This window comes from Pimephales promelas, chromosome 11, assembly GCF_988280905.1.
Source record: "Pimephales promelas chromosome 11, fPimPro1.hap1.1, whole genome shotgun sequence".
NCBI lineage: Eukaryota > Metazoa > Chordata > Actinopteri > Cypriniformes > Leuciscidae > Pimephales > Pimephales promelas.
This window is the reverse complement of record NC_142779.1, coordinates 18063969-18136057: the sequence shown is the minus strand read 5'-3', so window position 1 is coordinate 18136057 and position 72089 is coordinate 18063969. Positions and strand designations below refer to the sequence as shown.

The 72089-nt window shown below is 37.6% G+C and overlaps 3 protein-coding genes across 3 annotated transcripts; all 3 read right to left on the bottom strand.

Annotated features, from left to right (window-relative positions):
- Positions 1-19109: 19109 nt before the first annotated feature.
- rdh14a (retinol dehydrogenase 14a) lies at positions 19110-21629 on the bottom strand. Its single transcript, XM_039672595.2, has 2 exons — positions 21251-21629; positions 19110-19804 (listed from the first exon to the last, which is right to left on the bottom strand). Exons 1-2 carry the CDS (start codon positions 21491-21493, stop codon positions 19187-19189), a joined length of 861 nt encoding a protein of 286 aa, XP_039528529.1. The 5' UTR covers positions 21494-21629; the 3' UTR covers positions 19110-19186.
- Positions 21630-22470: 841 nt separating this feature from the next.
- Positions 22471-27409, bottom strand: LOC120479810 (cytosolic 5'-nucleotidase 1A). The gene is made up of 6 exons (XM_039672594.2): positions 27217-27409; positions 26789-26956; positions 24293-24422; positions 23798-23920; positions 23471-23655; positions 22471-23369 (listed from the first exon to the last, which is right to left on the bottom strand). The coding sequence occupies exons 1-6, from the start codon at positions 27337-27339 to the stop codon at positions 22998-23000; spliced, it is 1101 nt and encodes a 366-aa protein (XP_039528528.2). The 5' UTR covers positions 27340-27409; the 3' UTR covers positions 22471-22997.
- A 3139-nt stretch (positions 27410-30548) lies between these two features.
- Positions 30549-68017, bottom strand: LOC120479331 (cytosolic 5'-nucleotidase 1A). Its single transcript, XM_039671671.2, is given in 7 exon segments — positions 30549-30995; positions 31358-31539; positions 32547-32645; positions 32900-33014; positions 34877-34906; positions 34908-34963; positions 67942-68017. Coding segments are annotated over 7 exon segments (870 nt in total). The 3' UTR covers positions 30549-30683.
- Between the last annotated feature and the right edge of the window lie 4072 nt (positions 68018-72089).

Below are 72089 nucleotides of genomic sequence, written 5' to 3'. Positions count from 1 at the left end.
CCCAGACAGTTTCAGCATTTTCTTACAATGTTTACACTTGCACAGTGTGATATCCCAAAAGCTACGATATGTAAGATTTTTTTATAATAAAATATCCAAAAATCTCTTGCACAGTGATTTTTTTTTTCAGATATCCCAAAAGTTCCCAAATATTTTTAATTTCAAATAAATTACAATTTTAAATAATCGTTCGTACCTGTTCACTTGTCACCTGTAAATTACGTAATATCCGTGTTGGTTTCCGCTCGTACTGCCTTAGTAACCATGGTGACAGACGTGGATAACTGCGTTACGTCTAGCGGCACCATCACGCTGTTGTTTCGTTCAAACATTGTAATAATTCATTACATTTATATAGTGCTTTTCTGGGCACTCAAAGCGCTTTACACGGAAGGGGGAATCTCCTCAATCACCACCAATGGGCCATTGCAAGACTATGGGACAAAAGGAAACCTAAATCGAGGATTAATACCAGCGTGGCGTTTTTCGAGATGCCGAGAGCTACACGTCAGTGACAAACTTCGACATGCCAGAGAGGCCGCTCTTGCATGTACTTTATTAGACAGGTGAGCAAATGTACATAAAACAAATCAATATTTTATAGCTCGAAATGTTTTAATACGATCAGTGTGTTATTCTAATGTTGATCTATCTTACTGCTAGTATCATACAGACAAACTAACACATAGAATAACATTGTAACTTTCAACACACTCAAATGCAGTTTAGTGTGATATTGTAACGTTAGACCAAGTGAAACAGCGCTGCGTTACCTCACAAGTTGAATTTGTCAAATAAACTGACCTATGTGAGTAATCCAGCACATGCAGGTAGTTTGATAGAGTGAAATGAAAATATTCCGTCATATCTATTGGATTTGGGTGTGGTGCTGATCTGTCTATTGCAATCATGACCTGTTTCATACCACAGTAATGTTAAAAACATGTATTCACTCATCCATAAACAAGCTCCATCAGCATGAGGGCAAGTTCCATAATTCTGCTTATGCATCATCAACCTACACTTTTGTTATTGTAAGAGGTTAGCGACCTCCAGCGGCAAAAAAACAACAACATATTGTAGCTTTAAAGGCACAATATGTAAGAATTTTGGATTAAAATATTCAAAAACCACTAGAGCAATGTTATATATTTTGTTGATTTTGTGTACTTACATTATCCCAAATGTTTCTAAGAAACCTGTATTTAAGGTTTAAATACAAAGAAATAAGCAGTTTTAACCAGGACACGGACCATGTCTGTGCGTCGCCAATCAATGACATCATATCCATGTTACCCTCGATTTCCGTATTTTATTTTGTAGAAACCATGGAAACACCAAAAAACGCTTTAATATATTATGTTTTATTCAATAGGTGAGCCACTGTTTACATTCATTGACAGAATATCAATCATTGTTATAAAGCTCAACACCGTCTTTTTGTTTAAGGCACAGGCTTTTGTTCCGCTCCAATGACTTTCGTAACGTTAATAAATCTTTAACCCTCTGGGGTCAACCATCTTTTTTTCTTATCAGTGCAAAACAGACTCAAATAACTTTGACAATTTTTGTGATGCAGTCAAGTGTTATACAGTACATCAATCAAAACTGTTAAATGTCTACTTTTATTTGTGTACACTAATAATAAAAATAAAATGTTGTGTTTTTTGTAAAATAGAGAAAGTAAACATGATGCGTGTTCTCCTTTCTCTCTCAATTTGAAGTTCATTCTGAAACGCGTCTTAAAATGACCTTTACCTACTTGTCACACACACACGTGAGTTATGTCTTTACAAAAAGTATCCATTTTAAATGATGTAAATCATACCAAAAACAAATATTCTCTGTTTAAGTAATCCGTATGAAAGCAACGACATGTTCAGTTTCTCCAGGCGAGCTGATTAGAGCTAATGCGGCCACGCCTGCACTCGCGCGAGCTGTTCAAATGGGCTCTATGTACGGCGGTATTTCCGATGAAAGGTGTAAGGATGCTCGATAACTTCCACCGATCGTAGAGTCCAATGCAAAACCGAGAATTTATATTGAATTTTATATTCCATGGTTATACTAATGAAACGTTAGTCACAAAAACAGATAAAACAGACACCCCTCGTTGTGTTTATGCTTCTTTTTAAAATTATATTAAATAAACATAACTATATAAAATTACATCTAAACGTATGTATGTTTAGTTTCAAAGACGGGAGTACAGTAAATTTTGAAGACTCTGCCATAATCCCGTTTTCCTCGGTTTTCCTCCGCTTTAATCTACACAACCGGAAATAGACGAGCATCCTTGCGTCAAATGCGGAACTTATGCGTGCATATAGCCCATTCAAATGATCCACGAGAAGGAACGCACAGCTGTTGCCGCCCTCATCACCTCAAAACAATGAATCAGCGACTCTGCTTTTCGTCGTTTTTAAGGTAAGACACATAATAATACGCATCTTATGGTTGTATATAGCCTTGTAGCTACATTGTAGCTACATTACATTGTAGCTACTAGTTTAACTGGTGCCAAACTAATTTTTTGTTTTGTTTTTATCTTTGATATTAAACACTGCATGATAGGCTTAGTTATTCTTCAATGGTGAATATTATAATGTTTAGACATGTATGTTTGAGGATATCTGCTGAAACGTAGAAATGTGTAATGTAACTATAATGGTTCATAGTTTGGAGTGGATTCGGATCGGTTCAGTAAATGTCCTCTGTACGCCCTGAGTTTGAGTCACTCGCGCTGTGGGTTTGAAAAGCAAAACATGCCAAACATTAGGCATAGGTTTTCTCCAATCTATTTTCATAACGAATGGAAACGTTTGAACCAACATGCTGTATGATAATAAGCCATATATTTTTGTCTAGTGTAGTGTTACTGAAGTGTTCCTTTTTTAACGATAAATAGGCTGCCTGCTATTCATCTGTTATTATTTTATGCAGCCCTAAACATAGGCTATAACAATGCTCAACAAACTTGGTGTTCAAATCCATGTTATAATTGTAACCAGAAAAATCAAAAATGTATTCTCAAAATCGTGCAGCCCTATAGGGTTCTCTTGATATCAGCATGTTTACATGTGTTTATTTTTTACAGGGACCAGATGCCACTGATGAGTGCTGACTTAAACATTCACATGAGTCTCTGTACATGAACATGGTAAAGTGAAAAATCAAACACCTTGAAAATGACAGGTATGTTATGTTTCAGGAATGACAAAGTGTGACTGTTCAAGCCTCTGTCTTCAGATTTGTCCTTTGTTGTGTTTTTTTGGATTATGTTGTGTTGTAAATAAATCCAAACAATCTAAAAGCCATTCTTTTTTAAATCTCATTCTTTGTGCAAGGCTCCTTATAATGATGTAGGGCCCCATAGCACCTAATAGGTCCATTAGGGGAGGGTCTCTGTCTTCTCAGGTGTGAAAAGCAGTAATATTAATGGGTGGTTAACTTTTTTTGCCTTTGCCTTTAATTTAACATGTAAATCACAATTAAAACAGATGTAGCAGCACTTTAACATTGAGGTTCAGGTATGCTACACTACCTTTACTGGTGTTACCATTGACTCAAGGAGCGCCACTACACTGATATCTTCATCACAAGATGTATTCAAATTGCTAGAGGTTTCTCTGTTTGTGATGTATGGCTCCAGGAAGTTGTGGATGGACATATATTTCCACCTCCGACTGCCTCCTGCTGTCTCTGAACCTGACTTCTTTCTCTCTTTCTCTTCATTTTTCTCTCTTTTGAAAGTTTCCCTCAGGTATTTCCACTTTTTACGACATTGTTCAACTGAAATTCGTATAAACAAAAAGATTAGAGATTTTGTGAAACAACTTAAAACCACTTTTAAACAATTCTGATTACCGGGCGTTATAGAAGTGTATCTAAAAAAATAGCTTAAACGATTTGCCCTAATGTAGCTTATATATATCACGCCCCCCACGATCAGCTGTTCTGTCTTGATCTGACGCTTACCTGATAGACCCATCACTGATGAAATGATGAGTGGTCTGACCACGCTGGTCAGAAAGATTCAACAGGTGGTCTAATCTAATGCAATGACATTCAGACATTTTAAAAGCATTGTGCTCCCAAAAAGATTTAACTCGCTCTCATTCATGGCTTTGTTGTGCTCCAAAATACAAAAGAAGAAATTCTTAAGATTGTTGGTAACCAAAAAGTGGTTACGGCTTTTGAGAAGAAATGCCCCACAAGAAAGAAATTCATACAGGTTTGGATGCAATGATTATACTGTATGATGAGATGTGTAGATGAAGACAGAATTTTCATTTTTGGATAAACTATCCTTTTAATTGTCCAAATACATTTGGGTCTACAATGCTGGGCATTCAGAAACGTAAACCAAAGTACGAAGAAAGCACCAAACAGATGCACATTTACTGTTGGTTAAACATTCAAAGAGGGCACTCCTCCCTCCTCGCTCATCTGTCTTCTATGATGTATGGAGCTCTGGCTCTTCTGTGCAATGTTCTGGGGACAGAGACACTAAACAGGCTGCTGTGGTTTAGTGAAGTCAGGCCCCCTGACAGACTGAATCTAACTGTGACTAATAATAAATACAGTTCAGTGATGCTCAGTGTGACAGAGAGGATGAAGTTTGGGTTTTATTGATAAATAAGCAGTGAGTGCGACTCAGTTTGATACAGTGAGCCATGCAGCTAACAGCTGTGTCCTGCTCCCTAAGGGGCAAAACAACCAGTTTATCCTGTGGATTTAGTGTACAAAGACACTGACAGACTGATACTGCAGTGTTCCAGTGCTTGAAGCTGCTGATGTCAGGGATCAAAGACTCTCTCATTCCTCTTCAAACACACACACACACATTCTCCCGTACTGCTATTCTCAGATCCTCTGAGTCCCATCATAAGTGACTCTGATGACATCTGGTCTGTTGTTCTGTTCCCAGAAGCTCTCTGTGTTTTCTGCTTTCTGTTTCCTCGTGCTGATTAATTCCAGTGATCTGCGAATGAGACTTGGTCTTTCCTCTGTTCTTCTTTTAAACATTATCCCTGGTTCATCAGGATGGTGAGGAGACCTTTCAGCAGGCAGACGAAGATTAATGTGTCTACGTGTTTCTGAAGAGTGTAAAAGAAACAGCAGTATAATAAATGTGTAAGTGCGTGTTTCAGGATAAATGCATGCATGATATACCCTTTGAAAAAAAAATTCAAATTCTATATTATTTTCTTTAAATTGGAAAATAAAACACTTAATTTTAAGTGATTTTACATCACATTCACAACGGTTTAAAGATTAACTTTAACAGAGCTGGGATGACAGAAAAGGTTGTCTAAATGTAGAAATTGAGAAAATGAGCATGAACAATTAAATTTATATATGTTTGCTAATAATTGATATATAATGTTGATATTTTCTGCAAATATTTTGATATTTTAATAGAATCTAGTTATTTTGCTAGATTAATCTAACTTTCAGGGAGGAACCATTAGCGATTACTGCCTTGAATTCTATGCATGGCACACTTTGTTATGACTTGTTAAACTGTACTTTGTCACGAAATAGAGTTTTTAAAAGTGAAAGGGTCTGAGCGATACTTATGTAGTAACACAATACTTATCTCTTAAATAATTTCCAAGTCATATTAACAACTATCCAAACTGTTTTAGACCTAAAATATCTTTTGTAGGTCACTCTTAAATATCAGAGAAAAGGACAGAATCAGAGTTTTTTTTTTTTTATAGAAAATTGTACTTTGGATATTCGCTACTGTAAAAACACATAATTATTGTTGTTTTAGTTGATCATTGTGAAAATTATTTTCATTGTAAAAAGATAAAACTCCCATATTTCAGCCTTTAAATCATCTTTATAAAAAGAATGAGTCAATAAAGATAAATTCCTGACATTTATAATGCATAGCAGCTTATCTTTTATTATTAATAGTTAAATTTCGGTCCGATTTTCCCATGGATTTCCCACATGATGCACCCCCATACTGAAGAGTTTACAATTTGTCGTCTCTCTGCTCCTGGAAAAAGAAAATGAGCGCGTCGCTTTAATTATGAGCGCGCTTCCCGTGTCTACATTTGAAATAACGACCTTGAGCGCACAAAAGACGCGATACGTGAATGGCCCCTTGGTGAGCTACTCCAATCAGGCAACATGACATCATGACTTTTGCGTAAACATATACACCACTTTCGAGTCAGGTGGCGTGTTATCTCTACGCATTTTGAGCTATCCGCGTGTATGCGTATATGTCTACGCCATTAACGTCCGCGTCATTCCGCGTGTCTGTACACGCAGTCAAATCTCCAGTCATAAATGCCATTAACCCCAGTGACGGTTAAGTTTAGGGATGGGGTTGAGGTAAGTCATATTTTTTTTTTTACCTAGGATGGTAAGGGAACAGTCATAAATGCCATTAACCCCAGTGACGGTTAGGTTTAGGGACGGGGTTGAGGTAAGTCATATATTTATATAACGTTAAATCAACGGCGTTCATAAACACGCTGAAAGGCGATTATGCGTCTTGATAGCACGCCAAAAATGGAAATACGAATTGGCGTGTCATACACACGCTACTTCATGAGATCAGTCTGAATCAGGAGACCCCCTTGACATCGCTTCTGTGCACGGCACCTTGTCAGCAAACAGGGGCGCCATTGCCATTAATTGAATTGAAATGATAAAAAATCATTTAAAAAATCAGAAAACCTTTGTGGCGCAGAAGATTTTTTTTTAACTGCTCATGCTATCCCCCATGTGACACGAAAAAATGCCACCGCGGGCGACTGCCCGGTTCGCCCGTGCCAAAAAAACGCTACTGGGCCTGTCCCAAATGGAACCCTAAGCCCTCACGATCTTCCACTGAGATGTACCACTTTGACTGTGTGAGGACTGAAGTCAGCTATGGGCTTGTAAAGGGCTCTGTAAAAGTGTGCATCGAGGGTCCATATCGACCGCAAAAGTGGCGCTTATTTGTGTGACAAATGGGTTACCCTACTGTTTTGTGGACTTAATAGACATGCGCACGTGGCGACCATTGTTCAGTAAGTCCACAAGACAGTGGCTACATCTGAAATCACAAACTTCCCTACTAGAGTATAGGTGAAAAACAGTAGCTATGTGACAAAAGAAGTAGCCTATGTCTGAATTTATAGTACTCATAAAATGTGGGGAAAAGTATCTGGATGTGACGGTATTTTTAGCGAAATTCTGAAGTGTGCATAAGATGGACACTTTACTATTCCATGAGTCCACAGGAGAGGATTTGTGAATGCCAGTGAAGCGAGGCTTTTGTCAAATCACATGATATGTGCATCAATGAGGAAGGAACGAAGCGGAGAGAGAATCCACATGCAAACACAACTTTAATAATAATAACAATAAACCATAATATTGTACAATTAGCTACGCTAGAACATGTAACAATTCAGCACTTTCATAAATTAAATAAAAACATGCAAAAATTAAGTGAAAATTAAAAAACAAACAAAAACAACTGTGTACTAAGTCTTAATTCACAACTTTCAAGCATTTAAGCATTCGGTTCAATCAAGTGTGTCAATTTTTTTAACGCACTTTTTCAATTTCCTGTGGCACAGATTTGATTTCTCTGGGATGGTTGTGGTTGTGTGCATCTCACCTGTGTGATGGGGAGTTAGTGTGTGTGTATGCTTGTCTGCGTTCATCTGTAGGATGTGCAGAACTCCTCTCCGAGCTGATCTGAGCTTTAGCGCTCCGATCACTCAGCGAGAGGTCCACTTTAACCCTCTCTTTTATTAATGGCCACCCAACACCGAACTGCAATAAGGACATGAGAAACGGCAGAGAGGGGTAATTTGTCGTGAACACGGCCAAAGGTCGAAGAGTTCAGACGGGAGAATCTTCTGGGCGTTCCGGAGAGAGATGGTGGATGAGAGGACGACAAGGGGCCAAACTAAACATGCTCGGCTGTCTCTCGAAAGCGCTTCTCGAGTTGGATCTGGCTTAATGCCAGAACACATTAAGAGAGATGATGACAGACAGAGATAAATAACCAGAACATTAATCATAGAAAGAGAGAGAGGCCAAATAAGTCATAAGAAATGAAAGTAAGAAAAGGCACGAATGAGGCAGATGACAGATTCTTCTATGGAGACCTGCTCCAACCAAGAAACAGCAGCCGGAAACAACAACAAACAAGTTCTTTTTAAGGCAATGTCTGACAGTTTTGAACACTAAACCGTTCACAGTGAAATGCAAGGAATTTGAGGTAGTGCAGTGAAACTCAACGGAGAAACACAAGACCACCCACAGCTGGTGTTTGGGAGCGTTTCCTTAAACCTGCTACCAATTTTGCTCCTAATCTTCAGCCCTGACCACCTCTGGCTTTTCTGCTGGTGTAATTCATGATTTCAGTGGAACGTGGATTCTGTCTGGCAGAACGCAGCAGCTCACAGTGTGATAAGCCATGTGCATTGGGCTGCTTTCAGATATTGCTTCTTTTTTTAAAGACTATTTGCGGTTTTCAGAGGAGCCTGTTGGTCTATGAGTCCATGGAGTTATTTTGAGATACTGAACTGCTATATTATGATCCTAAACTCTTGTTCCACAAAAGGGGAATCCTGGCCACAGCAATAACTGTGAACTAAACCCACAAATCTTGGAAAATAAGAAATAATTCATGAATCAATTGCTGGCTTGGCTGCACCTTCTGCACTGTGTTGATGCAATTTAGAAGCAAAATACTAATATGTACCTCCACCACATTGGGAATGAAGTATAGGCCTATGTTTTGGTAGAAATTAGATTCTCCCCCGAATCTAATTTCTACCAAAATCTAAGAAATTAGATTACCTTTAATTCTTTTGGAGTACTTCACATATTTGTTATGGTTCACTGGTTCCTTCTCGTTCCCACTGCGCTTGTGTAGTGGGCGTGATTGAGTGTCATTACCTGATCCGCTTCAGCGGATCAGCATCTCATCACCAGCTGAAGTCTATCTCATTACTCTATATCCACTCACCTAAAGGATTATTAGGAACACCTATTCAATTTCTCATTAATGCAATTATCTAATCAACCAACCACATGGCAGTTGCTTCAATGCATTTAGGCATGTGGTCCTGGTGAAGACAATCTCCAAACTGAATGTCAGAATGAGAAAAAAGGTGATTTAAGCAATTTTGAGCGTGACACGGTGGTTGTTGCCAGTCGGGCCGGTCTGAGTATTTCACAATCTGCTCAGTTACTGGGATTTTCATGCACAACCATTTCTAGGGTTTACAAATAATGGTGTGAAAAGGGAAAAAAAAATCCAGTATGCGGCAGTCCTGTGAGCGAAAATTTCTTGTTGATGCTAGAGGTTAGAGGAGAATGGGCCGACTGATTCAAGCTGATAGAAGAGCAACTTTGACTAAAATAACCACTCGTTACAACCGAGGTATGCAGCAAAGCATTTGTGAAGCCACAACACGCACAACTTTGACAGACTGATCTCATGAAGTAGCGTGTGTATGACACGCAAATTCGTATTTCCATTTTTGGTGTGCCATCAAGACGCATAATTGCCTTTCAGCGTGTTTATGAACGCCGTTGACTTAACGTTATATAAATATATGACTTACCTCAACCCCGTCCCTAAACCTAACCGTCACTGGGGTTAATGGCATTTATGACTGTTCCCTTACTATCCTAGGTAAAAAAAAGATATGACTTACCTCAACCCCATCCCTAAACTTAACCGTCACTGGGGTTAATGGCATTTATGACAGGAGATTTGACTGCGTGTACAGACATGCGGAATGACGCGGCTGATGAGCTACAACAGCAGAAGACCCCACTGGGTACCACTCATCTCCACTACAAATAGGAAAAAGACGCTGCAATTTGCAAGCTCGCCAAAATTGGACAGTTGAAGACTGGAAAAACTTTGCCTGGTCTATTGAGTCTCGATTTCTGTTGAGACATTCAGACGGTAGAGTCAGAATTTGGCGTAAACTGAATGAGAACATGGATCCATCATGCCTTGTTGCTGGGTGGGGGGTGGTGGTGTAATGGTGTGAGGGATGTTTTCTTGGCACACTTTAGGACCCTTAGTGCTAATTGGGCATCATTTAAATGCCACAGCCTACCTGAGCATTGTTTCTGACCATGTCCATACCTTCATGGCCAACATGTACTGATCCTCTACTTCCAGCAGGATAATGCACCATGTCACAAAACTCAAATTATTTCAAATTGGTTTCTTGAACATGACAATGAGTTCACTGTACTAAAATGGCCCCCACAGTCACCAGATCTCAACCCAATAGAGAATCTTTGGGATGTGGTGGAACGGGAGCTTTGTGCCCTGGATGTGCATCCCACAAATCTCCATCAACTGCAAGATGCTATCCTATCAATATGGGCCAGCATTTCTAAAGAATGCTTTCAGCACCTTGTTGAATCAGTGCCACGTAAGGCAGTTCTGAAGGCCTTAATACTGTATTATTACCAATACTGTGTGTGACCCCCTTTCGCCTTCAGAACTGCCTTAATTCTACATGACATTGATTCAACAAGGTGCTGAAAGCATTCTTTAGAAATGTTGGCCCATATTGATCTGATGTTGGCCAACATTTTGATTATTAGGAACACATCAAATGTTGGCCCATATTGATTATTAGGAACACCATAATGGTGTTCCTAATAATCCTTTAGCTGAGTGTATATATATATAAATCTTGTCATGACATAAAACGTGTAGGGTACAGTATGTGGGACTCCTCTTAGGCCTACTTTCATATGGTGCGCTTCAAATCATGCAATGAGCAGAATTCTTTTCATCACCATTCTGTAATTATCCCATGTCAGACCTCATTCCCAAAGCAGCTGTGGCTTAATCCAGGACCCTGCTTGGGTTTGAAGTGTCTCTGTTTTGTGTCTTATTGAGAGACAGTTTGCATCTGCATTCTCAGGATGAGTAAAGTTTGCTGCAGTCAGACCACATGCCTGAAGACGCATGTCATCTGCCTCTTTGACCCAAAATGTCACTGCTACTCTAACAGTGCTGTTGGAAAGTGATGAGGTATTCTGTTATCAATTATAATGTTAAGTGACTTATTTTAGACACGATAGGGCCCTATTTCAAAGATCTGAAATGCAAGTGTTGTCTGTCAGTCCTATAATGCAGTTTTAGGGGGTCTACCTCAAAGAGCATGCTCAGAGAAGTCAAAATTAAACATGATTTAATGACTCGTGAATGCAAGTACACACTGATGGCCTAAGACACGAAACAAGCGGTTTGTGTGAGAAAACCAACAGTATTTATATAGTTTTTACCTCTTATTAACAGCCGTCGAACTGATCTGAATCAGATGTTCAACTGAACCGAACTGAACCGTCTCCAGCGTCTACGTCACGCACTAAACGTATTTAGATATATCGAAATCGTCTTCCATTGTTATTTCCCGTATATCTAAATATTTTTAGTGAAAGGTAAAACTTCCGAAATCTCCGTGTAAACAATGCGTGATGTAGACGCGTGAGAGATCACTTCCGGCGTAATGTCTGGAGACGGTTCAGTTCGGTTCAGTTGGACATCTGATTCAGATCAGTTCGACGACTGTTAACAAGAGGTAAAAACTATGTAAATACTGTTCATTTTCTCACACAAACCGCTTGTTTCGTGTCTTAGGCCATCAGTGTGTACTTACATTCACGAGTCATTAAATCATGTTTCATTTTGACTTCTCTGTGCATGCTCTTTGAGGTGGACCCCCATACCCTGCATTATATGACTGACAGACAACAACGGTTTGACTGAAAAATGTCAAAATTGAAAATGCTGTGAAAACAGACACCTACACCTTGGATGCCCTTGAGGTAAGCTAAAACACATCAAAAATCATTTTCAAAGTGAACTATCCCTTTAACATGAGATTGACTGAAGCTGAGTTTTTGACCCCTCCCCTTTAAATTCAATTTCGACACCTACTGGTGTAACGATAACCTGCATAGAGACATTAAATACCCACCACAGATTTGGGGACTGAAAGTATTTTACAATGTAAACATGCAACAAAAAGCTTTAGTAGCTTACTTAATTTTCATTTAACTAAATTGTAAGGTTCCTCTAATTGCATTTATTTTAAACTTTTACTGACTTGATTAACTTGACCTGTATGAATCCTGTATGGGCAACTCCATAGTGGATATTCCCTATGTTTCTTGTCTCTCCCAAGACTCACCACCGCACAGTACAACCATTTTTTCCCTTAAATTCTTTTTGTGTATTTGCATTACATAAATTTGGTTTTGGAAGCCTGCCAATATTGACCGGGCCACCCTGAAAAGTCCTGGGGCTCCCTAAAATATGACTCTTCTCTTATCTGTACTATCATCATCCTGGTCATGCAATCAACCAAAACCACACAGAGAATCCGAAATTCATTCTTTCATTTGCATGGACTGCTTGAGCCATTCTCAGACTGAGATTTAAAACTAAAGTTGTGCTTGTTTTGGAAGCTTCGTATGTTTTTACTTTCACAAGCACTTGGACAGAAACCCCCCCCCCACCTGCCTTCCACATTTCTATCTGCGGCAATATTCGGAATTTGTAAATCATGACAAAATTGAGCCCCAGAGTTCACAATTAATGGCTAGGGTCTCACTTTAGAGCTCTTGATCGAGCGATATTAAGAGTTTCCTGTAAAATGATGTTTGGATCCGTGATTGTTTCTTTTCCCACACGCTCTCAGCTCAGAGATCTCCTTCTGTGACAGTTCATACCGTGCTGGATTATTATAAGGATCTCCCATCTGTTCTGATGAGAGTTTTGGAAGCTGACAAGCTTTAGAAAGTAAGAAAGATGACAGGTCTCTCAGAGGTCATATATTATATATGATTGTTCATGATTTGCTACATCTTTTATTAGGTATATTTTCTGCTTTGATTCCAGACATCATGGACTCACATCACTCTATTTGTGGTGATTTACATTTTATTTAATCTGATGTAGCAATTCAGGTTTTATCATATGCATGAAAAAACATTTTTCGTTCCTGATTTTCACTGTGACCTGTTAAGACAAGAAACATGCCTTTTATATTAGCATAGTGAATGACATCTCAATATGCTGAAGTCAAATGGATGACAATATTCAGGAGCTGCATTTTAAATAATGTTGTTTAATTTCAGCTGCCCCCCCTAAGGGAGGTTTTGAATGTTACAGTGTTCTTTTAGTCAAGAATCTTTGGATTTACCAGTCTGGTCAGCATATAAATCCACACCCAGACCCCAGGAAACCATCCAAAATGCACTTCAAGTACAATCTGTGAAATGTCTTGAGTTATCAGTTTAAGTTTGGCTTCAGGAAATCTGCACATTTCCCATGAAAAGATTTACACCTCAGGAATCATTTCCATGTGTGAATAATGTGATCGAATAATGCTGAAATGTTTTCCTTATCCTGCTACATACCAAAATATTTCTCCAAACCTAGAGAAAAACTCTTTTTGTTTTGAAGAGTGTGTCAAAACACAGGGCTCCACCTCAGGGGAAAGACTTTGCCATACGTCTGTACACACAGAACCCATGGCCAGGTCACTGCTCCAGAAGACCAAGCAATCAATCAAATTACCTGGTAAAATAAAGAATAATAAATAGTTTAAAAAGATGTTTTCATTCACTGCTCACTTAGCTTCTGTGCCAGCAGATCTGTATTTGTTCCATTGAAAGTGTTTTCTCTCAAACTTTGAAAGCTCATGTGCAGTCGGTTGGAGGAACGGTTCAGGCTGGGCTGAAAACACAAAGGTTGCAGGTTTGATCTGAGGTGGGGTCTCTCTCTTACGAAAAAGAAGTATACTTAAGTAATGTTCAAGTATATTTTAAATACTTTATGTAAGTATACTAAAAATCAATGTGTACATGTAGTACATGTAAGTGTACTATTTCAGTACTGCTTGGGATCACTTTTAGTAGGCCTATATAAAAGTAGGCCTATATGTTTAAGTGTACTATAAGTATAGTAGTAGGCCTACACTTTAAGTACACAACTAGGTTTCTCATTTGTAATGCATCAGTATTACAAGTTGTACATAGTTTACTATTTTAATACTAGTACTTAAAAAAAAAAAAAAAAAAAAAAAAAAAACCTCTAACTGTACTTTAACTCATTTTAAAAACTTATTTTTTCATCTTCAGATGATACAGAGCTTTTCTGTCCCTCCATAGACAGCAACTGACAAAATTGTGTTTTTTTCCGACACTTCCAAAAAGTTCATATAGAGATAGCAAAATTAATCCATGAGAATTTAGCACTTTAGTGCAAATTTTCTGAAGAGACTCAGTCGCTTTATATGATGAACAGAATGAATTTAGGCTTTAATTGACATAAACAATCATTTTACACATCAGTTGTGGTAAAAGGAAGCTCAAGCATCATGTTAGCTTTTTGCAGCTTCAGCAAGAACCAATGAGATTCATTCTCACGCAGCAAGTTTGAGGTTTCTTCTCGCACGTCAAGCAGGTTCGGTTGATGAGCTTCTGTTTATGTTCGCTCATCAATGTTTAAATGTGCATAAAAGATTCGGTACCGCTTCCTTTTACAGTACAGTACTGTACTTACAGTGTACTTACAATGTACTTACCCAGAAAGTACTGGCTAATATAAGGTAAGTACATGGAACAGGGGTAGGTTTAGGGGTAGGTTCAGGGTTAGTACTAGTTATTACCCAGTAATTGTAGTTACTAAAATAAGTACATAGTATTTACATGGGTAATGGATTAGTTTTACGGTCTCTTTAGGATTTTTTTGAAGCGTCAGTTGTGTCTATGGTGGGACAGAAAGCTCTCAGATTTCATCAAAAAGATCTTCATTTGTGTTCTGAAGATGAATGAAAATCTTAGGATTTGGAATGACATAAGGGTAATTGACAGCATTTTCATTTTTGGGTGAACCGTTTAATGTTTTAATGTGCGTACGTACTTAAGTCTTTTTTTTTTAACCCTACCTTTTTATAAAACAGACAAGCCAGTTAACTAACTCATCCAAATGGATAGTATTCTTTATATTATAAATTAAGGTCTGTTTTTAATGCAGTAGTGCTTTGTGAAAAATTGTAAAGTTGAGGAATCAAATTACACGGTTGTTTTGAATGTTTTAGACATTCTGGTGCCATCAACCTGGCAAGGCTTTCCATTGCTCAACAATCACAAGGCTGGAAACTCTCTTTACTGTGAAAAATAACGTGCGTTCGTATCTCCCTTCTTTCCCCCTATCACAGAAAACAAACACGCAGAATAATAAACGAGAGTGGAGTTCTGTGTTTAAGTTGGATGGGATTTCTAGCACAAACGGTGGGAAAGGATGCTGGCTGCAGGTCTGTACTCCGAGCAGAGCTGAGGTGAGCAAAGCAGCACACCCGGAGAAATGCTTAAGCTAAAGCCAAACCACGAGATAAGATACAAGGGCTTTGCCACAAATCTCTATATACATTTGGGTGCTTGTTGAGTGATATTTTGGAGATATATCTGGAGGAGGAAAAACAGGACAAAATAGAAAAAAATATTGAGGTGAAACAACTTAATGTGATTGTAATCAAAGCATCACTTTGTTTACCAGCTTGGCATTCTGTCGCTGATGTGGCACCGTTTCGAAACGCATCATTAAAGCCATTAACTTTCGTAATTTCCCCAATTTTCTTTATTTCAAATACAAACAGTCTCCAGGTTCTATGGCCAAGCACTCCCAGACCTCCTGTTTCACAGGGAGCTATCAGATGAATGCTGGGATATCTTAGGGGCTTTCTGGCTGATCGGAACATATTCTAAATGATCCTGAAAAAGCCCTAATAGCAAACACAGGTGGGAAAAGCATTACGAGCCCATCAGGGCTGCTACCATTCTCACAGAGACAGCTAACGCTAAAAGAAAACATTCAAGGCAATCATGATGAAGAGGGAAAGAGATGCAGGGTGAGAGGAGTGTGTACTTTCTTTGTTGAATTGTACTGTAATAACTCCTAGAACGGTTAATTAGACAGTAAGTGAACTCTGAAAGCAAAGCGGGCTATTGCTCTAATTCCAAAATTGTTCTGCTAATGAGCCTCGCAAAAACAACCATCAGACTACTTTTCAATTATATAAAGCCGATTGAGCTGTGGTTAAAATCTGAACTATATCATTTGTACAGTGCAATATTTATTTATTAGACCAAGAAGGCTCCCAAAAGCATTTCCTTTTTAAAAGATAAAAAAGTACTGCAAAATTACCATGATAAACACACACAATTAAGAATATTTAACTGGAAAACAGTTCATAATTGGCAGTACCACACATACAGTAGATCAGAAATACGGTCAAAATACATTCATTCACTTAATAATAAATAAATAAATAAATATATATATATATATATATACACTCACCGGCCACTTTATTAGGTACCCCATGCTAGTAACGGGTTGGACCCCCTTTTGCTCTCAGAACTGCCTCAATTCTTCGTGGCATAGATTCAACAAGGTGCTGGAAGCATTCCTCAGGGAGTTTGGTCCATATTGACATGATGGCATCACACAGTTGCCGCAGATTTGTCGGCTGGACATCCATGATGCGAATCTCCCGTTCCACCACATCCCAAAGATGCTCTATTGGATTGAGATCTGGTGACTGTGGAGGCCATTTGAGTACAGCGAACTCATTGTCATGTTCAAGAAACCAGTCTGAGATGATTCCAGCTTATGACATGGCGCATTATCCTGCTGAAAGTAGCCATCAGAAGTTGGGTACATTGTGGTCATAAAGGGATGGACATGGTCAGCAACAATACTCAGGTAGGCTGTGGCGTTGCAACGATGCTCAATTGGTACCAAGGGGCCCAAAGAGTGCCAAGAAAATATTCCCCACACCATGACACCACCACCACCAGCCTGAACCGTTGATACAAGGCAGGATGGATCCATGCTTTCATGTTGTAGACGCCAAATTCTGACCCTACCATCCGAATGTCGCAGCAGAAATCGAGACTCATCAGACCAGGCAACGTTTTTCCAATCTTCTATTGTCCAATTTCGATGAGCTTGTGCAAATTGTAGCCTCAGTTTCCTGTTCTTAGCTGAAAGGAGTGGCACCCGGTGTGGTCTTCTGCTGCTGTAGCCCATCTGCCTCAAAGTTCGACGTACTGTGCGTTCAGAGATGCTCTTCTGCTTACCTTGGTTGTAACGGGTGGTTATTTGAGTCACTGTTGCCCTTCTATCAGCTCGAACCAGTCTGGCCATTCTCCTCTGACCTCTGGCATCAACAAGGCATTTCCGCCCACAGAACTGCCGCTCACTGGATGTTTTTTCTTTTTCGGACCATTCTCTGTAAACCCTAGAGATGGTTGTGCGTGAAAATCCCAGTAGATTAGCAGTTTCTGAAATACTCAGACCAGCCCTTCTGGCACCAACAATCATGCCACGTTCAAAGTCACTCAAATCACCTTTCTTCCCCATACTGATGCTCGGTTTGAACTGCAGGAGATTGTCTTGACCATGTCTACATGCCTAAATGCACTGAGTTGCCGCCATGTGATTGGCTGCTTAGAAATTAAGTGTTAACGAGCAGTTGGACAGGTGTACCTAATAAAGTGGCCGGTGAGTGTATATATATATATATATATATATATATATATATATATGATATAAGAGTTCAGATGCAAAAGCCTCTAAATGCCATTTGAAATTTTCTTCTTTAATGATGATTTTTGTCGAACTTGTATATTTAAGTTCAGTAATTTCACTTAAATAACAATTAATAGGTAATTATCATTGCCATTTACGTGAAATCACTGAACTTAAATATACAAGCTTGACAAAAATCATCATTAAAGAAGAAAATTTCAAATGGCATTTAGAGGCTTTTACATCTGAACTCTTCATATACATATATATACATTCCCTATTAAAAATATATATAAATTATAGATATTTTGTTTTCTCAGACGGTAAAAGACTTAAGGTCACCGTGGACAATTCTTCTTCTTCTTCTTTTTTTTTTTTTTTTTACAGAGGGTAAAAGACTTAAGGTCACCATGGACAATTCTTCTTTTTTTAACAGAATTACAGTGTTTATTATAAACTATCCGTGCAAATCATATATATATATATATATATATATATATATATATATATTTTTTTTTTTTTTTTAATTCAAATGCCCTCGGAATCTTTAATCAAAAAAATGTTAATCTCCCCCCCCAACGACACGACATCTGTTCTCTTCATGATGTATGTCTCGGAGAAGGATGGGAATTAATATTCTTCACAACTAAGTCTGACTGCAACCTGTGATTCATTTCCGTGTCCATTTAGTTAGCAACACTCAAATTTCTATCATCCAATCAATGAATTCCTGGGGACAAAGTCCCACCCTTCTTTTTTTTTTGTTTCTTGTTCCACTTCACTCGTATACATCTCAATAGGGAAGAAAAGACAAACACAACTTCCGTTTCATGGCGAAACTCTGCACACATCAATAAAAAAAAAATAGGCCTAAACTTATAAGCTTTTTCTTCGTGAGGTGATACTGATCATCATCATCATTGTGCCACAAAAACAATAAATTTATTTATTATGTTGTTTAAACAATAAAGTGCATATTCAGAATAGAGATACTAATATACTTTTGCTTTGTTTAATGCTTCTTTATTAAGTACTGTAACCGAGAATGCCTTTCCACTGATCTTCCATAAGAGATGTGAAAATCAAATGCAGTGTTACTGTTAATTATTTCACTTCTAACAGCAGAAAGATGAAACAATAGAGCAGGATTTGGGCAGAAATATTCAATACTGTGCATGCAAGCTCAAAGACGCCTGTATCTAGTCTTAACCAACATGTGATCATGTGTTGTGTACGTTTGAAATCTTTGTCTCCCAGGATTAATTACTATCTCAGGAAAACATAAGAACTGAAATGTGGCACAGGATGTCTAAAGATGAGTTTAAGTTAAAATATAAATAGTTCATTTAAAATACACACACACACAGCAACTGTATGGTTATTATTTCAAATGCAAAAGTTAATATGAATAGCTAAAACAGCTCCCTCCTGTGGATATTAGCATGAGTACATTTTGCACGTTTTATTTTCGAGACAAAGTCTTTCCAAAATACTTGAAGGAAAAAAACTGTGTTTTATTTACTGCCAGATCTGAAATAATCATGTACATGAATTCAATTCTTAAGTTTGTAAGATTCAGGTTGTGATGCCCACCATTACTTCACTAATGTCCCACAGTTTCTTGGCCACCTCCTCATCTGTGGCCTTAGCTAACAGCTGTTCCTCAAGACAGTTAGCAAAGCACTTCCCTTGAATGCCGTCCACATCTTCAGAGCAGGCCAGATAGATAGAAGTCTGCGCACCCTCCTCGGGGGACTTGAAGAAGGCCCGTGAAGCCAGGTTAAACAGAGGCTTCACCAGCAGCGGGATGTGGACATGTCGGCCCAGGTTAGTCCTCACGATCCCTGGGGTGAGAGCGTTTACGGTCACTCCTGTGTCCTCAAGTCTGTGCGAGAGCTCCAATGTGAAGAGAAGGTTGGCTAGTTTACTCCGTGCATAAGCGAAAGCTTTATCGTAGCTCTGCGAGCTGTTCAGGTCATCAAAGTTTATTTCGCCATACTTGTAAAGTTTGGAGGACACCACAATGATGCGACTAGGAGCGGAATGTTTCAGGAGGTCCAACAGGAGGTTTGTGAGCAGGAAGTGACCTAGATGATTGACAGCAAACTGCATCTCGAACCCATCTTCTGATTTGGTGTAAGGACACTGGTAGATTCCAGCATTGTTGATCAGGATGTCAATTCTTGACTCTTCCTGTATTAGATACAACAACAGATATGCCAAATTGTTAATGTATGCAGTATTTTAGAATACAAGACGTGACAAGACAAAATAATCACAACTCTAACAATTGCTAAAACTTTATTCTACTCTAATTGAAATACTCTTCTCTCCTTTTTTTTTGCCTATTCTTCTTTATGCGCAATATTTTAAAACAAATGAACCATAGATAAAAGAGAAATACACAATTAAATATTTATAATGAACATAATCAGAAATGGGCCATTTCTCAGAGGAAGAACAATAAATATGCCATAACAAATATATAGGGTAGACAGGGCTAGTTAAAAAAGAAGTTGTAACAAGTCCATTTACATAAATGTGTTTTCTCTAGTAGTGGTTTTGTTCATTAGTTTCATACTCCTGGAGTTCAGCCACCTTGAACTGATTTGAGTCAGTTTTGTCTTATTTAAAACTATTATTATATACTATATAAATATTACAATATTTTGAAGCTGCAGTCTGTAAATTTTGGTGCTCTATATAAGTTAATTAACAGAAATGCATGTGTCTTGCGGAAGAACATTGTAGTCGGAGCTACTTCACTCTGTTTATGTCTATGGCGAGCATGGGGTAATTTCTTATGGGGACAGGGCAGGGGGGCCTGTGCCCCTGTTTGTTTTGTTTTTTTTAACATTTTTATTTACACACAAAACATCAATGGCTAACATTTTGACTTTATAAAGTGAGAAAGTAATACATATTTTTCTTATACATTTAGCTTACTATTCTTTTTGGCAGATTTTATTTTAATCAATTTATTTCCTGGTTTTTCTATCACTATAGTCCCTAAATGTATGTACATCCAGAAATTTGGATTCCCCCACTTCTCAAACCAAAGTTAACACCATTGATGACGAGTCATGCAGGTACTGGGCTACTCCACAGTGGTACGACCCATACCAGTCTAAAATAGTCAGAATATACTAATTGTAGGATTACTGTAGTGATTCAGACAAAAACATGGTTTTGAAAATGGATTTATGATGTGCTAGCTTAAACATTTTGTACATTTTGAACACATACAAAAAGTGATGGACTGCTTTTAATTATAAATGTATTATTTACAATCTTTAGTAAATTGACTTTTAAAAATAAACACCTTATTAAGAAATTATTCACTATGCACGGTCTTAACTGTATAATTACGTTGATAGACAAAGTTGCAAAGGCATTTTTTCCCCAAGCTTGCGCGCGCACGTCGCACAGTCACGTGCACTTCCCAAACTTCTCGAGCATGCAACATGCAGTTCACTTCACATAAAACCGCATGACGCTGACGCGTGCACTCCCTTTGTATGTATTTATTGTGCACCTATTTCTTGTCGAAAACAATTCAGTCCTAATATGTTATGCGTGACTTATATTTGTATATTTACTACACAAGATTAACAAACACTGCTTGGTTTGGTACATTACCTTGATTATCTCTTCGCTAAAAATACGGACCGATTTAAGCGATGCCAGGTCCAAGAGTTTTACCACTAGTTCCCCTTGCTCTGGTCCGGCCTCCTGCTTAATCTCCTGGGCTGCTTTCTCCGCTCGTTCTCGGCTTCTACATGCCATGATCACCCGGCCCTGACGCCGCAGCAGCTCCACAGCCGTGGCTTTTCCAATGCCACTGTTTGCCCCGGTCACGATAATAGTTTTGCCTCGCAGCATATCGATGACTTCATCAAAATGTTAATTATGGGTAATATCTGCTTCACTGCTGATCCTTCTGGGGCCATCAACAACGTCCAATTCATGAACAGGTTTGTAGGCGTAAACAATCACGCATGTGGGAAGTAACCGGAATGTTATTGAACTACATTACCCAGAAGTCGTAGCGGGTTCAAACGCAATGCCTGTGTATTGCTTTTTTAGTTAATTATTTTATTTACAAAGCAGTAAAAATACAAAGCACATACATCCCTACACATATGGACAGGGCTTACAGTGTAAGATTCTAAGTAAATATTATTATTCCTTTTATTCAATTACATATATTCTGGCAAATTAGGCTACATAAAAAAAAAAATCTTTGAAATTCCCCCATAATTCATATATATATATATATATATATATATATATATATATATATATATATATATGATTCCACCTACTACTAACTACTTTTTATTTTCATTAACATTAATAGACCTGAAGGTAATAGGCAGCCTGTATTAAAGTTATATTATATTCAAAGAGAGAATGATCACCTGTGGATAACTTATTAAAACGTTTGTCTAATTGGTAAAGTATGTTAACTCAAATTTGTATGGGTAGTTCTAGCCTTTATTTATCCAGCTAGGCCTAGAAACCCATGTTTCTAGTCAAATCCATGTTTTAGAAACACAAACTGAACCGCTTTATTTAGACAAAAAAAAAAACAAACAACAAAAAATAAGATCACTCATTTAATTTATCATCACAATAAACAAATCCAGCATTTATAACAGTGATCAACAATGTTTTTTTTTTTTGTGGAAAATTAAATATACTTGAGACATTTACACTTTATGGTAAACAAAAGGGGTAATATATTCTAAATACAATATATCAACTGTTTCTCCACATGCATGCCCTCATTTCATCATTTACTCAGGGCAGTTTGTGTATTTGGCACAGTTTGTGTATTATTTTTGCAAGGTCTGTCAGCAAGGTCTGTCAACACTGGTGGCAGGCCACACCCTGATAGTGAGGGAAACTGCCTGAGGATGGAGTTCAGGTTTGAAATACAACATCTAAAATAATGTAGATAAACCTTAAATTTACATTGGATAATAAAATCTCACACTATAAATCAAATACAGTTGAAATGTGTGTTCCCTGAGGTATATAAATATTCTATAGTAAACTCTTGATTAAACATAATATAAAATTGGAACGATCAAGGGTTAATGGCTGGTAAATACTTCTACTTGCACATTATTCTCTTAAAAAAAGAAAAGGCTGAAGTTTGAAGTTTAACCTTACAGTGCTGTCAGATTAGTACAGTACACATAATATGTAGGTCATTTTAAGCACAGTAGCTTCTTTGTATTTATATTTACAGCAATCCATTTAACTTAAACCATCTGTACAAATCAAAGTTCAAAATATTCCCAGAAGCAACCAAAAATGAATAAATAAAATTAACATGAGGGACGTAAAGAGATGGGACTTTTGATGATCATCAACTAATTTAATTTTTTTCCTCTGCACCACTTGTGTCTATTCGTTTCCCCTTATGATATTTCTGTCCAATTCCATAGGGCACATGAGCAGCAATCGTCCTGAGCTCCTGGGCACCCTCGATGTGAAACATCTGATCATCAAAGAAGATGTGTGGCCTGATCTTATGAAGAAGAGGCCCCTTAGGAGCCCCAGCCAAAAAAAGGGCCTCATCCACCTCCAACCCCCAGCTCCGTAGGGTCTTCAGGACGCGGGCCCCAGCGCTGGCAGCACTTCGAGCTGTGACCAAGTAAGTGCGAATTGGGCAGTTGATTCTTTGGTCTTTTGCATAGAACTTGCGCTGAAGTTTCCCCAATGCTTCCAGGAAACATTTTAGGGGGCCCTAGGAGACAAATCAAGGATGAAAAGCACCAAACATGACAAGGGAAAATGTTAGAATCAGAATTAATAATGTACATTAGTAGTCAACCAGTCTTAGTTTACCTGAGCAAGAGGCTTGTTCTCAAACTCTTTCTCATGCTTAAAAAAGGTGTCCAATCCGTGTTCCTTCACGATAATCTCAGACTCGTCAGAAAACAAAACAGCATCCCCGTCGAAGGCTACGCGTAGCTGCGTGTCACTGAGCTCGCTCTCACTGTCACAGGTGAACATTGTGGCAGCGGCAATTCCTGTAGAAATGGCCATTTAAAACAAATTTAGAATCATGTTCAGCTCATCTATAGCAAGATTGTTTTTTCTGTATTGAAATTAAAATGCCAGTAATATCACAATGCATTCATTAAAAAAAAATATATATATATATATATTTACCTTCTTCGATTGCTTCCTTTACCTTCTTTGAATCTTTGGACAGGTAGAGGTTGGTCATGTAGGCCTTTAGGTAACCAATTGGACTCTCTCCACCCGTCATGCAAAATCTCTCTATATTTAGATCTGTAGAGAGAAGATAATTCATGTATTTGTTGTTTGTATAGCATACAGTGAATATTCCTTTAATGCTTTTTTTTTTAAAGCAGTAAATATGCTTTTTCCTGTCAGGTGTGCTGTAAACCTTAAAAGAAAAAAAAAAAACGGACAGTTTTTCCAGACAGGTCTTTAGCCAAATCCTGTTCTGTCTGCCTGCGCTGACATATTTCCTGTTGATCTAGGTCTGTGTATGTAGAATAATATTTTAAAGTAAATGATGTTGATCGCTATCAAAGGCTAAATTGTAGGCTAATATATGTTGTTTGGTTGAAAACTAGCTTTAGACAATCCTGTATGACTTCTGAGTTCTCCTCCCGAGTCTCTGTTTTCTTTCCATACCGTAGTGATTGATGCTGTTGATGAGACGAACTCCGACCTGGGCGTGGTTATTAGTCATCAGCACAATATCAAACAGCTCCTCACTGTCTGGGTATAGTTCCCTCAAACGAGCATTTACGTTCATTAGTGCCTGTTGATTAGAAAAACACATAGTAAGTAACTATTAAAGGTGTGGGTTTGGATACCTAAAATTATCCACGGTAGTCAACACTACTGTGATTTATTTATAGACCTTATTCGCAAATACCGGAAGTAGCTAAGCGCGGCCATATTGTTGACATGACATCTGTCCTGCTGCCCTTAGCAGCGCGCAGATTTGAGTTGAGGGGGAGCTTCATCTCGTCGGTATCAAGAGAAGATAAGCTTGATTGGTGTGTGGACCCACATCAAAATTAAATAATAGCATTAAGTTAAGATCCGTCCTTATTGCCAGCCGTAACCTATCCGGATATTTATAACGATCTCGATCATACAGTATCCGTATAACCTACAAACTACAATTTACCTCAACATGGCAACATAAACGACACTTGTCTCATTCGTGGAGGTGGAAAAACAAGTGCTTTGTGACATGCAAAATTTGTTGTATTAAAATGTAAGTGCAAAAGAAAAGGCATGAGAGTTGGTTGTTTTTGTCAATTTTAATTTTTCATTTAAAATGTTTGTGATTTAATATAAGTACATGGTTACATATTTGACCACTTGCTTGAGCAACTTAATATATAGAAGTAATGCATGTAATAATTGGCTTACATTGTTGAAATAATGAGTATGTGTTAAAATAAAAATAGTGAGTACCGGGGTGTTTGTGGTACAGCCACGGATCAGTTATGCACTGCAAAGTTTGCATATTATACAAACGCAGCATATTTAAAGCACTTGCGTCCTGCTTCTGTGCCGTATACACACCGCACACGGATTATATGTGAAACCTGTGGGAAAATGGTTGGGACAGACTTTTCTGTGGGGAGTTGGCTGAAAGTTTAGCCTATTTATCCTAGCTAACGTTAGCCTCTCCTGCACTGTCTCAACCCTGTCTCCTTCCCTTCACGTTTTCTGACAGTCCTTATCTTATCGCATAAAAACTAACTCTGATGTTCTTATTGCTGTTGTTAGAATAGCCGTGTATTACACAACACCATCACGCTGTTTAAAAAAAAAAAAAAACAGTGATAATATCATGGATAATCCCGACACTACCTCGCTTGTCCATTGACAGACTGACAGTTTCCGTGGTTTCTATGTCAACAAAAATGCCGCCGCAAACACTGATGACGCAGATCGAACAAGGTCTATAGTTGTTTATTGCAATAATATGTGATCTAAAACCGTAAAGGAAATAATCAATTACATAGGGTTCCTGGTAAAGGCACAGTAATGCTCTGTGTTTCAGTCCTGCCCTGCAATAAAAAGGTCTAAAGTCCCTCCATGAACAAAAGTGATAGCACACATTTGTTTTCCAGCATGCTGCTTTACATATTTTCCATATGATTTGTATCAGTGCTATTTTAATTTATCAAGGAGATATATTTACATTTATTCATTTAGCTGACGCTTTTATCCAAAGCGACTTACAATTGCTATGTCAGAGGTCTCATGCCTCTGGAGCAACTAGGGGTTAAGTGTCTTGCTCAGAGACACATTGGTGTCTCGCAGTGGATTTGAACCTGGGTCTCTCACACCAAAGGCTTGTGTCTTATCCACTGCACCATCACCACCCCAGATATAGTCCTGGAGATATAGTCGTGTCATAATAGTGGGGGTGGGGGGTGGTGATGGCGCAGTGAATAAGACACATGCCCTTGGTGTGAGAGACCTGGGTTCGAATCCACTGTGAGACACCAATGTGTCCCTGAGCAAGACACTTAATCCCTAGTTGCTCCAGAGGCATGTGACCTCTGACATATATAGGAATTGTAAGTTGCTTTGGATAAAAGCGTCAGCTAAATGAATAAATGTAAAAATGTAAATGTAGTGTTTCAACCAGCTTAACTGACCAGCGTCAGGTGTGTACGAGGATCTAGTGTTGTAGTACTCGAGACCGGTCTTGGTCTCGAGACCACTTTTTGATAGTCTCTGTATCGTCTCGGACTCCACCGTTTTCGGTTTCGGTCTCGGACATTGAGGACTCGGGATTTTTTTTTCAAGACCAGACAAACATAGCTGTCAACCCTCCCGTTTATTCGGGTTTCTCACTTATTTTAACTCTTTTCTCTGTCTACTCTGTCATTAACTCTGTCTACTTTAATGATGTTTAAAACATTTAATGTTGAAAGAAGGACATTATGTGAAGCTCTTTGAGTTGTTTAGTAAAGTCCTTTAAGGCACAGTCCTCTTTAATTATTTTAGTGGTTTGTTTTTGACGAAAAATATGAGATAAAAAGATAATTCAATTCGATTTAGATGACAGGTGCTGGCGAAGATAAAGTGAGTGTTATGATTAGACAGTTTTGAAATCTAGTATTATGATCAGCATGCATTGTTTTCTGTTGTTACCTTAACGAAAGGAAACGAGACCCCTGGGGTAAAAAGCTGATCCTCCAGCTCAAGCTGGTGCGCGACGTACCTCTCCAGCCCCTCCTCTTCAAACACCTTCCTCTCCTTCACCATGTTAAAAAGCGTGCGCGAGGACACCGCAATGGTCACTGCGTTGCCGGGTTTGGGCTGAAAATCAAAAGCAGACAAAGTTTACAACAGCTGTGGACGACCTGCTCTATTCGGCCAGATATGTGCTGCGCCACTGTCAGTGGAGTGATGACGCACCATCTACAGCAATAGAACTCTTTCAGTGTAACGTTAGACAGATTTCTTCGATTATACATGTTGTCTAGTTTTTCGCGTCCTTCGCTATCACTCTAGATTGGGTATCGGATGGGAGAGACGCTGCTGTCATTCGCAGCTTGTTTACACTAACAATCGCTTACCGGACGGAGCTTCTTCGCTGTTTTCGAGTTGTCAGATAATGTTTTGAGAGCTGCCCAGTCTTTTTCTTCGCTGTTGCCGGAGTTGGACTGTCCTCCTCTCTCAGTGTCTTCATGTTTGCTCATATTGTTTTGGCAGGGACAGATACTCGACTTGTTGTGTCCTGGGTCCCTTCTCTGCGGTAACGTTAGTTGAATAGGCTACCTCTCAGCATCAGCATGACGCAGTGACGTCACCAGCCCTGGGCAAGTGTCTCGCATAATGATTTACATTTAATTTTTTTTTTTCAGTCAATTTCAATCATAAAAACAAAATGAATAATAAATACTAAAAATAACAATCATCTCCGTAAAGGCACTGCATACTAATTTATTTGTTGTTGCAAAAGCATTTACTGGCACGTCACACATATCCTTTATATAATGAGCTATAGATTAGATGCTCATTTATCTGAAGCTATAATTGTGTATAGATAATGTAGCCGATGTATTATTTTGGTGAAGCTTACATTTTTTACATCTTATTTGCATGTGTCTTGGAAAAAATATCCTTTTCCTGAGAACAAAGTTCAGCTTAAGTTTCATGCATAGGATAAAGATACCTGCATTACATAGTAGTGTTGTCCAAAATATCGATATTTCTATAATTATCGATACCGAACGGTACCAATACTAATTTCCCGTATCGATACTAGCCGAACGGTCACTTTCACTTCTCTTCAAAGGCATGTTGACAAACACCACACGTGACCCACTCATCTCATTCTTTCTGGTTAAATCTTCTTATACTGTCTGGTTAAATAGCAAAGGTGAAGTGAATGGAAAGATGGCGAGGGTGGCGCCCCCGCGACCAGCTTTGGTTGATTGATTGAAGAACACCGCAAGCAGGCATGTCGGAGAATAGCGCGGAAAAGGGTAAAAAAAAAAAAAAAAAAAAACACACCGCGAGCGGGCTGCGGGCATTCAAAAGTTTGTTTGACTATCAATAATCCCTAACATAACAATTAAAAAAAAATATATATATATATATATAGTATAGGTGAAAACAGACTCCAGAAAGAAGGAACAGGCTCCAGGGGTAGCCTACCATTTAGCAGCTCATATGCTCAGCATCAGGGGTGTTTGTTGTTTGGACAGACCTGCCCCCACTACTAAAAAATCTTAATGGAAACACTGTAACCCTTCTCATTTTAACTTTTCTGAAACATTAACCAAGATGGCCTAGTATTGTTGATATGAGTCTGTGTTGTCTCGTTTTTTTCTCCGTAATTCTTAAAGTTAACATAATTTGACTGAGGAATAAACATGTAAATATTGTAACTGTGGTCAAATGTAAATTAACTTGTGCCTATTTAACTTTATTCAAAAATATTATTTAATTCTGCAATTTACCGTCATTAGCGATTATCATCAAATTGATTACACAGATATTAATTAAACTAAACAGCTAGACAATGGCATCTCTGAAAATGTAATGTTTAATCTTATTATTATACATTACTGACACTCTATCCTCCAATTTGATGCTGTTAAAGGGATAGTTCACCCCAAAATGAAAATTCTATCATGGTTTACTCACCCTCATGTTGTTCCAAACCTCTATGTGTTTATTTGTTCTGTTCTACACAAAAGGAAGATATTTGGAAGAATGTTTTAATCAAACAGATCTCAATCCCCATTGACTAGTATGTATTTTTTCCTACTATGGTAGTCAATGGGGATTGAGATCTATTTGCTTAAAACATTCTTCCAAATATCTTCCTTTGTGTACAGCAGAACAAATAAACACATAGAGGTTTGGAACAACATGAGGGTGAGTAAATGATGAAAGAATTTTCAAAAGTGTTTTTTTTTTTTTTTTTTGTTACAGCATATTTTAATATTTAATAACAGTAGGTAATAAAAATACATCATGTTAGCTCTGGTCCAGTTAAAAATGTTAACAAATTCTGTTCTAGACTTGTTATAATTAGCTTTAAAAATAAAATAAATTAAAAAAAATACCCCCTTAATATTGTGGCAGTTTTTTTCTCTGTGGTATCAAAGATGGTATTAAATATTGATATTTTTCAAGGTATCGTAACAAAGTTAGAAATTCTAGTATTGTGATAACCCAGACTATAGTCTGGTTTTATTGTGTTCGTTAAAATGCTATTTTTTTAGTTTAGTTTCAGTTTGGATGATCATAATGGTGTTCAAGTAATGTTTGAGGCCTACATACAAAACCACTAATAAAATAGTAAGCATATTTAATTGACATCTAGCCTCAGTCTCGCCTTCAACACAGGCAGGTGTTATCTGGATTTGTCTGGTGGTATTATTATGGAGTGAATTTTTCTAAATAGTGTGGAATTATTTTTAAGTATTTTTTCCACGTCATTGTATTTGAGGGCATCTACACATCTATCCTAGTGGTAGGTTTTATTGGTAGCATTTGTCTGGCTCTGATGTGTTATCACAAGGGATTTGCTAAAAAAAAAAAGACATGCAGATAAAAATGAGATACATTGACGATCACCGTATTGACGAATGCGGAAGCACAGAGGATAGAGCCAAACAAAACATCGGTCACGAATTAGAAGTGGTCATTGATTGTTCGTTTATTTGGAAAGCCCACATTGATTATCTCTGTTCAAAATTCCAGCAGCAATTGTATTTTTTAAGGAGATGTTTGTTGTTTGGAGTAAACCTGGATTCTGCAATAATTTTATCAAGCAGTGTTAGGTATAAATTATGGGAGCTTGGTATGGGAATCTTTCGGTCCAATCAGAATCACAGCTTGCACATCTTGTTCAAAGTATAACAGTCACGGGTGTATGAGAATATTACATCACTTCAATTAATTTATGAGTGGTTGGTTCTTAAGAATAAACACAGACAATAGTGAGTGATTCAAGTCATGTTTTATTTCCAATGTATCAACTACTACCATCAGGGAAGTGTTATAGTTTCACCATGTAAAAGCAACCATTATATATATATATATATATATATATATATATATATATATATATATATATAAATAATTTATACCTGTATCTATTCATATTTAAATAGTAAGATGTAGTAATCTCTAAGTATGTAGTAAAGCTCTAAACTCTCTAAAAATCTTCAGCACTCTTTAGTAATTTAGGAGCAGAGACCTATAGTCTTAACACATATGAATCTTTATGAAATCACTTATCCTAGTTTGACACACTTGAGACAAAATGTTTTGTTTGAAGCGGCTTTATACAAATTTATTTGCCCCCAGGGCAAATAAATTTAGATAAGTCATTTAGATAACGATTTATTGATTAATTTCACCATTAATTTAATTTACACTCTAATAAACCGTAAACAAAATCACAAATAATCACTAAATTTAGCTGTTTTGACTTTGTAAATCACATAATAAGAGAAAGTATTGTGCTGCACCACCGGCAGGGCAGTGCATGTCAGGCCTTTACTAATCAAATTCGGATTTAGTCTCACTCATTACTCACACCATAAGGTACATGAGCACCAATAACACCATTTTGAAGAGCTTCCTCAATGTGTGGTGTCTGGTCATCAAAGAAAATGTGGGGATTGATTGCTCTCAGCACAGGCCCTTTATGGGGACCAGACAGAAAGAATGCCTCATTTATCTCCAGCTTTTCCTCCTTAAGAGTCTTCAGGACTCTTAATCCAGGACTTGCCGTGCCACGTGATGTTACCAAGTAGGTACGAATTGGACAATTTTCCGGTTTGAACTTCTGCTGGAGATGTACCAATGCTTTAAAAAACTCTTTTAGTGGGCCCTGCAAAATAATTGCACACAAATATATTATTGCTGTTTTTTTAGAGTTATTCAACTATTACAGTAAATTGTAGTGTGCTGAATGTTGAACTAAATGTTTCAACCTAATATCTATAGTATATAGGATCTGTGGCATGCTTTTTGTTTCCACATACAATTGCAACCCTCAACTCACATTCTGTGCAATAGAAGTGCTTTAAATGTTAAACTTTCAGTAGGCTAGAAAGTTCCTTTAAATATTACTTTAAATAACAAGGCTTTGTGATGTGTTCATTTTAAATGTAAAATATTAACATTTGTAAAATATTAAGTCATCCGAGATTCAGCTGTACTAACATGTTGGTTTCAGACCAACATTCTTACCAGTTCCAAAGCTTTGTCCTCGTTATCTCTTTCATTTTTAAAGAAACTTTGTAGCCCTTTGTTTTTGTTGACACTCTCTGACTCATCTGAAAACAGGACTCCATCTCCATCAAAGGCCACATGTAACACATCATCACTGTGCTCTTGGTAATCTCTCTGGAACATGGTGGCTGCTCCAAATCCTGAAAAACAATGCCATCACCATTTAAAAGAGTTATACTATAAGTACCTTCATGCATCAAATGCCCACTTTCTCACTGCAGCACTGGATCTATGTAATGCTCTCTTTTGCCTCATTCCACCGATTTCCCCCCGAACTCTGCTTTGAAGATGCAGAAAAAGTCTTAGACCATTTACAAGGAGTGTTGGGTAACACAAGCTATGTAATCAGATTACACAAGTTACTTTGCTTTCCCATTTATTGACTTGACCCCTTTCCTGTCCCCATGTTGAGAGAGATCATGAGTAAGTGCAGAGGCGTTGTGTGTGATCATGATGGGTGATGATGGGTTTAGTAGTTTTAGACTAAATGTGAGCTGGCATATACTCATCTCAAATCAGATTTAGTATTCCTCAAAATAAAGAAAAACTGTGAAATGCAAACGCAGAAATTTTAAATGTGTAAATATTTTAAATAACACAAATATTCTCTATATAAATATAAATACATGTATTTAATCAAATTTTATTAACCTTCTCAAGCGGCTCATTCTTCTGCTATCCAGAATGGCATCACTGAGAGTTTTGAGCTAATGCACTTTGTTGAATTTGCATTTTCTTTTTATTTATTTATTTCACATTTGGTGAGAAAGGGTGTATACATTTGCCAAAAATGGAACTTTTGTTTTTGTTATTAAAAAAACAAACAAGCAAGCCCAGTAGAGAAAAAGGAACGAAAAAGTAATTTAATGCATTACATTCCATAAAAGGTATCTAAGTAACAACACAGTTACTTTTTTAGGGAGTAATGCAATATTGTAATGCATTACTTTCAAAAGTAACGTTCTCCATCACTGGTTACAAGTACTTGCAAAAAATTTACTAAAGTTAAAATATTGTTTGTAAATTCTTTAATATTAGCGATATTGGTAATATATGTTGCTGTGAGTAATGGATGCAAACCTGTATATATTTGAAACTGCTCTGACATAAATGAAGAAAAAATAAATGAAAGAACTTGATGCATCACCTTCAGTGATGGCCTTTTTCACATCGTGTGGGTTTGTGGACAGGTAGAGAACAGGCTTGATCTCACTAAGATTTTCACCAGTAATCTTACAGTCCAGATCTGCACAGACAACATTGAGTTTAGCAAAATAACATGATCTTATTTTATGTTGATACTGAAATTAGGTGATTTAGGGTCTGCAGTAAGGGATATTCATAAAAAAGAACATTCATCATGTAATCAATGTCATTGATTGTCTTTTTTTTTTTTTTCACGGACCACAACAAAAAGTGTTGCAGAATGTTCACTATGTTCTTTTCCATGTAATTTTTTAAGGCATTATTTTACCTTCATAAACACTCCCCTACACTTACTGTAGTTTTGTATGTTCTTGTTCAGGTTATCCATGTCCTGACTGTCGGTAGATATCACCATTATTACACACCGCTCTTCACGCTTAGTCAAACGTTGATTCACCATTGTAAGAGCCTAGAGCAGAATAATCAAAATACACTAAATACTAACACCTATGTCAAATTAAACAAATTACTTAATCTTTTGGGATTCTTGCTAGTTATAACCAAGTTAAAGTACTGAATTTTCAGTGAAAATAGATGCACATGGAGACAAAAAACTTCAATAACACTTTAATAACTGCACGCTATTAATCATTTAAGCATGAGTAAACCGTTAATTCATAATTTATAAAGCATTAATAGACATTAATAAGCAGTTTATAAATACAGATATAAATGCTTTTTAATAAGTGTAACTATAATGCGTTTAAATATTTTCATACTTTGTTAACAATCAATTAATAATTTCTAATTAAATAGCATTATTTACAAACCAGTTATGTAACCCTCTGGGCTTCTTCGTAAATGGGTTACACTTAGCTTCCTCCCGGTCAAAAACGGACGAAGCCTTAGAATTTAACTTTACTTCTTCCCAGGATAACCATTCAAATATATTTTTTTTCTATAATATTTTCTGATTATTATTTAGAATTTTTAGATTTTTTTTTATGATACTTTGCATTAATGATATAATTTTTATGAGTTATTTTTTCCATTAGAATTAATATACATATTTTTATTTTATATATATATATATTTTTTTTTTTCAATAAATACAACATTTCACATCAAAATAGAGTGTCAGCTAATAAAAAAAAAAAAAATTCAAGTAGAAGAGCGCCACCTAGTGGCTATAAAAAATAGTTACATGTGTGCAATGTCCTGCACAGCCTGTAGCTTCCTATATAAATACATAGAAAGGCTTTTTGATTCTTTTTGTTGGTTTAGACATGATTTCTCAATCTTATTCGTTTTTTTTATTTAAATATACATTTAGATATTCTAAAAGACGAATTATTTTTTTTTTTTTACAAAATTTTTAAGATAATTATTAGGTTTTGCGTTGTAGTCTTGCCAGTTTATCTGTGTGTGTGTTGCATTTGAGTGACACTCTTTTGTATTTTTTATTTATTAATTTTTGCATATTCTCAAATATATGCAAAAATTGCTGTTGCAGTCTTACCAGTTAATCTCTCGCTCTCTCTCTCTCTCTCTCTCTCTGTGCGTGCATGCGTGTGTGTGTGTGAGTGCGCATTTGAGCAAGATTTTTTTTCCTCATTTATTGATTTTATTTTTCATATTCTACAAATTTGCTGGTGCAGTCTTGCCAGTTTATCTGTGTATGTGTGTGTGTGTGTGTGTTTGTGTGCGTGTGTGTGTGTGTGTGTGGGGGGTGGTCTTATTTGCACTCTTGATGTTCTAGAGTGTCACCCCTTCATTGCTGTACACTTTTTTTCTGCACATTTGCTGATCTGTAGCTTGTACCACCAAAAGTTTCTCTGAGTTTTCCTATTTTTTCGTATTTCCCATTCATTTCGGTCATTTTTGACCGGGAGGAAGCTAAGTGTGACTTTTTTTTTACTATATGTCTGAATAATAAGATGTATGAATGTACATTTAAATAGTTTATTAATCATTTACTTGCACATTCTAAGTAATTTATGAACCACTAACGGTTTTATAAAAAATGCAATTCTTCATTTAGAAATGATAAATTGATCATAAATAAAGGAGAAATACAATTATTAGACAAATTATAGATATGCTTGTAAATCAAGAAGAAAGCATGTATAGCCGTTTATTAACTGCTTATTAATGCTTTATGAATGATGAATTAATGGCTTGTTATTATAAAGTGTTACCAAAACTTCTACTCCGCTAAATGATTAATATTAGTGAATTGGGTTTACCAGTAAAAGTAAATGCACTATTGATTAACAAAGACAAAATAAGGTTAATATAGAGGAAAATACATTTTCACTGAAAGTCTGTTACCTTGACAAATGGAAAAGCAACTCCTTTAGATATCCCCTGTCTCATGTCTGAATAATGCACATGATGACACTGCAATGGTGAAAGTCACTGAAAAACAAACATACAAAAAGCTAAAAGAAGGGCCAAAATATTTAACCAAAGTTTAAGTGTAAAACAATTGATAGATTTTGATAATGCGAGGCAACCATATTTTTCTTAGAGGTAAACTTGAACATACTTGTGAACTCAGAGTTTGTTGTAATTTTGTGTTTCCTGCTTTTGGTGCTTGACCGACGTTTTCTCTGTGTGTGGACAACAAAACAATTATTGCATGCTAAATTTGTAGTCATAACTATTTATGTAATCCATAATTCCTATGTTACAGATTTTCCTCAATTTAAAGAATAAACATTGATCTTGTAAGAAATAGACACCTAAAAGCATTCAAACAAATAATGTTTTTTTTAAAAAAGACACAGTGACACAAATGGGATATTTGAGTGACAGAGAAAAGCTTACCTTTAAATTGCTCATTGTATTCGCACATCTACAGTATTTATACAGTGGACAATGCTTTTGAATATTCAAACAGTAGGCGTTTCATTAAAAGAATTCACCTTTGGTTGGTGTAGTTAATCTTGTTTTACAAGATTAGATTACTTGCATTGTTCTTTAATTGTGCTAGAATATTTATTCTTGCTTGCTTGTTTTCCTTTTTTCACTTTTTAGTACAAAGACATCAGTAACACTTTGCAATAAGGTTTCACTACAATCTAATTAACTTTTTTTAGATAACATTAACTAAGAATGAACAATACTTTTCCAGCATCTATTAATCTTAATGTTAATGTCAACATCTAGCAATATATTATCAAATGTGAACTATCATGAACATACAATAAGCAACTATTTTTATAACTAATATTAAAGATTAATAAGTACTGAAAATGTGTAATGCTAGTTAATTTTAGGTAATAAATTAACCAGTGTTACCAAATAAGACCTCAATGTAAAGTATGAAGCAACAGAGGAGGAGGAAGCAGGATCCAAATAAAAAAACACAAATTTAATTAAATAAAACAGGGGCAAGGTAATAGGAAACATAACATTTACATTTACATTTATTCATTTAGCTGAAGCTTTTATCCAAAGCGACTTACAATTGCTATATATGTCAGAGGTCGCACGCCTCTGGAGCAACTAGGGGTTAAGTGTCTTGCTCAGGGACACATTGGTGTCTCGCAGTGGATTCGAACCCGGGTCTCCCACAACAAAGGCATGTGTCTTATCCACTCGCCATCACCACTCCCCAACAACTACAAGAACACACAAAGACTGAACTAGACACAGGGCTTAAATGGGCTCTATGCACGGCGTTATTTCCGGTGAAGGTTTAAGGATGCTCGATAACTTCCGCCGATCATAGAGTCCAATGCAAAACCGAGAATTTATATTGAATTTTATACTCCATGGATATACTAAAGAAACGTTAGTCACAAAAACAGACTAAACAGACACCCCTCGTTGTGTTTATGCTTCTTTTTAAAATTATATTAAATAAACATAACTATATAAAATGACATATGAAAGTTTCGTTTCAAACACGGGAGTACAGTAAATGTTGAAGACTCTGCCATAATCCTGTTTTCCTCGGTTTTCCACTGCTCTAGTCTCTCCAACCGGAAACTGACGAGCATCCTTGCGTAAAATGGCGAACTTATGCGTGCATATAGCCCATACACAGGCAAACAAGATAACAAGGGGGCGTGGCTAATAAGAAACACCTGGGAACAATTGACAAGACGCATGACAAACAGGGAATCACATGACGGACAAGACACAAAACCCAAACTGTGACAAAAGTGTTAGCAAAACATTTTAACTCATGTGAGCCTAAAGCTATCCAACCCGGCACATCACTGTTCAGCTACAGTATACTGTATGTGCTTGACATGACTTGACCTGCTTTAGAATGCATACATTAAACTCAAATTCTTATTTTCTGAGCATGCTATGAATGTCCAAAATTGATCTGGTCAATTTATTAATTATTTTATTAATTGCAAATTATTTGATGATTGTTTTGCCACAACAGCAGTTGATGCTTTAAATTCACACCTGTGCTTGAGGGCTGTAGAATGATATGCAGAAAGCTGTAAATGCATGCCAACGTGGCTTCTGTATGAAAGTACTAGTTGTGTGTCAGATATCATACTTGTGTGAGTGCTTTTTTAATTTGCTGGCATGCCAACATGGCTTGTGTATGAAAGTACTAGTATGTGTCAGATTTCAATGCAAAACAATGCAACTCCTATCTATAGGCTAATTAACAAGGTGTGCCTTTCAAGTAATGCATTTCACTAATTTTTCGTGCATCTTTCACAATCAGCAATCTCAACAAATGTGAATGCATAATATGATAATGAAAACAGTTAGTGAAATAGACTGAACAGTTTCGGTGTAACAGTAAGATCGTAGGAAGTAACAATTCTGTACTGAACGTGTCTGGAAATGTGTATTATAAACAATATGATATAGTACTGGGATGAGTGACATTAGATCTAGTACATAAAAATAAAAGTTACATCCTAAAGCACTACTTTTTGTTATCCTGGCTGGAACAGTCTTTTGTTTTCATTTCATGTGTCATGTTGTACTTTACCTTGCTATTTCATTACAGTTTATTATTTATTTCAGCATATCAGAAAACTTGTAATTTATCACAATAAAAATAGCGGAGGTCTCTCCATAATTCAAACGCTCTGCCGAAGTCGATCCGATTCACGTTTGGCCTGACGAGCTTCAGCAGATCCATTTTTGTTTTGCTTTTTATATTTATGTGGAGTGTGTGCTGTGCTGGAGGCAGGTCGTTTTTTGGTGTTTTCAGACTCAATGTTGGCAGCTGAAGTGCCGTCGCATACACATATAAAAAGGAGAGAGGCTTGGGAGCGCGCATGCACGTCACATCCGATGGATTTCGCAGAAAATCCGACCCGGAGAATTCACATAGGATATAGGAATACTGGCCTTCAGAGGTAATAGCAAAACCCAACAAGTGGATCATTGTAATGTGTGATTTCAACCCCTTCACACACAGGCAATAAAAAAGGATTCAATTTAGAAGAAAGGTTACATTTTTGAGCCCTATGAGTAATAAGTTGTGTACACAATGAAGAGACGTGCAGTCATCCCTTGAATTATAAGGCAATAATTACAACTTAATTGTATGTATAGTGCTTGGCCCATTCATATATATATATACCGCAGAGATGCAATCCTTGTCAACAGAAGCATATACACACTTCTGTCTTCTTCATTTACAGTAGCTCTACTGCTTTTGCATAAATGGTAAAGTACTGCAAATTCTCATTTACAATAATTTACTGTAAATTGCACAATTCATATTACATTAGTTAACAGTAAATAATATAAATGGTATTTTTACTGGGCTTTTTTGTGGTAAATAACTGTAAAAATACAGCAAAGACTTACAGTGATGATCATTGGGTGAACTTTTTCACTGCACTATCACTGCATATTACAGTATTAGTTGGGAGATATTCCTGAAGAAAATTTTAATGTTTAAAATGAATTTACTTTTTTTCAATTAATACATAAAAAAAGATAATAATAATGTGTAGCAGCCCTAAACATCAACCTTTTTTTCTATTTTAGCAGTGGTTCAGTCTGATCATACTAAAAACAGAGCACTTTGTAGCCTCTTGATGGCCAACCAAAACATACCCAAAATTTAGCTGTCGCACTGGACCCCAGTGCTGGTGCTTTTCTTGTCAAAGTAAGTGTATGTATGTGTGGATTTAGAGAGTTATTATATGTTGTTAATAACTTAAAGTGCCAGTAAGCTCACAACTGTTCAATATCGTCAGAGCATGTAAAGGGACTTTATTGCATCTTTGGCTTTTGATATTGAGTGTGTGCTTACTGTAAGTGCGTTTCCACACAAAATACGCACTCTTTCTTAGAGGGAATTTAAGCTGCACTCTGTGTTAAAAATCAGAGCCCTCACCTCACTGCTTTCTCAGACTCAGAACAATGATGTAATTACCCATAATCCTGTGGGGTATCTCACTTCACACACACACTAGCACTCACTTACACATTGAGGCACACCTGGGAATCTCTTACACATAAATGGGGTCCGATTTCTGTCATCAGTCCTCATTCTGTTTCCCGCTACATAACACCCTCTGTGGCGCGGCCAGCAGCTGCCGTTTATTTAACTTGTGACTAAAGCCATAGAAATGAAGGTTTGTAGTGGATGCAGAGAGAAAAGAGCTGTTTTACAAGTTGACTTGGGAATGAGGCTGAGAATGACTTTTATTTTTATTAACGCAGGATAATTAAGATGGAACGTGATGTGGCACAGAGAATGACATTTGGAGGGAATGTTTTAATATTTTCTTTGTATGATCTTGTGGGCTTAAATGGTCTGTGGAAAATTTGACTATAGTTTGTTACTCAAAATAAAGCAGAATTATATTTAAATATCATATTAAAAACTAAAAAAAGTAAACAAAATGTTGCCTATGCAACTAACTGAAATAAAGTAGGCCTACTGCAAATTGAAGTTACTACATTAGTACAAATAAAACTGAAATATGCATACATTTGAACTACATAGAAAAAACAAAAATAACTAAAACTTACAACTAAAACTGACAATATAAAACTAAAAGCCAATTCAAAATATTAATTCCTATTAATATAAAGTATAAATAATACTAAAATACCACTACATCTAACAATACTCTGATAGTGGCTAGAAGAGACGATGCAATCAATATATAAAATATAGTTCATATTTAAATATATTTTAATATGAGGTAATTTAATCATTTTCTTTTGGCTTCAATACAGTAAAACAATTACATAATAAATAAAGGCTGTTAATTTTATTTAACGTTGTCTGTCACATTTTCTTCTCACACAGTATAAAATGTGTGTTGTTTACTGTATAGGAAATGTATATAATTTATATTAAATAGAGTTGTCTTTATATTTTAGGAAGGGTAATAATTTGTCATGATCCTTGGCATCAAAATTGTTTAAAACCATTGGAGTCATTCCTGGGAAGGTCAAAGGACACATTACATTTAAACTCTGACCTTCTAAGAATAATCATGTTGACAACTTATTCTATTAACTGGCCAATGGAAGCCAAAATCACTAATGTCTTTACTCTTTTACAGTGTGTAAGGTTTCAAAGTCCCATCCAAGTCACAAGTGACTTCCTTTGAGATCATATTCAGAGCATGTAGCTGGTCTTCATCAGAATTTGTGGAAAACCTTTGTAGTGTTTTCATCTTTCATCATCTTAGATCTAAATTGTGTTCAGTTCTATCAACTGAACTGAACATTCATAACATTTAAAGAACCACCTTGAAATCTGCATGATTCCCACGCACGATCCACCCAGAGTTCTCTCATGAGGATGAAGAACCCAGATACATAAAACAGTTAGAAGTCGGTTTGTCATGTAGCTAATAAAAACCAGCTTTAGCGGAGTTAACAAATGGGCTGGTTGACTGAAGTGGTCATGGACTGTCAGTGACTCCGGCCGGAGTTGAGCTGTGATTAATGATGGTGTATGGTGGTTTTCTAACCCTCTCCTCACTTCTAGTGCTCCTATTTAAGTTCTCTGGGCGAAGAGTGCTGGTCTGGCATTAGATTTTTCAGTTTGTGTCCTGACAAACATAATCATATAGACAACTGGGAGCTGATTCTAGATCCAGAGGGGATGCTCGACAGATATGAGCCCAGTACGGATGAGGATCAACAGTGGCCCTGTTAGCACTCGGCCCTCTGTTGTCTTTAATGTCCACTGGAGACAGTAGGGCTAGTGTTGATTGTTCAGTGTTTTATATGACCGGTGAAATACAGCCTTACAAAATGAACCATTTTGGTTCAAGTCCTAGAGTTAGTTAGAAAGAACAGAAAGATTTTTTTTTTTAACATTGTGCAATTATTACATTAATGTTCCCTTTTAAAATCAAAATGTTATATAGCAATTATTTACTTTGTATATGGTTGAATGTCTTTTTTTTCTATCCAGCATTTTAATTCAAGTAAATTCAAATGTGTGTATTTGTATGTAGCAGTTAGCACAATTACTAATTTGGAAATTGCACCTAAAATGAGTAAGAGAAACTTTTTTTTTACCACTATATGTGCGCATAGCCTAGTTGTTTTTATTTCGTACAGTTAAGAATCAAGGCTGTCGATAGAATAATTGCTTTTACACAGTGTTTCGAAAGCACAGAACACAAAGAGTAATAATATTGAATTTGCTAAACGTTAATTTGTTGCATTACATATTTAATTAAACGTTTAAATTGACAAGTTAACTCTGACACTGATACTAGCCAGTTAATGAACTCTCGAGCCTGTGACACATATGTCAGTGAGTGTTTGTGGGGGGCCTTGGGAATCTCCGCTCGGTGTTTCATGGTCTGTTCTGCTGATTGCCCCTTGGCTTCTGTACTGAGAAGATCCTGCCAGGAGCTCATCAGCTTCTATGGGACTAGCAACAACCTACTTTAGTGTGTGTGTATGTGTTTAAATCATCGGAAGATGATCATATCTGCAGATGGAATACAGGTGACCATGCAGAACTGCACTGCTTTTCCTGAAAGCGTGGAGGTCTGAGGAAAGAAGTGGAAAAATGTTCATCCTTGAGTCTGTGTTTCAGAAGTGATCCTATCTTGTAAGATAGTTTTCTTGCTCTAATCGAGTGCACACTGTAGGATTTATAATAGTCCTTTATGATGATCCTTGCTGTAAGCCACGTCACACTGTAAGATCTCTGTTGTCATTAATGTCAGATTGTATTGTCAAGATGAGTTAAAAAAACGGATGCATGCAAGAAAACTAGTAGTCCATCAATCAGTGAAGCATTTGGTGCCAGTGAACTACATGCGGGATTGAAATGCTGGTTACAATGAAACCTCTAATGTTAATTTTGGTCATTGCCTGTCGTAAAGTACTCCTGTGGTGAAGATCAAGCTTTTAATGTTGTTTGTATGTGGTGTTTTTAATATGCTTTAAGTAAGATGAACTATGTGCAAATTCAAGTAAAATTCATCCTTTAAACTGCAGTGAACCAAAGACAGTCTCAAAAACAAAGTTTGACATCACTGGTGTTTCACGTCAATTTGACCCTCAAATTGTGGATCTCTGAGCTGGTGTGAGTGAGTGGAAGTGGGGCTAATTTGCATACCTGAACCTGGCTTTAATCTTCCCATGATTTGAATTCTTATTTAAAGAAAAAGTTTCCCACCGTAGTGATTCTAAAGATGATTGTATGGGAAACTATATTCATATATCAGCGTCAGCGATGTTATGTTTTGTATTGTCCCCATCAGACTTTTAACTCGCACATCTGGTCTGTTTTTTGTTTGTTTTGTTTTTTATCAAGGAAGACGCAGTGCAAAGGTCTAGAAATGATCAAAAACAGGGTTTAGAGCCAAAAACTCAAACAATATCATGTGCAAGACATTGAAAAGAACTGAGTCTTGGTGTGATGTATGAATACCAAAGCACACTTTTTAGAACAGAGAAAAAAGGTGTGCTGTACTAATAATCTTAAAAAACAAAAAAAAATAAACGGGCCTATTTAATTCAGTAATCAGGCTTCACAGCTTCCAAAGGGGCTTGTTTGACTGTGACATTATATACAGTGGTATGAATAAGTTTTGGCACCCATGCTAAAGTTGCCTAAAAAGAGGAATAAAAAATCATCTTTTGGATATTGGTCTTAATGCCTTAATTAGAAAAATGAGGAAAAGTCCAACCTTTAAGGACACCAATTTTCTTTGTGAATGAATAATGTATCATAAATAAATAAATGTTTTTCCTTAAAATACAGGGTGCATAAGTCAGGGCACCCCTATGTTAAATTCCCATAGAGTCAGGCAGATTTTTATTTTTAAAAGCCAGTTATTTCATGGATCCAGGATAATATGCATCCCGATAAAGTTCCCTTGGCCTTTGGAATTAAAATATCCCCACAACATCACACACCTTCCACCACACCTAGAGATTGGCATGGGGTACTTTCCATAAGATCATCTTTCAATGCAAATCAAACCAGCTATTTGGCTAACTGAAGTAACACCATGCCAATCTCTAGGTGTGGTGGAAGGTGTGTGATGATGTGGGGATATTTTAATTCCAAAGGCCAAGGGAACTTAATCAGGATGCATATTATCCTGGATCCATGAAATTACTGGCTTTTAAAAATAAAAATCTGCCTGACTCTAAAGGAATTTAACATAGGGGTGCCCTGACTTATGCACCCTGTATTTTAAGGAAAAACATTTATTTCTTTATGATACATTATTCATTCACAAAGAAAATGTGTGTCCTTAAAGGTTGGAGTTTTCCCTCATTTTTCTAATTAAGGCATTAAGATCAATATCCAAAAGATGATTTTTTATTCCTCTTTTTAGGCAACTTTAGCATGGGTGCCAAAACTTATTCATACCACTGTATATATATATATATATATATATATATATATATATATATATATATATATATATATATATATATATATAGCCATTATTATATGCTAAGAAAGAAAATTATTATTGCTTGTCTTCAATGACAACTTCAAGTTACATTGCATTTACGCCAAGAAATTATAAAGATTTATGCTGATATTGTCCATAACCTCAATTTGAAACCTAGTGCATTTCCAAATGTTTGGAGGGTAGTTACATTTCTTTCTTGAAACCAACAGTGGAAGGATCACATTTGACAGTAAAAAATTGAGGGATTCTGGTGTGTTTAAGTCAAATGTGGAAAAGGAGTGTGTGTGTTTGACTGTGAGAATGTGTGAATGAGTAATTGTGGGAAAAAGAATCTCATCTCAATCACATGCTTCTGCTTCTCTCATTTTTCTGTATTTCTGACATAATGCTACACCTGCACACTCTGCTCTCTTCCTCGCTCTCCAACATCAACATCCCTCTATTTTTCCAGCTTTAGTGGGTTTAATAGATGATCCAAACGGAGCAGCGCTAGGGAACTTGACGTAGCAGCACTGAATCTGATTCTCGCTCATCTTATTTCACTCCAAGCAGTCCAGATTTCGTCCGTTTATTTACCCCTCTGGCAACAAGGCTTGAGGTAACGAGTGTGGTGTGCCTTACTCTAACTGTTTGTGTTGAAGAATGAGGGAGAGAACAAGAGAAAGAGAGATGGATTTAGGCAGGCATGATGTAGCCACATTTTCACCATCCCATGATCCCCTACTGTGCAAACTACAGCCAAAACAGTGATGTAAGCAATCTGAGCAGCTACATAAGTTAGAGGGGAAACATTCATGGCCTTACAACCAAAAAGCTTTCAAGCAATACTAGTTGGGAAATCTAGTTTGTTTATCCTCAGACTTTCCTGGAAAATGTTGTATTTATACTTGCTACGTTATTCTAATCAGCATAAATAGATCTCCTCTTATCAAGGACATACATTTTTTTAGGTGCGCATGAACCTTCTGGTAGCTGGTAATTCTTATATTTGGCCACAGAGTGGCGACAAACTCTACATTTGTGTTAGTATGCACAAGGTGGCAGGAGAAAGGGGGGAAAAAGTCTTTAGACACAGTAACAACTTTACAAAGGAGACCATCTTAGACCAGCATGAATTGTCATGATTGTTCCATTAGGTTTATGCTGATTTGGTGCTGGTCTACCTGTTGTAATATGCTGCTAAACCAGTAAAACCAAACCGTTGAAACTCGTCTACCAACATTGTTTTTTGTTTTTGTTTTCCCGATGAAGACTTAAGCGGAAGAAAAACACAGTAAATCTGGACCAAACAGCAGGAAAGCAAACTGGGTAACATGATTTAATATCAAAGTGAATGTTTAATTAATGTCTGGCTCTGCTGTAGGAAATCTGTTAGTTGTTAGAAGGTCTATCAACTTCAGGGCGTCATTTCCTCTGTAAGCACTTGCTCAGTGGCGTGTTGATCAAGATGAACCTGTACGTCATCACTGCGCTATTTGGTAATGGAGTGAGATGAATTATAGTTTTTATTATTGTGCTAGCATATGTAAAGTTGCATGTGCATGATAAAAGATAACAGATCTGCTGAGGTCAAAGGCTCAATTGAGTACAGGAGTGTTATAGTAAGAGATTCACGTCAATAGGGTACAGAAGAGGCTTAGAGGTTAGAGGTCAGAAATAAGACATTGCTTTACACCATCTGTCTCTCGATAGACTTCACAGATTGTTTGCCTCTTTATTTCTGCTCTTTTCTTTTCCAGATTCGTCCCTCACACACATACAGTATACAGTGGGCTCCAAGGCCACATTGAACATCTTAAAAATCTAATTTAAACCTGACAATAAACACAAATTTGAAACATTTCACATTCTGAGTTTTAATTTATTTTGATAGAGTTTTGGTTTCGACAAATTGTAAACACGGTGACCATGACCATGTGAACTCCACATTCTCAAATCATGCTGCATAACATGTTTTTCATCAGGTTTTACACAAACGTCATGCAGCTCGATGCTGTTGTGAAAGCAAACACATTTAAATATTAAAACCCACTTTTAATATTAATATTTTAATAATTATTAATAATTAAATTAAATAATTAATATTTAAATATTATATATATATATATATATATATATATATTATAAAAAAAAATTAAATTTAACATAAGGATAATGCTAAATAAAAGCATTTTCCCTTGTCCTTGCACACTGAGTCCGAAATTTTTGTATCGTTTTTTTCGTATTCGTCATTCGGTGGCTCTGAATTGTCAAAACATCTCTCAAAATGCTTGCAACAGACGCTGAAAATGCAGAAAATATAACCCTATCAGAATTTTTTATGACGGACGAAAGTGTGTAAACATGATTGATAACATGAGGCCGTGTTTATTTTTTAATGTGCGAAAATTTCAGGCGAGTCATTTTTTACCCAACTGTATATATGTCTTTTCACCTTTCACCATTATACATTCTAATACCGCAAAGTGAGCATTTTCTGTTGTCAATCCTCACATCTTTTATCTTGCCCTCTCGTCTTTTCCTTCTCCCGCTCTCCATCTCTCTTCTCATAATAAACACTAAATGTTTTATCTTTTAGCCTCCACCCCCTGACCCATCTGCAGCTGCTTGCACGTGTGTGTGTGAGTGTGTATGCGAGGAGCATGGGAGTTGGTTATGTTGGTGAATGAGTGCAGGGTTGTTGTGCTCTCCTGGTATGGCACAGCACCTGGATTATATTTGAGACGGGAAACACTGAAGTAGATGTTTCGAGGATGTGTACGAACCGAATTAAACATTCAGTCATACAAGAGACACGCGGAGGCCTGTCAGCCAGAGAACCCAAACCACTGCACACCCAAGACAGAAATTACATGCATACCTCACATGTTTAAAAAGACAAGACTCTTTCATTCCTCATAAAATACAGACAAACTCAAACATCATAGATGAATAATAGATTATATACATTCAGTAGATGGTGTGGACAGAAATATCTATTTGTATAAGGAGCTAGTTTCCCTGTGCAATTCAGGAAAAAAAATGTTTCATAGACTTTGTGATTTAACATCTATTTAACAATATGGCTAGAAGCATTAACATTAGTTAAAACATATATATTGTAAATAAATTATATCTATTTTCAAAATGTGTGGTAATAATCTTAATGCGATTGCATAAATAATTACTTTGGAGCTCTTCAGACATAAGGCATCCGCCAGTTTCGGGAGATCATGTCGGATGAGGGTCACTGGTGCAACGTCGGTTGTGACTTAAGACTTGAAAGTCCAATTTGAATTAGAACCTACAGGTGAACTCTGAGGCAGGTTGGATAGTTTGGTTCCTGGCTTTCCTGCTTTGCCTCTGACTGCTCTCTACTGAGGTCTGTCTGAGGCGGTTGCTTCCCAAGAATCTGGGTTGATTCCAAAGGGCTTGAGATCTCTCTTGCAACTTTTTACTTCAAGTGGGGTCTGCCTGTTGGTCGCGTTCCTTGTGATGGCTTGCCATACAGGAGATCCATTTGGACAGCATAGACCTTATTCAGAGCAGTACCATGACAGGTATGAAAGTGAGGCTGTGAGGGATAGACTTACCGTGTTTCCAATGGCATCTGCTGTAAAAAGTTGAATAAAGCGGCTAGATTACTTACAATTGTTGGGAGTTTTTTGTCAACTGACATTATTTTTCCAGTGTTTCATGAGCAGAACAATCCGAAAACACATTAAATAACAATACAGCCCATTGAAGAGATGGAAGTCTATCCCTCATAGCCTCGCTTTCATTCTCATTAAAAATCAAAGATGGCGCTGCCGTGAATAAGGCGTATTGTTTCGGACAACATGACCCTGCCATTGCTTGCATCTCTGCTTGGGAAAGGTGAACATGGAAAAGATCAATGCTCCATCAAAGATGGTGCAGTTGAGGATCTTGCCAGGTAATGCCCAGGATATGATGAAGGGAAAAGCAAGTGAAAGGCGTTTTGTCTACTTTCTTGTCGATTATGCAGGGTCCATGATTCGCTGCCGTAGAAGAGCTTGCTTTCCACGCAAGCCTTGTAGACCTGAACTTTGGTGTACTCATCTGGTCACTGGTTCACACTCCATCAATCTGCACATGGTTGTGATAACTTGGTCTTAGCTCCATATTAAAGGGTTAGTTCACCCAAAAATGAAAATTAAGTCATTAATTACTCACCCCCATGCTGTACCAACCCTGTAAGACCTTCGTTCCTCTTCGGAACACAAATGAAGATATTTTTGATTAAATTTGAGAGCTGGATCACTGCTACATAGGCTCCTAAGGGATTGAAACTTGACGGCCCAGAAAGTCATTGAAGAAAATGTTTAAATATATCATGTGACTACAGTGGCTCAACCATAAGTTTATCAAGCGACGAGAACACTTTTTGACGAATGCGCGAGAATTGCGGTCTTCTTCAACTCTACTTCAGTTCAGTTCTCGCGCATGCATCGTGGAAATCTCTTGAACTCTCGTCTCAGGCCCAGAAGGAAGAAAAGGAATAGTCGAATAAAGTCGTTATTTTTGTTTTATTTCCACACAAAAGGTATTCTTGTCGCTTGATAGTTGAGACACTGTAGTCACATGGAATATTTAAACATTTTCTTCAATGACTTTCTGGGCCGTCAAGTTTTGATCCCTTAGGAGCCTATAGCAGTGATCCACCTCTCAGATTTTATCAAAAATATCTTCATTCGTGTTCCGAAGATGAACGAAGGTCTTACGGGGTTGGTACAGTGTGGAGGTAAGTAATTAATGACTTAATTTTCATTTTTGGGTGAACTAACCCTTTAATAATATTGTGTTTTATCATTGCAGTGTTCGTCATGTTGCTTGGCTGATTTTGTACTTGGCGGAAACCATATATGTCAAGCTCACAACATGAAATTACAGACTTCCTACATTAATAATTGTAACTTCAACGTCATGTGGACATCAAATCCCATTGAATAAAGCAAAATACTCTCTGTGGCACGGTCTTAACACATTTTTTAACGTTTTCTGTTAGTTATACATGAAGTCAACTTATATATACAAATATCATACCAGCAATAAAATCTTTCATAACAAGAAGAAGGGCTGGACAAACAGAAATAACCCTTTTCCTTTACTTCTGTGATTCATCCATGTCAAATACAGCTGCCATGCACTAGCATTTCCTGTTTAAGCACTCTCCCTGTCAGCTTCAAAAAACTGCTTCTGAAACATTACAAATACGCAGAAAACAGCTAAAACTGAGCAGTACATGTTTATCCATCCAGCGTATACAGTGTGTTCTTTTACTAGGGATTCCAGTGATTGAAAGTGTGGCGCAAACTACATCTGCCATGGCTTCGCGAGACGGAGAAAAGTACTGGCGGTCAGGCTCGGTGATCTCGGTAGTAATGTGTCAGATTAGCAAATGGAAATTCTAGCGGAAAGTGTGAGATCAAGTAGGAGAGAGAATTGACAAGGTTAGTTGATGAAATAGGAAAGACGAGCCAAAGAGTAACCAAACCTTCCATAATCCTGTCCTGATGCTGGCAGGCCGCGAGACTTGGGGTTTTCCTGTTGGGTTTTGCTTCTCTTAACCCCACGGCCTTCAACAGGCCCCAAGCACCTATCACTGCCTTTTTTGCGATCTAATTGATTACATGTGACCACACCATTTATTTTTATGTATGACTTCTGACCGGCGAGTTGCTTTCTTAAAGAAAACAGTATTTGTTAAACTGCTTGTGGAAGAAGCAAATGCGATGTTGGTGGTGGTTTCTGTGGTTAAATTATGTAATTGACAGTATGATGTAGTGCAGTACAGCTTACCTCAGAATTTCATTAAAGGATTTTCCTTTGGAAAGACCGGATCAGATCCATGCCATTGGGCTCAGTTGGGTTATATCATATTTGCATATAAGAGCTCGGTTACAGTATTCCGGAAAACCATTTTTAAATTGATATTAGTCTTCTTATTTAATATTTAGTCAAGAATGACTACACAATAACTCTGAATGGTTGTATTAAGTAACAGATTTTTTAGCCTCTATGATGGACAGATAGACAAGTGATGGACAATAGGTGTACAACCTGCATTTAGAGTTCGTTTTCGCCATGTCTTCATGAGATTTTTGGGTAGACGCCCAGGCTCAGAGGATTTCTGAGGTGAAATATGCAGACACGGATATTTCCCCTCCTCTATAATGCTGTGAGTAGATTCACCTTGCTTTGCATTTGTTTTCTTTGGAACAGGACCCGTGCATTTAACTCTGACAAATGCTCATTCACGTTACATGTCATTCTCCTTGCCAAACTTTTAGGGGAATTAAGTACATGGTTTAATGGCGCAAAGTACAAAACAACCATTTTGGGACTGTTTATTCAGTCCAAGTTTTTGTACAGGTGTTACGCTGATGTGTTGGTCAACTGAAGAAATAGAGTATAAAACCACAGAGCGTGTTCAGCGCATAGCTTGGTAGCTTTTTTTTTCCAGAATGGGCAGTTAGAGGTAGATGATTGGGCAGAATGTCACAGAATTTACGTTTATGCAAGATGGAGGTGGATTCTCAGATTTTCGTCACCACCTTAATCATTATTATTGGCAAATGTTAAATGAATGATGGAAAAAACATAATTACAATGTCTTTGTCTAAACTCTAAAGCAATGTAAAATTAAGAAAAACGCAAGCAATTTAACAAATTATCAGTATTTGAAATTGTTAAATGTTTTTATTAAAAAAAAAAACCTAGCTGTGATTGTTTTGTTTTTTTCATTTGGCTTTGTGTTTTCCTGAATAAATGTATTTTAAAGAGACAGTAAAAACTGTAAATGTTCCATTAGTCTGGGGTTTACCTTCATGCTTTTTTCGCTTTTCTAAAAATCATACGAGAAAAAAAAACTCATATTAAAATTCCACCTTGTAAAAATGTAATTTCTCATGAGAAGAGGTCGGAATAAATGTGCAGTTTTCATTGTTTCATTGTTCTTGCTGCTCCAAGCAGGATTCGACTGGACATGGGTGGCAAGTGCGCTAACAAGGACGTTAAAGCTGCAGGCAGTTACCTCTTGAGGCCAGGGGAGTGAGGTTTACTCGCACAGCTCTTACTAGCCGTTACACTCTCCCCCCTAAACCTCACTCTCTTCCGGGTAACAGCACCAATATAACCCCTCCGATTGTACTCGCACCGCTCTGAGCGGGATTCAAACCAACGTTTCTGGCATAGGAGGTGGGCGCAATAAAAAAAAAGACTAAAGACCGCAGCCTCTAGCATCAGTCCCTAGCATACCTCTTGATGCCAGGCCAGGGAGGAAGCTCATACTAGCTTGTTACAGATGCATAAATAAAGCAAAGTTTATTGTCAACGTGAGACATTTGAAAATTAGAAAGTGAACAAGACTTGAGGTAGGTCATCCCACACTTTGAGAACCACTGGCTTTTAATGCACCTCAGAATCTCAGGTGAAGCTGACAGAGAACTGACAGTGGTCTTTATGTCTATGGTCTTTATGGTCTTTACCCATTATGTACTGTTCTGTCACAATTGCAGATAGAAATGACCATTTGTAGAAACAGTATCATGATGAATCCACGGACTTAATTCTTTGCTTTTCCTTGCTTTCTTTTCTTCATGGGATACGAAAGGATTGAGCTGCAGCATATAATCGTTGCTTATCTGGGTTTTATTTAGAAGATGAAGGAAAACAGATTTTAAAGAGAAACCTCCAGCGAAATAAGCAAAATGAGATTTTACATTACTGCCCCCTAGAGGGGATAATGTCATACTTTCAGAATACTTTATTCTGTGTGTCTGTGTAAATTCTGCGGGGCGATTAACTAAAACTCAACTAAAAACATTGCAAAACCATTCTCGCAGTGAGTGGTTGGTGAACCATACCTTTAATCTTAACTGGATAAAAATGTACCATGAACCGCTCTGGCGTCTGCCGTTTCTTCATAACCAGCTTTCACATTATTACTGCTGCAGTTTCAAGAAATTTTATGATTAGTCATGGATTCATGCTTACTTGCTTTTCAATGAAAAGAAATCCCACCCGGCAGTCTGTGAAATTCATCTGAAAAGCAGTGGATAGATCTTTATCTGCTCACCCGTGTGGTTACCACCCTGAAATTATCAGAGTTGATCTTAGTTTCCATAGTTTTTTCTCAGCCTTGTGTGGTGGAAAGTTAATTAAACCAAAAACTTCACAGTTTGTGAGTAAAAAAACAACTTTTGCTTCTGCATCAACTAGACATTTTTGTGTTTGTGTGGAGGAGAGTAAATGACTAAAAGGAGCTATGCTCTACAATACATTTTTCAGTAGCGTGATGGGCTTAACTTTTGCCAAACTGGTGTATTACAAAATGCTACATCTGTCATTAGATGTACTTATTTTACAGTTTTTTTTTATTACATCAATCACAATGCTTCATGAAATTGTTGTTCATAAGACATCTTATATCTTTGTCTCAACATGGCATCATGACTTTGTGTAAACATACACGCCACTTTCAAGTCAAGTGGCGTGTGTTATCTATACGCATTTTGAGCTATCCGCGTGTATGTCCACGCCGAAACAAACCGTCATCTTTTGCGTGTATGTCTACGCCGTTAAATGTCGGAGTGATTCTGCTTGTACGTACACACCGTTAAATGTCCAAGCGAAAACAAGCAAAATATAGATCTACATCTGGGGAGCGATATTTTTTTTCCTAGGATGTTAAGGGAAGACTCAGGGTAAGGGTTGGGATAGGTCATGTATTTATATATACAGTAATGTAACGTTAAGTCAACGGCGTTGATAAACACGCTGAAAAGCGATTATGCTTGTTGATAGCATGGTAAAAATGGAAATACGAATTGGCGTGTCATACATACGCCATTTCATGAGATCAGTCTGCTTTGTCTTTACATACTATTTTTGTTGTTCCTTAAAATCATAGTTTGTAATGTTATGATTCATCTCAGAGTTTGTTTCATGACTTGAAGACATTTTCAGAAAATATTTTCAGGACGTACGTGTAGCATAAGGAAATCCGATTCATTTTAGGGCGGTTCTTGTACTGTAAATGAACTTGTTAAAAAAACATGATTCACAGAATTGCCTCAGAGTCCCGGAGGTGACTAGTCATTGCTCTGCAAACTGATAGAGAAGTCCAAATACAGAGTACATAGTGAGGAAGCTCTTTGTTTGATAAAGCCGGACATTACGCAGCTTTGGTCGATGGAACGATCTTAATCAAAGTGAAAGTGTGCTGTAAACGGTAGATTCGCACAGACCATCCATCCACTGGTTGAAGCACACACCAGCTTACAGAGTCTCTGTCATAAACCTCAGACCGCAGGAATAAGTTTACCTTTCCAGTCCTCTTTTGCTTTATCCTCTTTTCCGGTGTGCCTACAAACACGTATCTCTGTTGTCCAAACGCCACTGCATGCATGCAGCGAGGGTTCAAAAACCTGCGTCCGTCTGGTGGTTGATGTGTGTGTATGTGTGTGCCAGGTTTAGGGAAACAGTGGAGAAGAACACACAGGATCTGGCTTTGATCTGACGCAGATGGTCCTTCTGGCCCACTGCAGAGGAGTTTTACTGCTCGGACATCTCATACACACTCAGTGTTTCCTTCCTGCATTTCCGGAGCTTTTGCTTTTCTTTAAGTGATGAGCAAAGATGTGGCATGTCATCACAAGAGATTCCACAAAGGACAACCTGCTCAGAAAATGGAAACATTTAAAATGATAAATCACACTTGTTTAAGGAACAACGGGATCAATTTGGAGTGACTGTTTGCTTTCGGCGGGGGCCGAGGTTCTGGGAAGTCCTCCTGAAGCACTTGGATTTTTTGTGAACTGGGTAATACAACTCAACAAAACGGCATTTGAACAAACCCGACCGAAGCATATAATGTGTTTTCATTTTTCCCCACCTAAATAGCTTGAGAACCTGTAAAGATGTTTGTTCTGAAAACACAGAGGTGGAATGCATCGTTAAAACAACAGCATTCGCGAGCCTCTGCGTCACTTTTCGTATTTGGTTTTCAGTGTAACATGACAGAGGGTTGTTATCGAGTCTGTAAATCCCTTTGAAATATGTTTGGGAGTCATAGGGTCCTGCAGGGGGGCTAAACACCGTACACACAGACAGCGGGAGTCACTGCCAAATAAGCATTGCTACCTCACGCTGATATATGGCCCTCCATTTCAAGTCTATCCCAAAATAGACTGAAAAAGAGATTATTGCATATTAAGGCATGCACGACTGCAAGAGTCGGAGGCAAAATTGAGCGAATGATGAAAATACACCACATTCCATTCTTTCACAAACCCATCGGTCTGTTTGAACGGTTTCACACAATTACAGACGTATTAGAGATATTTCGGAGCCGAGAGTCGTGTAATGGTTTTCCCTGCGGTTGTGATTAAAGGTAAGGAGGCCAGGCAGAGGTCGGCCATTTTGAGATGGTAATGTGGGGTTGAAAGTTGACCTTTGACAGCGATGGCGTAGTTTATGTTTGGTTCAGCCGCTCTTTGATTGAGACCCAGTTCAGAGAGAGTGCACCAGTTTTAGTTGTCGCAGCTCGTTTGATGAACGATAACAAAAAAGATAACACAAAGAGGAGTGAATATTATAAGTTGAAAAAAGCAAAAGGCCACATGAAGGGCAAAAGTGCATATGATTTTACCTCACAACCTTTTTTTTTTTTTTTTACAAAATATTTTATGTTAACTCACTTGCGGTGCCATGATATGTAAACTATGGAAGCTTGTTTCAATAAAAAATATAAAGGTCTTTGTGGCTTTATACAAATATATGCTATCATGTTACCTTGCATTCGGATACCTGATGTTTTGAACGCGTCCATGTCTCGCAGTCATTATATTAAATCATTTTGATGACAGACTCAGACATTTAAAAATAAATAAAAGAGATACTGTGCAATTAATCTTTCTCACAATTACCTGGTTTATGTGTTAATTTGTGGTAGAAAAAGACCGCAAGTTTTATGAAAAATCTATTTCTATTTTTTTATTTTCGAGGAAGACATTTTTCAATAATTTCACACTACCATTCAAGATGGTCATTTAGTTATTTACTTTTTATTTTAATTTCTCAAGGATAAATTGAAATGGTTAGAAGTAACAGTATATACATTTAAAATATTACAAAAGATTTCCATTTCAAATAAATACTGTTATTTCGAACCTTTGAATAAACAATGTATACACTGTTTCTACAAAAATATTAAGGAACACGGATGTTTTAAACATTATTAATAATTAGAATTGTTATTTGAGCACCAAATCAGCATGTTAGAATGATTTCTGAAGCATCATGTGACACTGAAGCCTGGAGTAATGATGCTAAGAATCCAGCTTTGCATCACAATAAATTAAAATGCTTATTTTAAATTGTAGAACTGTTTTCTTGGTTGATAAAAGACACTCCTTTCAAAAACATAAAAGGTTGACTCCAAACTTTTCAATAATTCATGAAGAAAACATCTGCAAAACGAAATAAGGTCATTTTCTTACACACCCCCTTCATGTTTAATCATATTCATCATTTATCTAAGCAGTTTCCACGTATTTCTCCATAGTTTTCCAATTTCTTGTTTTTATATTTGCTCGGGTCTCCTTATTTGAGATTCTGAGTTCCATTCCGTACTACACAGCAGATGATGAAGAATAAAGTAATAAAGTAATGGAAAAACTCTTTCTCTCTTCCACACCGACATACACAGATGCTTGCACAAGCAGCTGTGTTGCGCCTGATGCTGTGTTGTTTGATTTCTTCCGCCTCCCTGATGCGGAGACTGGGAGGTCAACAGCTGCAGACCACACCAAGGTGCATTCACACTGACACCATTTGCCTTTGAGTTACTACCTCAAACAAGTGTCACTAGCAAAAACTAAACAGTATGACTGGCTGTAGCCACCAAGGGTCAGAACTCTAATGAACGTGTCCGTTTCCTTCTATTAACACGCAGACAAAAGCGGGACCTAACAAATCACATCTGTATCAAATACACATGCTCTCTTTTCCTCCATATTAGTTCAGTCTTTTCTTCCTCTGCCAGTTGGACCGTCCTCAGCGTACAGAAAGCTTTTACTTATTTTAGTTGCTTGTGAGGGTTTTCCAACTCTTAAAGCTGGAGCTGCATACACAGCATCTGCTAGAGCGTCCTTAACTTCTACCCATCTGTCCCATGAGGAATTCATCATCTGGAGTACCTCGTACAAGTTGTATCTCACTTTCTTTTACTAAGTCAGTGATTATTGTCTTCACTTTAGGAGGTTCTTTTTAGGATCTTGAGAAGTTAGGCCCTCAGAATATGACCTCCTACCAAGGAAAGCCTGTTCTGTCCTTCAAATCAGGCCTTATTTTTTTCTCTTTTTTTTTTCTTATTTCTTTTGTACTTTGATTTAGACGTCTATACATCCATGAAATTATTTTTTCTAATAGCAAACACTTGTTAGTTTTGGGGGCTGAGATTAATACTTAGATGAGAGTCTGAAATGCTTGCATTGTTGTGTTAAACTTAGGAGTAGTTCACTTTTAAAAAAAACTTTTGCTGATAATTTACTCAACCCCATGTCATCCAAGATATCCACGTCTTTCTTTCTTCAGTTGAAAAGAAATTAATGTTTTTGATGAAAACATTCCAGGATTTTCCTCCATATAATGCACTTTACTGGTAAGCAAACGGTTCAAGGTCCAAAAAACAGTTTCAGTGCAAACTGCAAACTGTTCAAAGGGCTTTAAACGATTCCAGACGATGAATAAGGGTCTTATCAAGTGAAACGATCGCTCATTTAAAAAAAAAAAAAAAGCTCAAATGGTCGCCTTGCTCTGTTCTGTGACACAGATTTGTGACTCTCCTGTTCGAACTCGTTCATCAAAATGAACAAATCTTTTCCCGAGTCAGTTTGTTCGTTTAGTTTGTTGAATGAACCAAATGACATGAAAAAAGATTTGTTAATTTTGACAAACGAGTTCGAACAGGAGAGTCACAAACTGAATGACAGCATAGTTTAAACAAGTTATTAATAAAGTTTCCGAGCTGAGCACCACAATCATATATATCTTATGTAGGCATTCTTTAGTAGTTTATTTAACTCAATTTGATGCATTTCATTTGAACTCTATGGACACTGCCCATAGATGTGCCATTATATACACACAAGTGCTTCATGTTTTACCTTTATATAGATGGCAAGATTCAGGATAACAAGTATTTTAAATATTAATAGAACAGCATCTTGCTAGTATATGAGAAATTATTACTTTTATTTAGCAATTATGCTTTAAATTGATCAAAAGTGACAGTTAAGACATTAATAATATTACAAAAGATTTCCATATATAATTTCAAGATTTCAAATAAATGGTGTTCTTTTGAAATGTCTAATGAATGATTTCTGAAGGATCATGTGACAATGTGCAATTCAGCTTTGCCATCACATTAATAAGTAATTCTCTTTAAAATATATATTTTAATAGAAAACAGTTATTTTACATTGTTCTAATTCTCAGTATTACTGTATTTTTTTAATCAAATAAATGTAGCCTTGGTGAGTGGAAAAAAATCATAATGGCAAACTTTTAAACAGTAAAAATTACACTTCCAATTTGGTTTGTCTATTCCTCATATTGTTTTAGATATGTTTCTCCACATTAGCAAACCCTTCGTTTTCTCCAAGCAATATTATTTTTGTTTTTGAGTTCATATTTTTATGTGTTCAAGACACTACAGAATGCAAAAGCCATTGTTTGTATATTTTGCCTGGTAGAGGAACAGAATAGAGAAGCTGAAACAAATGATCCTGCCATGGCACTCTGGGTGAACTCATCTCGACCGTTCCTGAACGGGATCTGACAGGCTGTGGCTCGGCTCTCAGATTCTTCTTTTCCATCTCCCCATCATGACAGCCAAGCAGGGAGGCCCTCCGTTCACCTCCTTCACATGGTGACTCATTCTAACCTTGATACTTAGAATGTATACTTAGAAGGGCCAATTCCCCAGACTCTGGGCTTTCCCCTGATGGGAAAAGCCAGTGGTGTGATCTGTATATTCTGTGGGTTTTGCCAAAATGGTGAATATCCTTTTGGGTTTAAGAACCACAACGTTGAATCTGGTTATGTAAGAGTGCTAGAAGTAAAATAGTTGGTTTGGGCCCTTTGAGTAGTTCACCGACATAGCCTGACAAATTCATCACGTTAGAACAAGAATGTCGTCTAAACATAAATACAGCTCTCTGACCCTGAACTTTGAACCGAAAGACTCCTCTTTCTCTCCACTAAAAATATACAGAGCGTTTGAAGTGCCTGGCGGGAAACTCGATAAGAAATTGAGCGGGAGTGTGTGGGAGTGTGTGAAAGCACGCTGAGGCTAAATGCATCCACTTCAGTCCAAACAACTACCATTAGCCATTAGACCTGAGATGTCTGAAGTGTTAGAGAAAATCTTGACTGCTGGTGGTCATCCATCCAGAGGTGTAGGACAGACGGAGGCCATCTGGTTCATAACCGGGGCTACTCGTCCCTATAATAATGTCCTGTGTGTTTAGATGGATGAATGTGAGCTGAAGTGCTCAGTATACACTAACTGTTGACATGAACTATCTGTTCTCATGAAAAGTAAGCAGGGAGTTTGCATAGACATTGATTGTATTTAAATACGACATGCAACCCTGTATACACTACACATTGTTTTATAATGGTGGAATATTTTTCATCATTTATTTTATTAAAAAAACCTAAAATAGCTTTAATAACAAAAAGTAAATTCATATATATACAGTATATATATATATATATATATATATATATATATATATATATATATATATACACACGCACACACACACACACACACACACACACACACATCTATGAATTTCATACTGAGCATCAGAATGGGAAAAAAGGAGATTTAAATGACTTTGAACGTGGAGTTGTGGTTTGTGGCTAGTATTTCAGAAACTGCTGATCTACTGGGATTTTCACGCACAACCATCTCTAGGGTTTACAGAGTATGGTCCAAAAGAGAGAAAATATCCAGTAAGTGGCAGTTCTGTGGGCAAAAATGCATTGTTGATGCCAGAGGTCAGAGGAGAATGGCCAGACAGGTTTGAGCTGATAGAAAGGCAAACTCAAATAACCATTTGTTATAACCAAAGAGCATTTCTGAACGTACAACATGTCGAACCTTGAAGCAGACGGGCTACAGCAGCAGAAGACACACTGGGTGACAATCATGTCAGCTGAGAAATGGAAACTCAGCATATAGTCCGCATGGACTCACCAAATTTGGATAGTAAAAGATTGGAAAAATTTTGTCTGGTCTGAGTCCCGATTTCTGCTGGGTCAGAATTTGCCGTAATCAATATGAAAGCATGGATCTTGTATCAACGGTTCAGGCTGCTGCTGGTAGCATAATGGTGTGTGGGATATTTTCTTGAACTAAATGTTTAAACTCCACAGTCTACCTGAGAATTGTTGCTAACCATGTCCATCCCTTTGTGACCACAGTGTTTCCATCTTCTGTGCATAATTATTAAGCATTTTTCTTTTACAGGTAAAAACAGCCAAAATTTATATATTTTTTTTCAATTCGCACTGAAAAGCCAAAAAAATATTAAATGCCCATGATGATGCAATGGAGCAATTCCAATAGGGTCCTCATATCATCGGTGCACCCTTAGGAACCCTTTATTCTCCAGTGCCACCATTTTCCACCAGAACTGCAATACTTTAAGTCTCAAGAAGTACAAGTGTCAGATTCTAAGAGACTTTTTAATGTAAAGAATCTTGAAACATGACCCCGACTTAGTAAGAATCACAAGCTGAAATGTTGTGAAATACATGAAGACTGATAAAAAAAAGACAAGTTAAGAGTGACTCTTGTGGGACTATAGCAGCTCTTCCTCTTGTACCACTGTTTGAAATATGTATCTTCCAGAATCTGGCAGTAAGTTTTGAGAGTTCATTTTAAGTCCATATCCTTGCCTGAAATGTTCGTCTTAATAGCAGCCCACACCATGACCACCCCCTCACCAACGCCGCTGTTGTCTGACTTGAACTGGTGCTGGTCAAGAGTCAACCCCTCTGTTCATAAAACTTTTTATAAAATCAGTCTTCATGTATTTCCAACACATTCTCATCCTTTGGCGTCATATAGGTGACGCCATATGACATTTCGTCAAAATACTACGCACATGGCACCCTTTAGTGTCAATATACAGCCCATTCTCACTCCCAAGGCGTCACTTAACTGACACCTTGGGAAGCATTTGACCATGCTTCAATATCTGACGCTTTAGGCGCCCTTTAGCGTCAGTTAGATGACGCCCTAGGATCGCGTGTACCCTACCCCCACCCCATACCTAACCGCGTCCTCTAACTGACGCTTTCCTTTAGCGTCAGTTAGATGACGCCGTAGGATCGCGTCATGTAAGTGACGCTAAAGGGCGCCTAAAACGTCAAATATTGAAGCATGGTCAAAGGTGACGCCTTGGGGTGAGAATGTGTTGCAATATAACACACACTGTTATGAGTAGGTTTAGGTCTGGGGTAGGGTCTGAGTCTCATATTGACGCTAAAGGATGCCAGCCACCTGTATGACGTCTTGGGTTGTGCGTGTTATACTGACGCTAAAGGGTGCCATGTGCGTAGTATTTTGACGAAATGTCATATGGCGTCACCTATATGACGCTAAAGGATGAGAACAGGCTCGTATTTCACAACACTTCAGCTTGTGATTCTTAAGTGGTGGGCATGTTTCAGGATTTCTTGCCTTAGCAAAGTCTCAGTAACGCTTTCTTTTACAGTACAGTACTTACAGTGTACTTACCTAGAAAGTACTGGTAATATAAGGTAAGTACATGTAACAGGGGTAGGTTTAGGGGTAGGTTCAGGGTTAGAACTATTTATTACCCAGTAATTGTAGTTACTAAAATAAGTACATAGTATTTAACTGGACTGTAAAAGGAAGCGTTACCAAAGTCTCTTCCAAATAAATGTAATATAACTGATACAGCTATATTTAACATTTCCCAATGAGGAAATGCATTAGTGCCATTCCATTGTAGTTCACAGTTACCATATACCAACAAACCAATTTCACCATTGTTGTACCGTTATCACATGGAAATATTTACATTTTCTTCAAGACTGTTACATAAAGGTGATCACAAGTGACCACAATGTTTAATAGACTTGATCAAAGGTGCAGTATAAAAATCAGCATAGAAGAAACATTCAGAAATGTGTTTTTGCTGCAAAACGGCTTAGTATTGGTTATTTTAAAGATGATAGTGCATGATAGTCTAAAGATGATAATGCATTTTACGGTAATGTTTAATATTTTTTTTAAGATGAAAATGAAAAAAAAAATATGTTGACACATACCGTACAGGGATAAAGGATCTGTATATTGTAATAATTCAGTTAGTTCAAGTTAATAATCTGGGATGATAGTAATTTATTTTATGAGGCACAGTGGCGTGGTCCATTCTTTATGCATCAGAATAAGATTTGGTTTAAATAAAAAGAATGTCCTGAAGATGACAAGATCTTGCCCAGATGTGAGTACACGGTTAGACGATTGTAAATGCTTTAAATCACAGACTTAGTCACTTTGGACCTGAAATGACATAAATCATATGTAACCAAGGAGCAAGTTTAGCAAGCACACCAAAGACAAGGTTTACCAAGCTCCAAGTGGAAAGAACATTAGAAAGAGTGATGTTGTTTATGTACACTGTGAGCCGGTGTGTGTAAATGAATTGAGATTCTGTCACCGGCGAGTTTCTCATCTGACCAGAGGGGTGATTGTTGCTGTTTTCATTTCCATAAAGCACTAGTGTGAAGGGGAACGTATGTGTGTAAATGAATCTGTTAAGATGGATATTCCGCTTGGCTTTACCACTCGGACTTCTATAGCATTATGTTTCTGTCCACAAATGTTCCTCATTTTCTTGGCAGCGAGCAAGGAAACAATGTGCTTGACTGCTTCAGAGGAGCTGGGGGGAGAAGAAAAAAGAGAGTACATAACTCTGCTGCGACCGTTGCGGTGTTGTTGTAGGTAATTGCAATTTCGCGGCTTTAGAAAAATATAATCACTGTAATTGCAAAATTAAAAAATAGCCATATTTTAATTGCTTGCAGGCCATTACAGATGGAGTGATATTTCAGCTGCCTCTGTGCCGTCACATGAAGTGCTCGACGTGTGTTGAGGTGTTGTAATTCTGCCACTTAGCTTGACTTGAGTTGAACCCTAATTCAACCAAGCCATAAAGGTGCGTTCATGGAAACAGCCACTTTGCATGCTCAATCACGTCTTTACTGTGTTTCTGTGTTTGAGACAAATTTGCTTATCTGATTCTTCAGTGGAGGCCTGAAAGTGTAAAAAGGCATTTTTTATGTTGCTTGAGCAACAGTTTGACATGAGGCAGTCGATCTGGATGTAAGAAAAAATGCTATAGGCCAGTGGTGCCAATCTTTTTCCTGGAGATCTACCTTCCTGCAAAGTTCAGCTCCAAAGCTAATAAAACACATCTACAGTAAACCAGCTAAGTAAGATTTTGTGTTGGAGCAGCGTTAAAACAGATCACTTCCGTAACATGATTGGGCATCACTGTTAAAGGAATCTAGATCCAACATTCCTGATAGGAAAACAAAACACCCTAAAGCCAAGTTCACACAACAGGATTTTAAGCCCGATTGAAGTCCGATTTGCAAATCGTTGAGCTCGCCGACAGGTCAGGGTGTTATCGCGTGCAAATCGCGGGGGATTAGCGGTAGAGGTAGACCAATTAATCGGATGATTTTTGGCATTTTTTTAACATAATCGGCATCGGCCAATATCCAAGTATATCAAGCTGATTATTAGGCAGGCGCATCTGTGGGCAGCCTAGTGTTGTCGTGGAACACGTGTTTGATGCACCCCCTGCCGTTAGAGTCATTTTCCAGCCGAGTGAGCAGCAGACCTAAATATGAACGCGTTCATTGAACACATTCAGGCACAACACTGACCTTTAGTTAGTAGCTGGATTACACATGATTAAAATGCTGGCCAAACAGTGAAAAGTGTGACTGTATTTCACTGTAGACTGGATGCCGTTGTCTGAAGAACAACAGACGGAGGGTGCATTGTGGTGCATTTAAAGTTTTTGTAAAATATCATTTTCCCATCTGGTGGTTGTTTTTGTCGTTCAACGGCAATTTACTAGTGAAATACGTTATTGTTCGAAATTAAATAAATTATAATAAATCTTATATAAAAAATTAAATAATTAATTTTTTTTCTCTCCTTTTCTGTGATAATTAGGTTATGTCCATTTGTCTTTGTCTGTCAACAAACAAAACAAACCAAAAATACGTGTTTCAGGACATTTTTTGAGAGGATAAAATGTTTTTGTTGAGAAAGTTTGTCTATGTTAAGTAATTATCATTTCTTTTACATTATATCTTTCAAATAGAGGTTAAAAACCAAGCAAAAATCGGCCAAAATAAATCGGCAGCATTAATCGGCCATCGGCCAACCCGGATTTCAAAAGATCGGCATCGGCGTGAAAAACCAGATCGGTCGACCTCTAATTAGCGGACGATGAACGCTTGCCAATCTGTAAGAATGAAAGAGCCAACAAAGCATCAAAGACGCTCGCAGACGCCTCGCCGAGCCCAGAAAAATATCTAGCTCGATAGATATCCAGAGCTGTCGCGTGACTCGACCTCAGTGATGTCATGAGCTCCAGCCAATCAGAGCAAGGCTTGGGTTGAGGTCACCGGGTAAATCTTTTTTTTTTTTTTTTTGCATTTTTTTCTCTGAGCAAATCATTGTGCGAACAGTTTGAAGCACTAGTTTCTGTCTGACGTTCATCTTATCGTTCCTTCTGGTTCGTCTTATCGCGTGATTTTTCATGACAAAACGTGGTTTGTAGAAAAGATAGAATCATTGGGTGTAGTGCAGTGTAGTGCGTTACCTCCTGTTGTGGATCAATCACGTTGTGTTGTGCGGTGTGAACAGCAACTTGAACACTCCTGATTTCACTGAAAGCAAGTCATGTAGTGTGAACCGCACAGTTCAGCCCAACGTTTTAAAATCATGGTGTGTGAACAAGGCTTAAGCTGGTTAAAGATGATCTTATATGGTTTAAGATCTTTAAGATCCCCCAGACTTGCCAAGCTGCCCTTTAGCTTCATGAGCAACCAGCTGAAAGGTTTCCAAACCTTTTGAGCTCTAGACTCATTTGCTAATCTAATTTGGGAATACTGAAATATGAACCTTGTTACAAAAAAATCAGACATCAAGAAGTTTTTACTATACTGAAAAATGCAAGTATTTCTTTTAGAACAAAACTATCAGTTTGAGGAAAGAAGAAGAAAAGCGAGATATTGAAGTATAACGTTGCCTGGCTACTGTTCAGAAGACGTCCGCTGCAACAGCTTGGACATGTAATAACATGCGTCAACGATATTTAAAACAACGGCACTGCTACTGCTGCTGATGAGCTCTCTTGTCCTCGGCGTGTTTACATCAGCCAGACTGTTCCCGCTCATTTCGGCCTCACGATTCATGAGAGGAACCGACACGTTTTTTCACTGCGTCCTCTGAGTTCATATAAACGCTGTGGATGTTTGGAGTGGGCTGGTGGAAGAGGTCTTCCTAAGATCCTTTAAATCCAGGGAATTAGGCATACTTGCAGCTGACACTGTGGAATCTCACACTTTATATGTTGTACTCTGAGATTACTTTGAATTTAGAAACCAGAAGTTTTACTAACAGGCTTCTAGATATCTGATTTTCCGACATTCTCAATTGTTGATGAAATTGTTTATTGAGAATACTGATTATAAGAGTTGTTTAATACATTGTTGTATTTATTTCACCTATCAATATCTTTTCTACTTTACAGTCATATTTCCTCTCACATTTTTGTCATGTATAGTCATGGGTGACAGTTTAAGTTGAACTGTTGTACAATCCAACCATGCGAAAAATGACGTACAACCTAATGCAGAGAAGCTCTTGGCTTTCCTGGTAGATCTAATGGGGATTTATATCTCTGCTAAACTGCAGACAGGAAGTGTAGAGCCAAGTTAGACAGTTGTATGTTTTGTATTTATAAGACACAACTGACATCCCCCATCAAAGTGTCTCCAAAAAGTGAACCTAATACCAGGAGTCTAAGACTGTCGAAACAAAATCAGAGCCTTCCTCTTTAAACCGGAGAGAGAGTGACGTGACGGACTCCGATCAAGACCGACTCTCACATCTGAAACATATTTGGCACATCTGAGATCCTATAAAACTGTAAAAGTTCAGCTAGTAAGCCATCACTCCTCAGCGATGCTCTGCAGAACCGTATCTCCTCTACCAAGCAAAGCTGAGAAACAGCAGACAGAAATACCTCACCATTACAGCTCCTGTTTAGCTCCAGGTTTGCGACTACTGTAAAATGTGGCAAAGTTGGAAATGCACATCCACAAATACAAAAATGGCAGATTTGGTCAATTTCACTTAATACAGTTTTCGATTCCAACTTTGATAACAATAAATGAATTAATTGTTTGTTTTTGTCACAGCCATTTTAGAGCTTTGATTTAAACCATGTTATATAGTAATCGTACTTACTGTAGCTTCAGGACTATGTTGTGTACTGATGAATCATCATAGTTCCAATTTGTCTTTTCAGTTTGGTTCGCTAATTTTTAGTTTTAGTTATAAAAACTAATAAATAAACCAAAAAGTTAATTGTGACTTTTTAACTCACACTTCTGACTTTATTTCCTCGCAATTGCGAGTTTTTCCATTCATTGTGAGTTATAAAGTCAGCATTGTGAGATATAAACTCATTCCCCTCAGAATTGGACTTTATCTTTTTGAACTTTATTGGACCTCCTCTTTAGCAACATTTCACTCAATGATCCAGCCAATTCCCGATGGATAAAATTGAGTCCCACCCTGCATTTTATTTCTTGTTTAAAAACAGCTTTTTTTTTCATAAATATGTCACAAACGGGAAGATGCAATCACTGCTTCTGTTTGATGCCAACTTCAGTTTCATTTTAGATTTTGTTAACAATATTAATTGCATTTCAGCCAAACAACTACAAGTTCAGAGAAACTGACCATTCTTCAGGTCGAGCACAGCTGATCTGTGGATTAAAAGGCATGTATTAGTTTGTAATGTGAATGTTAGTGTTTGATGCGCCACCATCTTATGGTTTGGTGCCCATTTCAAACTCGTTCTTATGATCTTGGGTGCATGTGTCTTGACTGGTTTACTCCAGATTCTAGTCTGTCCTTTTCACTTTCCGTGTGGGAACATGATCCTTAATTAGAAGCAGCAGGCGTTAAACTGATGCTCAGACGCTATTGAAAACATTGCTAATCTTAGCTGGAACATTACATGTTAAGTACTCTGGGCTTGGAATTCAATGGTGGTTTTTTATCTTTCATTGGCCCCTCTTCTCACATCTTGTTGGTGTAAACTGTTCTCAAGAGTAAGGTAAATCTTTCAGCCAAACACATAGTTATACACAAGCGTCTGTTCAAGGTCATCATATCCGAACAATTCTCTTGAAAATGAACCCCTAAATAAATAAGTAAACGTAATGATTGCTTGTCGCTTGAAGGAATTGATTCTGTAAACATAAGGACTTTGGAAAACCCATTTGTTTAGCCTGCCGCCATTTTCTAATATACATGGACTTTTTTTTTTGAATCAATAATAATTGACAGAAATCAGATTTGAACAATTGTCTTGCTTTTAATGCATGATTTGTTGAAGTTAAATTTATTTTGATTCTACTTTCATGCATTCAAAATCAAATTGTGTATTGTGTAGTATACTTCAATTCAAATTAAACTCAAATTTAGTGATAGAAAGATGGATGGATGGATGGATAGATACTGTAGATAGATAAATAGATACTGTAGATAGATAGATAGACATATAGATAGATGGATGGATGGATAGATACGATAGATAGATAGATAGATAGATAGATAGATAGATAGATAGATAGATAGATAGATAGATAGATAGATAGATACTGTAGATAGATAGATACTGTAGATAGATAGATGGATGGATAGATAGATAGAGAGAAACAGATTGGGAATGAGGGAGAGAGTATGTTTCTGTAGGATGGATGGATGGATAGATAGATACTGTAGATGGATGGATGGATACAGTAGATGGATACTGTAGATGGATAGATGGATAGATGGATAGATAGATAGATAGATAGATAGATAGATAGATAGATAGATAGATAGATAGATAGATAGATAGATAGATAGATAGATAGATAGATAGATAGATAGATAGATAGATAGATAGATAGATAGATAGATAGATAGGAAATGAGAGAAACAGATTGGGAATGAGGGAGAGAGTATGTTTATGTAGGAGTGTGATCTGATGTGTTTTGGTAAGGGCTCTTAGGGACCTTGACAGTCTCAAACCATCTCTTCTGCCATAAGTCAGACTCAAATGAGCTGGTGCTAGTGTTTATGTAAAGCATTTATTCCACCTGTTCACCATTGCACAACTGAGAACAATTAAAACTACAGAGGAAACAAACTCTGCAAACACATGCAGACATCAGCAAAAAGCACATGCATAAGAGAGGCTTCCAAAAACAAAATGGTCTTCTTTACAAGAAGTTGTATTTACTTTGAAAGCAAAAAGCTAACAAATATTTTGGTGGAGGGTGAACTTGCAGGGCCTTACTCAAAACGCTGAACAAATTATGATCAACTGGAAACAGCTGGTTGCCACGACATCTACGCAAAACCAGCCACATCCAGATATTTCCGTTCATTTCCCTGCTCACAACACACTGCAGGCAATTAAAACGGCTGATCTGAGCGAGGAAAAATACGAACACACTGCGAAAACAACACATCCATCATCTCTAATAGAGGTCATTATACATACCGAAACCACAACCCTCACAAAAGCAAGAGGACTTTATATATTTCACATTCATATAGGGAAACTATAGCGCATATTCCAGTTGAACTGGGCTTTCTTGGGCTCCTTGTGGCAGCTGAACCCTTTTGAGATGGACAGGCCAGTTAAAAATTCTTTATTTAACTTGATTTGTTAATTTTTACAATACTTCAAGAAAGTTCACCTAAAATGAAAATTCTCATTTACTAACCCTCATGTCATTCCAAATATGACTTTGTTCCATAGAACACAACAGGGGTCAATGAGGTCTAGTTTTGTTTTAGACCCCAGTGAGCAGTAAATTGAATTGAATGTACAAAAACGGTTAAAACATTCTGTGGTGGAAAAAATGTCATGCGTTAATCAAGTACGTTGAGTGTTCGCTTTAATCCAGCATTTATTTACTGTAAATGTAGGAAAATGCAGTCTATTTTTTTTTTGTTGAGTCAAAATGCAAAATGTCTCTGTTGTGAATTTTCTAAAATGTGATGACTGCTCCTGATTGGGTTGATTAAAGCGAAAAGCGGATTTTTTTAATTTGACGGCGGTGCGTCTGGGGGCCACATGCAGCAAGCATGTAACTTTTTAGACTCATCACTGTCTTTAGTGTTTTTCTTCTGTTCTTCCACACTGAGCTCCCCAAAATGTCCCTCTCTTTTCATATAGCTGCCCATCGGCAAGTACTCGCCCTACTTCAAAGATCCTCTGTGTATGTTTTCTTAATCCTTGCTCTCCATGGAACCGTTGTTTTCTCTGCCGTTCCAGCCGGGGGTGTTCGGGGGGTGGGTATGGGCTCTGGCAGCTGTGGGCCTCTTAGAGTGCCACTCTGCCTCAGGCACCATGTGGCCCACCGCCACGCCAGCTTCACGTGGGCCGACTCCGACAAGGGAAGCTGAATAAACACAAACTCTATGTTTTAAGAGTTGGCTTTGCTGTTTCAATGGAAAAAAAAAAAAATGGCCATTGCGTAGCAGAAGCAGAAGCAGGTGAGTAAATGAACTTGGACAAAATGACTTCCTGCTCCCAAAGGGAAGTTTCATGGGGCACAGAGGTCAACAGGGTCAGCGTTGTGTTTGTGGATATTATCTGCTTGGAGGCTTGTGCTCCTGCTTGGACCTCAGTGTGTGCTGATTTCTTGCAGCCATTCATGAACATGAACTTGAACTAGTATGTAGCTTAAATGAAGTGCTTCTTTCTCTTATGAAACCCCTGATTGATAGTCTAGAACTTGCGCCTGGTGAGAATGGCTAATAGCTTGACTTCAGCGTCGGAGCTCTGGGGATGCATTCATGAGTGAATTTTGAGGCTGACAGCCAGTTAGCTAAGATCATCAAGGAACACGTGGATCATAATTAATGAGTTAGCACAGGTGTGTTTTAACGGGTACTTTGCCATGTTCACAGAACATCATGCTCTCTGAACCATACCTTGCTTATTTAAACCATTCATGCATTCAGTATGTTGCATTTTTTTTATTATAAAGAGGGCATTTAAGGTATTTTTTTTTTTTAGTTGATGCAAATACAAAACCAAATGTTCAAACATTTTAGATATTAATTTAAACGAATCATCATTAAGCCAGAACGGCATATGGAAACTGCCATCTCTCAAAATAATAAAATTTCAATCGAGTTCTTTATTGTAATACAATATTGCGAACTCATTATATAGTGAATTAAGGAAGAGCTTATTCACAGTGTGATTTATAGATTTTGATTAATTTCATGACTTAAATTTTACTTGTGGATTTGTGTCATTTTGTGTAGATGCAAGTTGTAGTGTGTGTTGTGCAATATGTAAGACTTTTGTCGATATTCGGAACACAAATGAAGATATTTTTGATGAGATCTGAGAGATTTTGTTGACTGTAGAATATCATGCCATCAGAGTCTTTTCTGGTGGTTTTAGTCATGTGACACTCATTTTGAACCCCCCACTATGCCACCCTTTGAATGGATAAAAATAAGTAAGCAAATAAAGAAATGCTTCTCACATCTGCTGATCCGGAGAAGCAGACGAGTCGGCTGCAACCTCTGAAGTCTCAGTAGGTGGAATCCTTGTGATCGGCAAGCAAACAGCACAAACAGTGTAGCGGTCTGGGGCTGTGTGTGGCAGCTGAACCCCGTCTTCTGGGAATCTGGAGAGCCGCACACACATACCCACTCCACATGTGTCTGTCCTCTTAGGCAGCTGTGTTTTCAAAAGCTGTGGCCCCTGATGGGCATATGAAGTGTCCCCCGGTTCAACAGGGGCTTCGGCACAGTGTTTCACACGTTGTTTAAAAAGTCAAGTGGAAGATGAGGAGCTCTCAGTGAAATTCACAATCACTCTGGCTGAGTTGTGCACCATTCAGTATTGAATTGAGAATGCCTTTTTCATTTTAATTTAATTCCAGAATTTGAATTGAGTTTTAGCTGAGTTGGCAAACAGGATGCAGAATTAAAATTAATACAAGAAAATAAAATGTATCTGTAACTTGAATATACTGTAGCATTGGCAATATGGATGAACAGATGTAGTTATAGATGGATGCTATTGTAGATGGAAAAGTAAACAATGAGTCCGCACACAAGAAAATGCTCCAAAGCTATTTTAATAGTTGCTCACCACATGTAACGTTTTGGGCCCAAGCCCTTCATCAGACACACCAATCTGTGATTGTAGATGGATCAATAGATTTATGGATGGATGGATTTGATTTGATCTGGTAAATTTACAATGGATGGATGGATAGTTTTTTCATATTTAAAAAAAAGTTTTTTGTGCATCAGGGTCGAGATCTTAAAGGGTTAGTTCACCCAAAAATGAAAATTCTGTCAGTGTTTACTCCCCCTCATGTTGTTCCAACCCCGTAAGACTTTCGCTCATCTTCGGAACACACATTAAGATATCTTTGATTAAATGAGAGCTGGATCACTCCTCCATAGGCTTCCAAAAGTTATGAAAGACATTGTTAACATAGTCGGATTGACTACAGTGGCTCAATCTTAAGTTTATCAAACAACGAGAATACTTTTTGTGCGCAAAAAACAAACAAACAAAAATAACGACTTTATTCAACTATTCATTTCCTTCTCTGTGGGCCTCGACATTTCCCGTAATGAAACTACGCAAAGCTTGCATGTCACATGTAGGCTCGCTATTGGCCGACGGAAATTAATAGTTGAATAAAGTCGTTATTTTTGTTTGCATAGCGTACTTATTACGTTATGCAAACAAATCCATTTATATACTATGTACTTATTATAGTTATTCCAATAATTGGGTAATTACTAGGTACTAACCCTGAACCTACCCCTAAACCTAACCTTAACCCATTTAGTTTCCTTATATTAACCAGTACTGGAAGTACACGGCACATACTGTAAAATGATGTGCAACTAAAATTGAACTGCCTGTGGGGTGTGACCAATTCAATTCAAATTCATACTGTTCAATTTAAAGGGTGTTCGTTGTTTAATTTAGAATTTTGCTGGGCTCTGATTGACAGAGAGTTTTCTTATTCATCAATACTAAGATTTAATCTGTGGTGCTTTTAAAAAAAAACAACAACCCTAATTTTGGCCTTTTGGCACTGAAGACAAGCTTTCTGAATTGAACTAAGCCAGGCATTTACATCAAACCAGATCATCTGAGTGCCAAATGCACGAATCGCCACCCCTTACCTAAACAATTACACCATCCTAATAAATCTGCTGTTTGGAGGAGCTCCAGTGCCTGGTATCCACTACACACAAGCGTGCTGCAAATGCCGTCCTAGACATTTCCTTCTCTTTCAATCTCACTCTTTTTCTCAATTTTTCTTTTTCGTTTTCCCCCCTTTCTCCCTCTCGATGGTATTTCAGGCTTCTGGTTGTGGGGTAATGCTTCTTTAATGAGTATCTCTTTTTAATGCGTTCCCCTGCATCAGTGGCTCAGTAGAGGCTTGTGGCTGGTGCCGTGTGAATGAGCACGTTAATGTAGCATGTAATGGATCCCGAGAGAGCCTGGCATCAACCGGAGGAATGTTGGGATGGGAAGAGCTCCCAGTGTCGTGGACGAAAACGAGAGGAGCGTGTCCTACAGGTGGTACATGACCAATGGAAGTTGGCCCCGAGTGCCATGCTCAATGCTGACCGCGCTCGCTCCGAACACGCTGTGTGTCTTGGCACGGTAGCTTCAGTGTTCTCACCGTTTTCACATGACGAGATCAAAGTTTCCACAGAAGTTCTTTTCACATGAAGCTGAGTGGGATTTCGGCACATACTTCACCTTCAAACTTTTGGAATTCCCAAATATCTATAGAGGAAATCAGGCTGCCAACAGTTATTTATGCATAGAGAAAGCTGGATGTGTTGAGTCCCCTGCACCCTGTTAGTCAAGCTCAACTACGTAGTGGTGCATTTACAATGGTATAACATCTAACAGGGCTATAAATCTACTCCCTGCCATTTCATGTCATTATCATCAATCAAATGTCTACACAAAATGTATAGTTGAGCTATTCACCCCAGCTTTGCCTCTTTTTTTGGGGGTTTGTGGAAAGCTGTAGAACCAAACTGATGATGGTGATGTAGGAGCAATGTGGGCCACTGTGCTCCAGGGAAAAGCACTTGTCCTTTCCAACCACCAGCTGAGGGCATCCTTTCCCATAGTTTGAGAAACTGACAATTACTTTATCCTCAGGGTAGAGCCTTCTCAAAAATAAAAACTACACAACATCAGAGTATTTATGTTAACGTTAGTAATCTTGTTCTGTCATGTTGT

Bases quoted from the DNA above. Each gene is read 5' to 3' on its own strand.
- rdh14a (XM_039672595.2), bottom strand. From the start codon at position 21,493: ATGCTGCGAGGCAAAACTATTATCGTGACCGGGGCAAACAGTGGCATT. The intron at 19,805-21,250 runs GTAATGTACCAA...TATCTAATACAG, and splicing joins TTAGCGAAGAGATAATCAAG to GAAGAGTCAAGAATTGACAT.
- LOC120479810 (XM_039672594.2), bottom strand. From the start codon at position 27,339: ATGAGCAAACATGAAGACACTGAGAGAGGAGGACAGTCCAACTCCGGC. The intron at 26,957-27,216 runs GTAAGCGATTGT...TTTGATTTTCAG, and splicing joins CAGCGAAGAAGCTCCGTCCG to CCCAAACCCGGCAACGCAGT. The intron at 23,656-23,797 runs GTAAATATATAT...CCATTTCTACAG, and splicing joins AAAGGAAGCAATCGAAGAAG to GAATTGCCGCTGCCACAATG.